This window comes from Pongo abelii, chromosome 16 (assembly GCF_028885655.2).
Source record: "Pongo abelii isolate AG06213 chromosome 16, NHGRI_mPonAbe1-v2.0_pri, whole genome shotgun sequence".
NCBI lineage: Eukaryota > Metazoa > Chordata > Mammalia > Primates > Hominidae > Pongo > Pongo abelii.
The window spans coordinates 13,596,514-13,668,602 of record NC_072001.2 but is presented as its reverse complement, the minus strand read 5'-3'; the positions used below and the strand labels follow the sequence as shown (position 1 = coordinate 13,668,602).

General features: G+C 38.7%; 1 long non-coding RNA gene and 1 pseudogene across 1 annotated transcript; both read right to left on the bottom strand.

Annotated features, from left to right (window-relative positions):
- Nucleotides 1-20,408: 20,408 nt before the first annotated feature.
- Nucleotides 20,409-35,122, bottom strand: LOC129050231 (uncharacterized). Its single transcript, XR_008513835.1, has 3 exons — nt 35,010-35,122; nt 30,611-30,681; nt 20,409-21,175 (listed from the first exon to the last, which is right to left on the bottom strand). It is a non-coding gene; the product is annotated as an uncharacterized LOC129050231 (long non-coding RNA).
- A 20,173-nt stretch (nt 35,123-55,295) lies between these two features.
- Nucleotides 55,296-71,702, bottom strand: LOC103892450 (coxsackievirus and adenovirus receptor-like; annotated as a pseudogene).
- Nucleotides 71,703-72,089: the final 387 nt, after the last annotated feature.

Sequence of the window (72,089 nt, the reverse complement as noted above, 5' to 3'; positions counted from 1 at the left end):
TTGAACCCGGGAGGCAGAGGTTGCAGTAAGCTGAGATCGCACCACTTCACTCCAGCCTGGGTGACAGAGTGAGACTCCATCTTAAAAAAAAACAACAAAAAAAAAATAGCAGTTTTTCCTACTTATAAAAGTAATACATGCTCATTGTAGAAAAATGGGAAACTATGGAAGAATAAGAAGCAAAAAAGCCACATTATCCCACCAAGACAGAAATGAATCACTACTAATATTTCCATTCATGGCCATCCAGGGTCTCTTCTGTATATAAAAGTGTATTAGTTCATTTACCAAACAGGATTGTAAGTACTGCAGAACAAGGGGGAAGTAGCATACTAGTTCTTTGGAAGACTAATTTTTTTCAGTGTAAAGAAGTTACACTTACTGCTGAGTAAGTCAACCATATGTACAGGAAACTGGAGAGAATGACAAAGGTGAGGGAAATCATGCCTGCTTTTTTTCATTCACTCACAGCAAACCATGGAGTCCATGTTTTGGAAACCATTATGTATGCAAAGACCAACTAATGAGTATGTTTCCTTTATAAACAGTAGCCTACTAAATAAATACATACATACATATATACAAATATACAGTCTTGCCACAGGAGTTACACACACAGTGAAAGGAATGACATTAAGAGTATTTTTTTTTTTGTCACCATGAACGTATCTTAAGAGAAAGTAAAGGGATATGTGAAAGGTTGGTCTAAAATTCATGACCTCTTCCACAAAAATAGTTTCTGTGCACACAAGATGAAAGAACAATCTCACTATGGAAAATGTAACTGTTAGTTTTACAATGCTATAACTTATTTACATGTGTAAATAAATATGCAGGAGTTTAAACAGTTAGTCCACAAATATTGATAGCTTACTCTGTACCAGGCAATGTATTAACTGCTAGGGAGCAAGGGAGAGAACAGCCATCAGTCCCTATTTCTGCAGAACTTTCAATCTACCTCTTAAAATATGATGTCAAATACTAGGCATGTGGCCTCAAGCAAGTCACAACAGTCCTGATTAAATGATGATCTCAAATCTTTGTGATGATCTAAGATATATGTGAAAGTAGTTTATAAATCATGTTACCTAAGGTAAAAAGAGATATGTAGCCATTTGTGCAAAGCACTGTATGTAGCAATCATCTTCAATATAAATAATCTCATTTCTTTTTTTTTTGAGACGGAGTCTCGCTCTGTCACCCAGGCTGGAGTGCAGTGGCATGATCTCGGCTCTCGGCTCACTGCAAGCTCCACCTCTGGGGTTCAAGCCATTCTCCTGCCTCAGCCTCCCAAGTAGCTGGGACTACAGGAGAACACCACCACGCCTGGCTAATTTTTGTATTTTTAGTAGAGATGAGGTTTCACCGTGTTAGCCAGGAAGTTCTCAATCTCCTGACCTCATGATCCACCCGCCTCGGCCTCCAAAAGTGCTGGGATTACAGGCGTGAGCCACCGCACCCAGCCTCTCATTTCTTTTAACTGGCAAGAAAAGAATCACTCAAGTTGCTTAATATAATCTCTTTTGACAGTCTCTAAGATTTTAAAATTATCTTTCTCTGCCAATGGCCCATATGAAATAACTGAAATTAATTTCCCCGTGATGGGGGAGAAAAGATTTGTTTTTTTCTAATACAAAAACCCTTATTTCCTGATTTCATAATTTATAGGGGTTAGGGGGCAGACAGCCACACATCAAAAGCAACTTATTCAAACTCAAGAAAAAAATTATCTTTTAATCTAAGAATCATCATGGAAAGTTTGTTATAGGCTCAGGCTAATCCAAACAGAGTTAGTGACAGGTTAATTGTGGCACTTTGAAAGCAAAGGAGAGCAAGTAGCAACTATTCATCCCTTCACTGAGTCTCTGAGACCTAACCTCTTAAAAAACAGGGAGATATATATTATAGCCAAACTGCATTCCAAAAAACATAATTTTTAAAAATAAGCTCTACACAATATTAATTCTTCATATCTAAAAGAAATAGACTATTTATATTGCCTCTTATCTTACGATTTGTCCTTTTCAACTTCAGTCACCTCAACAATGCAAAAAAGTATCAAACTGATGCTTTAAATTTATTTTTGCTCTTATTGCAGATGTGACTCTCAAGAGCATGAGCATGGGACCTTTTTTTTTTTTTTTTTTGAGACAGAGTCTCGCTCTGTCACAGAGGCTAGAGTGCAGTGGTGCAATCTCAGCTCACTGCAACCTCCACCTCCTGGATTCAAGAGATTATCCTGCCTCAGCCTCCCGAGTAGCTGGAACTACAGCCGCATGCCACCACACCTGGCTAGTTTTTTGTAGTTTTAGTAGAGATCGGGTTTCACCATTTTAGCGAGGAAGGTCTCGATCTCCTGACCTCAGGTGCCTGGCCTAGCATGGGACATTTTAAAGGCACTCATAATCCAACTAAACTGGACCATCTGTAAAACTTGTAAAATGCCCAAAAACAAACATCTATAAATACCCAATATTAAACCTCAAGAGTCTAAAGCAGTAGTACCCAAAGCATATAACATACCTCCAGGAGACTGGGCACGGTGGCTCACACCTGTAATCCCAGCACTTTGGGAGGCCGAAGCAGGTAGATCACTTGAGGCCAGGAGTTCCAGACCAGCCTGGCCAACATGGCAAAATCCCATCTCTACTAAAAAATACAAAAATTAACCAGGCATGGTGGCACACACCTGTAATCCCAACTGCTCGAGTGGCTGAGGCACAAGAATCACTTGAACCCAGGAGGCGGAGGTTGCAGTAAGCCAAGATCGCACCACTGCACACCAGCCTGGGTAATAGAGTGAGACTCTTGTAGTATATATATTCACACATACATACACACGCATGCACACACACAGACCTCCAGGAGTACCCAAGATGCCCCAGGGTAAAAAAGGAAAATATCTGAACTTTAACTTTAATTATCATCGTTGTTGACTTTTTGTTTGTATTTTATAAAATCTACAGTAATCAGTTACTATATGTCTATTATTTGTAAATGAAACATCTAAGGATTAAGAACTGATGCTCAATATTTTTCTTTTTCTCTTTTTTCAAAGCAACAACATGAAGTTGTATCAATTATTTTTTTCTGACTTCATTCTTCCCATCCCTTCATTTTTTTTTTAAGAGACAGGGTCTCACTATGTTGCCCAGGCTGGAGCACAGTGGCTATATTCATAAGCACAATCACAGTGAACTTTAGCCTTGAACTCCTGGTCTCAATATATCCTCCTGCCTCAGCCAACTACATGGCTGGGACCACAGGACCATGTACCGCACCTGCTTAATGCTCAAAATTTTTTGGTGATGGGGTAAGCAACCAAAGTTTGGAGACCATTGGTCTACATTACTCATTGTCGCTGAACTTTCTTTTTTATCAGCTCCCTCCCAAGAGTTAAGCTATGGAAGTAAGTCCTGATGCTGAAAAAGAAACAGAAGAAAAACTGTTTCAAACTATTTTGAACTCCCAACAACAAGCTAAAGATGACAAATCACTAGCAAGAATATATGGAATTGAATACTAATATGTTGTTGATGGGAATTTCAAATAGACAACCTATCTAAAGGGCATCTTGAGTATATCCAAATTTAAAACACACATACCCTTTGACCTAATAAGCCTTTTTTTTTTTTTTTTTTTTTTGAGAATGAGTCTCACTCTGTTGCCCAGGCTGGAGTGCAGTAGCTTAATCTCAGCTCACTGCAGCCTCCGCCTCCTGGGTTCATGTGATTCTCTGTGCCTCAGCCTTCCAAGTAGCAGACGCTCGCCACCACACCCAACTAATTTTTGTATTTTTAATAGAGACGGGGTTTCACCATGTTGGCCAGGCTGGTCTTGAACTGCTGACTTCAGGTGATCCACCCACCTGCCTTGGCCTCCCAAAGTGCTGGGATTACAGGCATGAGCCACCATGCCTGGCTAATAAACCTGCTTTTAAGAATTTATCCTGGGCCAGGCATGGTGCCTCAGGCCTGTAATTCTAGCACTTTGGGAGGCCAAGACGGGTGGAACACGAGGTCAGGAGATCGAGACCATCCTGGCCAAGATGGAGAAACCCCATCTCTACTGAAAATGCAAAAAAATAGCTGGGCATGGTGGCACACAGCTGTACTCCTAGCTACTCAGGAGGCTGAGGAAGGAGAATCACTTGAACCTGGGAGGCAGAGGCCGCAGTGAGCCAAGATCACACCACTGCACTCCAGCCTGGGTGACAGAGTGAGACTCTGTCTCAAAAAAAACAAAAAAATTATCCTAAGGAAATAATAGGACAATTCAATGCCCAAATGAGTTCATCACAGTACTACTTTAAGAGAAAAATTGGCAATATCCATTAACAACACAGAACTGCTATAAACTATGACGCATCCTTATTATAGAACACTAAATACTCATTTACTCATTAAGCGAATATCAATTTTACATTGAAAGTTGTTCTTTTTTTGAGTATTTCAATAGGTATGTATAAGAAAAAAATAAAAACACCAAACCTCACATCCAGATGGGATTACAGGTAATCTTTACTTAAAAAAAAAAAAAAAAAAAAAAAAAAAAAAAAAAAACACTAAAACTGTTCTGGGCAAGGTGCAGTGGCTCACGCCTGTAATCCCAGCACTTTAGGAGGCCAAGGCAGGTGGATCACCTGAGGTCAGGAGTTAGAAACCAGCCTGGCCAACATGGTGAAACCCTGTCTCTACTAAAAATACAAAAATTAGCCGAGTGTGGTCGCGGGTACCTGTAATCCCAGCTACTCGGGAGGCTGAGGCAGCAGAATTGCTGGAACCCAGGAGGCAGAGGTTGCAGTGAGCTGAGATCACGCGCCACTGCACTCCAGCCTGGGTGACACAGTGAGACTCCGTCTGAAAAAAAGTTCTGTAGCTTTCATAATTAGAAATAATTTCATTTTGAAATTTAAAATGAGATTAAGTTAAAACTCCAAATTATTGTCCTGTATCACTTCCAAAACTTTATAAACACTCTGTCTTCCCATGTCATTTGTGGATCAGTCTAAATACTTAATTAAATATTTGGTTTATCTCATGGAAAAATGATAGGCATAGAATAAATAACAACCCTATTTCAAGTTAACCATCTTGTCTTTATACCAATTCTTGCCAGTTATGTCATGATTTATCAATATACTTATAATTTCCTTATATTTTGCCAGATTATAAATCTATGAATAATTCTGAAAACTAAATAAATTTCTATCTCTCTTCTGCAACTAAGTTACAAAAGTATTAACTACTTCGGGAGGCTGAGGCAGGGAGAATCGCTTGAACCTGGGAGGCGGAGGTTGCAGTGAGGCGAGATCATGCCATTGCACTCCAGCCTGGGCGATAGAGCAAGACTCTGTCTCAAAAAAAAAAAAAAAGTATTAACTACTAAAGAAATTAGATTTAGACCCCAGATAAGTGAAATCAGAAAAGCTTGCTACCATCTGTCATAACAGAATCAAGAATCATTCTGAATATCTATAATTATCAGCATCAAGACAATACCTGTGTGGTTACCAAGTACTCCACACTCCATATTAAGGGAAAAGAGTACTTAAAAAGATTATTATAGCATAAGTTTATGTGCTTTGTTCATTAATTCAACAATTTAGAACAAAGCTATAAGGTATTTCACTGCTAACAGAATAGCTTTAAGGTAACCCATCTTCACAATTTTCTCTTTGTTTTCATTTGTTTCATGCCTTACTATTTTATAGACAGTCATTCTATCTGCATTGCACAAGTACTCTGTCCCTAAACAACCATGACAAAGTTTTATCACAACCCAAAAGAAAAAATAACCTTTTAGGCCGGGCGCAGTGGCTCATGTCTATAATCCAAGCACTTTGGAAGACCAAGGCGGGAGGACTACTCAAGCCCAGGAGTTCAAGACCAGCCTGGGCAATGTAGCAAAACCCTGTCTCTACAAAAAATGAAAATAATAATTTTTAAAAACAAAAATACATTTTACACAGCAACCAAATATATACACATAAACGTATCTTTTAAAAAGAAACAAAAGTTTCCCAAATCAATATTTACTTTTACTTTATGCAACCTACTGATATATTCTCTTTTTTAAAATGCTTTTTTAAATAAGTACATTGATTTCATTACCCTATGACACTGCCACCTGCTACTTAAAAACACACCTTAAAACTTTACGCAGAATGTGCTAAACTCCTTGCTCCTGCCACCTTCTACCACTGCTCCAACATAAGAAAATGGGTGAAATCTAGCAAGCCTATTCCAAGTACAGACCTTGGCATAAATGTGAGACACCCCAGGTTCCTCTGAAGTCCCTGCAACATTGTGATTATTCCAACTGGCAGACAGGATACATGTGCTGAAAGGTTTCTCCAGTCACAGGACAGAAGCAGAAAACTTTTCTGTTGCAGTTTCAGTGATATTGCTAAATTCTGCATTTGACAATGGGGACCAGGTTTACCACTGCTCCACAAGCCAATTCTTCCAAGAAATAAAACAGGATTCTAATACAATAGGATTCTAATACCAGCCCCTTACATTTTTTGAATACTTTTCATATACTCTATTCCATTTGATTCTCCCCCGGCAGTCTGTTAGAAAAGTAGAGAAGCTGCCCTTCTTCCTTTCACTAAGGAGCGAATTGGAGCTCAGAGGGGTTATGTGGCTTGCCAGAAACAACATGGCTAATGAAGAATAAAACTCAAGCTTGAACCCAAGATTTGCTGATCTATCCACTTTCATGCTACAATTTTCATTTTTAATATCTGATACAAGTATGCACTTAAAAGGTATATTGTTTCCGGATTCAAAGGCAAAGATGAAAGTATGATATCAGTATTGAGGATATCATAAAATTAAGATTAAAAATAACAATGACATGTTAATAATTTTGGTAGCCTCTAAAGTTACTGGAGTCCTAGATCAATCCAATATGAATCTGATATGATCTTATATCTTAAATCAATGTTACATGGATTATAAATTTATGTATATATTCATCATAGAAAATTACAGAATTGGTTGGTAAGAAACAACTAGCTCTATAAATTGCACAAACTCCCACAAACCATTCTCAAGTCTTTTGGCTTCACACTAAATTATGAAGTTCCCAATGTAAAACCCGATTTGATTTCAACACTAAGCGAATTACAACAGCATAAGCATGTTCTTTCTATATAATACTTGCAACATACATTCAATTTCCAGCACTTTTGGACAATGTCTAAAATCCATAAGCTAAAAGCAGAATGCAACACAGAATCTTGTTTCTTTTAAATGACAAATTTCATCTATCTATATGAGATGAATGCCAAATAAGATAATTAGAACTTATTAAAAATTTCCAGAATCAGGCTAGAGAAACTACTTGAGGTCAAAGACTATAGGCCCTTAATTGTATAGATGAGAAAACTGATGCCCAGAGAAGTTAAGTAACATTCCCAACAACAATTAATGACACAGATGGAATCAGAATCTGTCAATCCAGAACTTCCTATAACACCTCTGCATTTAATGTGTTCTTTAAAAAGTCACTAACATCTGAAACACTTAAGATACATTAAGACTCAAAAACTAGGGGACACAATAATGTTCATGACAGCCTTTAGAAAACAATTTCTTAAAGGAATCTCAAAAATTCCAAACAACAAGCACTGAAAGCTGGCTCTTTATTTCGTTTTATTTTCTGTCTATCCAGAGTCCTACTGGATCAAAACCTGGCTCTTTAATCCATTGCAAAATATCAAGTAGCTTTTATTAACTAACACTGCTATAAACCACCATAACTGTTCTTTTTTCCACATCAACACTATTCACTTACTAAAAAAGTATCTGAGGGCATAGAATATGCTGATAACTGCACTGGGAACTGGAGACACCAGGGAAAAAAACAGACAAGGCCTCTGGCTCTTCTAATGGACAGCTGGGTGCAACTCTCTTAAAATACTATGCTACGATTTGACAGGATCTTTACCAAAGTCCTTCACTACTCTACACAATTATAACAACATTTTCTTCCACCTTTTCCAAACTTATAACAACCTTCACCACACCCCCTCTAAAACATGAATACTTCCTTTGGTAACTCAGCGTTCCACTTTACTGAAGAAGGTGTGAACATATTAACTAGAACTACAGCAGATATTTAAACTGACTTTACCATTCCTCATGGCCTGTGGCAAATTTCAAGAACTTTGCACAATCCATAGTAACACTTCCTGGTTCACAATCCTGGTCTTAAATGACTGCTAACACACCCATCCTACCCTCCACTAGAAATCTGAGTCAGATGGTTTAGGAGCAACAATGATGGTGGGAAGCATCTTCAGTGGACCCCTTTATGAGCCAGAAGCCGAATTACTCCCTCTCCTTATCTATTTATTTCCTCTGGAATCTTCAATATATCTCTGGATACAGTATATCTCCAATTAATCAGCATCTAATTTTGTCAAGTGTGTTCCTAATAACTTGTGCACAAATTAACTTTTGGCAACAAACCTGTTTCCCCTACATAAATCCATTATATTTTAAGAGATGCTCAATTTGCATCTCTTTAAGTTTCTCATGTTTCCCCTTCTTCTCCACCTCTTAAATTCTTAAAGATATATAAAGAAAAGCACCCTGAGAAGTCATAATTAATGGGAATTCTTTGGAATATCCAACCTAAAGCAAAAGTTCACATGCCTTGCTGACCAGAATCATTCAGGGAGATTTGTAAGGATGGATTCCCAGGTCCGATCCTCAGAGATTTTATTTTATTTTTTTATTTTTATTTTTTAAATTATACTTTAAGTTTTAGGGTACATGTGCATGACGTGCAGGTTTGTTACATATGTATACTTGTGCCATGTTGGTGTGCTGCACCCATTAACTCGTCATTTACATTAGGTATATCTCCTAATGCTTTCCCTCCCCACTGCCCCCACCCCACGACAGGCCCCAGTGTGTGATGTTCCCCTTCCTGGGTCCATGTGTTCTCATTGTTCAATTCCCACCTGTAAGTGAGAATATGCAGTGTTTGGTTTTTTGTTCTTGCAATAGTTTGCTAAGAATGATGGTTTCCAGCTTCATCCATGTCCCTACAAAGGACATGAACTCATCCTTTTTTATGGCTGCATAGTATTCCATGGTGTAGATGTGCCACATTTGCTTAATCCAGTCTATCATTGTTGGACATTTGTGTTGGTTCCAAGTCTTTGCTATTGTGAATAGTGCCGCAATAAACATACGTGTGCATGTGCCTTTATAGCAGCATGATTTATAATCCTTTGGGTATATACCCAGTAATGGGATGGCTGGTTCAAACGGTATTTCTAGTTCTAGATCCCTGAGGAATCGCCACACTGACTTCCACAATGGTTGAACTAGTTTACAGTCCCACCAACAGTGTAAAAGTGTTCCTATTTCTCCACATCCTCTCCAGCACCTATTGTTTCCTGACTTTTTAATGATCACCGTTCTAACTGGTGTGAGATGGTATATCACTGTGGTTTTGATTTGCATTTCTCTGATGGCCAGTGATGATGAGCATTTTTTCATGTGTCTTTTGGCTGCATAAATGTCTTCTTTTGGGAAGTGTCTGTTCATATCCTTTGCCCACTTGCTGATGGGGTTGTTTTTTTTCTTGTAAATTTGTTTGAGTTCATTGTAGATTCTGGATATTACCCCTTTGTCAGATGAGTAGATTGCAAAAATTTTCTCCCATTCTGTAGGTTGCCTGTTCACTCTGATGGTAGTTTCTTTTCCTGTGCAGAAGCTCTTTAGTTTAATTAGATCCCATTTGTGAATTTTGGCTTTTGTTGCCATTGCTTTTGGTGTTTTAGACATGAAGTCCTTGCCCTTGCCTATGTCCTGAATGGTATTGCCTAGGTTTTCTTCTAGGATTTTATTGTTTATTCTAACATTTAAGTCTTTAATCCATCTTGAATTAATTTTTGTATAAGGTGTAAGGAAGGGATCCAGTTTCAGCTTCCTACATATGGCTAGCCAGATTTCCCAGCACCATTTATTAAATAGGGAATCCTTTCCTCATTGCTTGTTTTTGTCAGATTTGTCAAAGATCAGATGGTTGCAGATGTGTGGTATTATTTCTGAGGGCTCTGTTCTGTTCCACTGGTCTATATCTCTGTTTTGGTACCAGTACCATGCTGTTTTGGTTACTGCAGCCTTGTAGTATAGTTTGAAGTCAGGTAGCGTGATGCCTCCAGCTTTGTTCTTTTGGTTAGGATTGACTTGGTGATGTGGGCTCTTTTTTGGTTCCATATGAACTTTAAAGTAGTTTTTTCCAATTCTGTGAAGAAAGTCATTGGTAGCTTGACTGGGATGGCATTGAATCTATAAATTACCTTGGGCAGTATGGCCATTTTCACGATATTGATTCTTCCTACCCATGAGCATGGAATGTTCTTCCATTTGTTTGTATCCTCTTTTATTTCCTTGAGCAGTGGTCTGTAGTTCTCCTTGAAGAGGGCCTTCACATCCCTTTTAAGTGGGTTTCCTAGATATTTTATTTTCTTTGAAGCAATTGTGAATGGGAGTTCACTCATGATTTGGCCCTCTGTTTGTCTGTTATTGGTGTATAAGAATGCCTGTGATTTTTGCACATTGATTTTATATCCTGAGACTTTGCTGAAGTTGCTTATCAGCTTAAGGAGATTTTAGGCTGAGATGATGGGGTTTTCTACATATACAATCATGTCATCTGCAAACGGCAACAATTTGACTTCCTCTTTTCCTAATTGAATACCCTTTATTTCTTTCTCCTGCCTGATTGCCCTGGCCAGAACTTCCAACACTACGTTGAATAGGAGTGGTGAGAGAGGGCATCCCTGTCTTGTGCCAGTTTTCAAAGGGAATGCTTCCAGTTTTTGCTCATTCAGTATGATATTGGCTGTGGGTTTGTCATAAATAGCTCTTACTATTTTGAGATATGTCCCATCAATACCTAATTTCCTGAGAGTTTTTAGCATGAAGGGCTGTTGAATTTTGTCAAAGGCCTTTTCTGCATCTATTGAGATAATCATGTGGTTTTTGTCTTTGGTTCTGTTTATATGCTGGATTATGTTTATTGATTTGCATATGTTGAACCAGCCTTGCATTCCAGGGATGAAGCCCATTGATCATGGTGGATAAGCTTTTTGATGTGCTGCTGGATTCGGTTTGCCAGTATTTTATTGAGGATTTTTGCATCGATGTTCATCAGGGATATTTGTCTAAAATTCTCTTTTTTGTTGTGTCTCTGCCAGGCTTTTGTAACAGGATGATGTTGGCCTCATAAAATGAGTTAGGGAGGATTCCCTCTTTTTCTATTGATTGGAATAGTTTCAGAAGGAATGGTACCAGTTCTTCCTTGTACCTCTGGTAGAATTTGGCTGTGAATCCATCTGGTCCTGGACTTTTTTTGGTTGGTAGGCTATTAATTATTGCCTCAATTTCAGATTCTGTTATTGGTCTATTCAGGGATTCAACTTCTTCCCGGCTTAGTCTTGGGAGGGTGTATGTGTCGAGGAATTTATCCATTTCTTCTAGATTTTCTAGTTTATTGTGTAGAGGTATTTATAGTATCCTCTGATGGTAGTTTGTATTTCTGTGGGATCGGTGGTGATATCCCTTTTATCATTTTTTATTGCATGTATTTGATTCTTCTCTCTTTTCTCCTGCTAGCAGTCTATCAATTTTATTGATCTTTTCAAAAAACCAACTCCTGGATTCATTGATTTTTTGAAGGGTTTTTTGTGTCTCCATCTCCTTCAGTTCTGCTCTGCTCTTGGTTATTTCTTGCCTTCTGCTAGCTGTTGAATGTGTTTGCTCTTGCTTCTCTAGTTCTTTTAATTGTGATGTTAGGGTGTCAATTTTAGATCTTTCCTGCTTTCTCTTGTGGGCATTTAGTGCTATAAATTACCCTCTATGCATTGCTTTAAATGTGTCACAGAAGTTCTGGTATGTTGTGTCTTTGTTCTCATTGGTTTCAAAGAACATCTTTATTTCTGCCTTCATTTCGTTATGTACCCAGTAGTCATTCAGGAGCAGGTTGTACAGTTTCCATGTAGTTGAGCAGTTTTGAGTGAGTTTCTTAATCTTGAGTTCTAGTTTGATTGCACTGTGATCTGAGAGACAGTTTGTTATAATTTCCGTTCTTTTACATTTGCTGAGGAGAGCTTTACTTCCAACTATGTGGTTAATTTTGGAATAAGTGTGATGTGGTGCTGAGAAGAATGTACATTCTGTTGATTTGGGGTGGAGAGTTCTGTAGATGTCTATTAGGTGCGCTTGGTGCAGAGCTGAGTTCAATTCCTGGATATCCTTGTTAACTTTCTGTCTCGTTGATCTGTCTAATGTTGACAGTGGGGTGTTAAAGTCTCCCATTATTATTGTGTGGGAGTCTAAGTCTCTTTGTAGGTCTCTAAGGACTTGCTTTATGAATCTGGGTGCTCCTGTATTGGATGCATATATATTTAGGATAGTTAGTTCTTCTTGTTGAATTGATCCCTTTACCATTATGTAATGGCCTTGTCTCTTTTGATCTTTGTTGGTTTAAAGTCTGTTTTATCAGAGACTAGGATTGCAACCCCTGCCTTTTTTTGTTTTCCAATTGCTTGGTAGATCTTCCTCCATCCCTTTATTTTGAGCCTATGTGTGTCTCTGCACATGACATGGGTCTCCTGAATTCAGCACACTGATAGGTCTTGACTCTTTATCCAATTTGCCAGTCTGTGTCTTTTAATTGGAGCATTTAGCCCATTTACATTTAAAGTTAATATTGTTATGTGTGAATTTGATCCTGTCATTATGATGTTAGCTGGTTATTTTGCTCATTAGTTGATGCAGTTTCTTCCTAGCATCGATGTCTTTGCAGTTTGGCATGTTTTTTCAGTGTCTGGTACTGGTTGTTCCTTTCCGTGTTTAGTGCTTCCTTCACAAGCTCTTGTAGGGCAGGCCTGGTGGTGACAAAATCTCTCAGCATTTGCTTGTCTGTAAAGGATTTTATTTCTCCTTCACTTATGAAGTTTAGTTTGGCTGGATATGAAATTCTGGGTTGAAAATTCTTTTCTTTAAGAATGTTGAATATTGGTCCCCACTCTCTTCTGGCTTGTAGAGTTTCTGCCGAGAGATCTGCTGTTAGTCTGATTGGCTTCCCTTTGTGGATAACTCGACCTTTCTCTCTGGCTGCCCTTAACATTTTTTCCTTCATTTCTACTTTGGTGAATCTGACAATTAGTGTCTTGGAGTTGCTCTTCTCGAGGAGTAACTTTGTGGTGTTCTCTGTATTTCTTGAATCTGAATGTTGGCCTGCCTTGCTAGATTGGGGAAGTTCTCCAGGATAATATCCTGCAGAGTGTTGTCCAACTTGCTTCCATTCTCCCAGTCACTTTCAGGTACACCAATCAGACATAGATTTGGTCTTTTCACATAGTCCCATATTTCTTGGAGGCTGTGTTCATTTCTTTTTACTCTTTTTTCTCTAAACTTCCCTTCTTATTTCATTTCATTCATTTGATCTTCAATCACTGATACCCTTTCTTCCAGTTGATTGAATCGGCTACTGAAGCTTTTGCATTCATCATGTAGTTCTCCTGCCATGGTTTTCAGCTCCATCAGGTCATTTAAGGACTTCTCTGCACTGGTTATTCTAGTTAACCATTTGTCTACTCTTTTTTCAAGGTTTTTAGCTTCTTTGCATTGGGTTCGAACTTCATCCTTTAGCTTGGAGAAGTTTGATCGTCTGAAGCCTTCTTCTCTCAGCTCGTCAAAGTCATTCTCCATCCAGCTTTTTTCCATTCCTGGTGAGGAGCTGCGTTCCTTTGGAGGGGGAGAGGTGCTCTGACTTTTAGAATTATCAGTTTTTCTGCTCTGTTTTTTCCCCATCTTTGTGGTTTTATCTACCTTTGGTCTTTAATGATGGTGACGTACAGATGGGGTTTAGATGTGGGTGTCCTTTCTGTTTACTTTTCCTTCTAACAGTCAGGACCCTCAGCTGCAGGTCTGTTGGAGTTTGCTGGAGGTCCACTTCAGACCCTGTTTGCCTGGGTATCAGCAATGGAGACTGCAGAACAGGGAATACTGCTGAACAACAAATGTTGCTGCCTGATGGTTCCTCTGGAAGTTTCATCTCAGATGGGTACCCAGCCGTGTGAGGTGTCAGACTGCCCCTACTGGGGGGTGCCTCCCAGTTAGGGTACTCAGGGGTCAGGGACCCACTTGAGGAGGCAGTCTGTCCATTCTCAGATCTCAAACTCCGTGCTGGGAGAGCCACTACTCTCTTTGAAGCTGTCAGACAGGGACATTTAAGTTTGCAGAGCTTTCTGTTGCCTTTTGTTCGGCCATGCCCTGCCCCCAGAGGTGGAGTCTACAGAAGCAGGCAGGCCTCCTTGAGATGCAGTGGGCTCCACCCAGTTCAAGCTTCCGGGCGCTGTGTTTACCTACTCAAGCCTTAGCAATGGCAGGTGCCCCTCCCCCAGCCTCACTGCCGCCCTGCAGCTAGAACTCAGACTGCTGTGCTAGCAATGAGTGAGGCTCCGTGGGCTTGGGACCCTCCGAGCCAGGCATGGGATATACTCTCCTGGTGTGCCATTTGTTAAGACTGTTGGAAAAGCGCAGTATAAGGGTGGGAGTGACCCGATTTTCCAGGTGCCGTCTATCACCCCTTCCCTTGGCTAGGAAAGGGAATTCCCTGACCCCTTGCGCTTCCCGGGTGAGGCGATGCCTTGCTGTGCTTCCGCTCACACTCAGTGGGCTGTACCCACTGTCCTGCCCCCACTGTCCGACGAGCCCAGTCTCAAGTATATCTTTATCAGCAGCGTGAAAACGGGCTAATACAGTTGGCATACTTGAAGAAGTCATAGAATGCCATGCTGGCTGGAATTGTAGATGAGTAGCTAGTAATAAAGAATGAGATCAGAAAGACTGGAGGAGCTCAGATATTTGTTTTAATTGACTGTCATGTCCTTGTGGGCCAAATGCATCAATCAGAAGCCCGGAGGAAACAAAGTATACGTATTCTGAACTGAATCTACAGTTAGAATACTTTTTATCAATGGGTATCAAAGGAACAGTTCTACTTACTATACAATAGATGTTGCAAATAATAATACATACATGGCTGTGTGGACTTACAAACATGTTACAGGAACGGGGATACATAAGAAAGAGAGTAGTACCTGTCTTCATCCTTTTGGGCTGTGGTAACAAAATACCATAAACTGGGTAATTACTAAGCAATTTATACCTCACAGTTCTGGAGGCTGGCGGTCCAAGATCAAAGTGCTAACAGATTCAGTGCCTGGTGAGGGCCCAATTTCTGGTTCATACATGGTAACTTTTAGCTGTGTTCTCACATGGTGGAAAGTAAGATAGATACATTCCAAAGGTTTCTTTTGTAAGGACACTAATTGCATTCATGAACATTCTTCCCTCATGAACCAATCATTTCCCAAATGCCCCAACTCCATCACATTGGGTGATTTGGTTTTAATATATTAATTTTGGGGGTACACTAGTATTCAGATCATAGTAGTATCCATGACTCTTCCTGATGAGGGAAGCAAATATTTTGTTTCAAACACTCTACTCACGAAGCTCCTTTCCTGCCCAATACAATGTAATGTAACCTGTTTCAAAGCTGCATTTGAGGCCCCAGAGATTCAGAATAGAAAATGCCAATGACCCGAATACAGGGCACTCAGATTACTAGTGCAGAACAGAATACAAGTGTTAGGCAACCAATTGACAGTTGCCTGAAGAAAATAGATAATTTACAAAAGTTGCCTTTGGAAATAATCTACAAAATCACAATGGTTTAACTCAACAGAGGTTTACTTCTTTCTTACGTGAAATAAAAATGGGTATTCTTGATGAGCAAGAAGTACTTCTCCAGGCAGTAATTCAGGCACCCCAAGTTTTTCTCACCTTTAGTTCCATTGTCTTTAACCTCTAGATTTTAAGAACCCTGTGCTTATCTGTATCAAGCAAGAGGAGGAAAGAACTAGGAGATTTGCTGGTGACATGTTTCTGCAGACTAGGCCTTAGCGTGGCACACATTGCAACATGCATGTTGTACCGGTGTACATAATTGAGAGAGGCTATAATATGGTATAGCTATGTTTCCAGAAAGAGCAGGTGAAGGGTTTGGAGGTGAACACATTTGTAGATGATTACAGACTACCCTTCTGGTCATCAAATATGCTTTATAGAAGAAGCTGATAGACCAAAAATTTATCACTGACTCTAGCAACTCTTCCTTCCTACTCCTCTTGTTAAACTGAAATTGATCAATGAATGTCTGCTAAACTGTGGCCCTAGTTTTGCAGTTGCTGAATGCTGTCCCATGTCTAATGCAATCTAAATTTGTCACATCTGACAACGTTTTGAATAGTGAGAAATTATTGAAATAAAACTCACTCTATCTGACCTTTCCCGGTTTAAGCTCTAAATTCTTTGGACTACTTTCTCCCTGCAGAATAGCCCTCTTGTACTGTCCTCGTATTGCAGTGTTTTAATAAAAGCTTAATGGCTTCTTTTCACCATAGATTATACTTTTTTTTTGTCTATTTCCACATATGGCTGCACTTATAGTGAGTATTTGGGAGGCTAAGAGTTTTTGTTTTGTTTTGTTTTTCCTAAGACCCCGAGAGCTAAAGATATTCGTAGTTTATGTTTGTGTAATTTTTGGACAGGCAATTTCCTTCATTATTAGTAGGATTCTCATTTTTGCTTCTAATCAGACCATGTAAGAGGGGTATACCTACAATTTGTCTTAGAAATAATTTCCAAGCCTGCTTTATTTCTGAAACCATATCCCATGGTTTCTCCTTTTAATGGCAGCTAGGCTACCTGTGATACTATTTTGTGAGTAGGCAGAGGTACTCTATTAATCTGATCTAATCTGATCTTTGTAGCAGACCTGAGTCCTCATCGTCCTGTCCTCCTCCAGTGTCTTTTCAGAGTTATCTCTTACTGTTTGGTATCTAAAAGCATTTCCTTTTCCAAAGACTTCATTGCTCAAAATATCTGGATGTTTTTTATGCCTTTCTCACTTTTTCCAGCAAACTAGCCAATTATTTATTTAAACAGTCACTCCACATAATGCCTTCCTAAAAAAGGACAAATTAAATATCAACACCATTACTCTTTTATGAACCATTTTCCTCATAACTAAAGGAGTGGCTGTCAGTGTTTCATTTGTCTTAATGCTAAATAATTTTTCATATTTTAGAAATGTATTGCAGGATGACTACCCTCCTGGGGAAAATTTGATATTACATGTATAAACCTTACAGCTGAAAATGTTAGAAAAAAAACAGAAAAACCTGAGTGGCTTGTTCATCTCAAGTACAAATGGAACTAATTGATCAAGAGATCCAGGTCTTGCTGTTTTTCTTTCTTTCTTTCCTTCTTTTTCTTTCTTTCTTTCTTTCTTTATTTTTATTTTTAAATTTTTAAAATTTTATTTATTTTATTTTATTTTTTTTTTATTATACTTTAAGTTCTAGGGTACATGTGCACAACATGCATGTTTGTTACATATGTATACATGTGCCATATTGGTGTGTTGCACCCATTAACTCGTCATTTACATTAGGTATATCTCCTAATGCTATCCCTCCCCCCTCCCCTAACCCCACAACAGGCCCCGGTGTGTGATGTTCCCCTTCCTGTGTCCACGTGTTCTCATCGTTCAATTCCCACCTATGAGTGAGAACATGCGGTGTTTGGTTTTTTGTCCTTGCGATAGTTTGCTGAGAATGATGGTTTCCAGCTTCAACCATGTCCCTACAAAGGACATGAACTCATCTTTTTTTATGGCTACAGAGTATTCCATGGTGTATATGTGCCATATTTTCTTAATCTAGTCTATCGAGGAGCTGGTACCATTCCTTCTGAAACTATTCCAGTAAATAGAAAAAGAGGGAATCCTCCCTAACTCATTTTATGAGGCCAGCACCATCCTGATAACAAAGCCTGGCAGAGACACAACAAAAAAAAGAGTATTTTTTTTATTTTTTTGAGATGGAGTCTTGCTCTGTCACCCAGGCTGGAGTGCAATGGCATGATCTCGGCTCACTGCAAGCTCTGCCTCCTGGGTTCAAGTGATTGTCTCCCCTCAGCCTCGCAAATAGCTGGGACTACAGGCACCCGCCATCACGCTCGGCTAGTTTTTGTATTTTTGTAGAGACGGGGTTCCACCATGTTTTGAACTAATTCAATATTAGGCTCCAAATTTAACTGTATCAAATTGGAAGCAGTAAAGTATGTGGCAGATAACTCTGTTAGGTAGTTGGTTATGGACACATGTATCTATAAGGGAGGCTGGGAATTGTAGTTCTAGCTGTAAGTGACAAAAGCGCAAATAGGTTTTGGTGAACACATAGCAGCCTCTGCACATTGGGAAAAATATCAATTTTGAGCATGTACATATTCATAGACTAATAAGTTTCTACTAAGAGTCCTAAATTCTCTCAGAGGGCCAACATCTCACAAAACGATTTCATTAGACATGTGCTTCCTCTACACAGAGTAACTGTACTTGAATTTAAAGTGGCTGTAGAGATTGATGAGTAATCTAAAATTTGCCTGTTTACATTGCCATATTTAGAGAAATCCAAGTTCAGTGAGATGAATAGTAAAGATGCTCAAGTTAACTGTACTTCAAAATGTATATTGATCTTCTTTCACTTATTTTCAACTAAGCCTACATTTGTCTTCTTAGAGTTCTAAGTTAAGGAACCAGAATTACTATCAGTAATGTTGAAAGTGAGATTTAATAGTGTGGCATGGATAGTTGCAATAGGAAAAGACTTTTAAGTAATGAGGAAAAAATGTCAGATAAGACTCAACTTCTCCTTTTTCTCATATTACATAATCAAGGAAAGGTTTAATATCAGCTGTATCAGAAATTCAGTAATACTCAGTTTCACAAGAAAGTGGTATATTGCCATGTGATGCATTCAAACTGCATAACTTTCTGGATTCAGACAGTAGGAACTATGAATAAGACTATAAATAAGACTGCAGAATAGTGAAAGTATTCACAAACAAAATGCTGAGTAATTTGGAAAGACAAATATGTCTATAACTGGTACAGTCTGACAAGGGCTGTTATGATATACAGGTATAGTTCAATTAGAAAGAGCATAAAGAAAGAAGAAGGGCTACAACATCAGAAATAGCACATATATTTTCCTCAGAGTTAAAGAGCCGTAGAGGTAATCAACATTGGGTGATAGAGAATCCTGATACTACTTGTAGTTTGTGTGTGCATTTCATTCAAAGTTTGGTTTCTGATATTCCTAATATGTGAAACCACATTTTAGCCTCAAAATAAAAAGAATCACCAAATATATTAAAGAAAATAGAAATGCCTAATTATGTTTGTACCTAAAATATTGGGGCCCAAAGTAATAAGGTGAATTATACAACAACCTTATTTAATGAAGATTCAGAAGAAATTTCTTATTTTTGGTGTTGCTGCATATTCTGTTTTCACTCCCCCAAAGTTAGAGGTCACAGTAGCGCTCTCCTTTTGCTTCCTTACTAAAAAGATAAATTACTATCTCATACTACAGAGAATATTGTAACTAACTTTATTTTTTAAATCATCAAATACATCTCAAATCATAATAAGTATATTGCATATGAGGTAGTAAAATGCTGAGCTGCTTTAAACTATTATATTTTAAACTCAGAGAAACCATGAAATATTCTAAGTTATTATGCCAACAATCATGCCAGTTAATAAATATAATTGAATAGCCTCAATTAAGAAAGATAAAATTATAGAAAACATAGAAAATTAGAAATAACTGTAAGTATTCTTTCTTTAAGTGGAGAAAATTTCTCATTAGATATTTATAGTACTCTACACTCTGTTGACATTATTACTTATTATTGAAGAAAACTTCAGAAATAGACATGTTTTATTTTCTTAACAGCAGTAAAATGTAGAAATAAAGAATGTAATAGATTTATTTCATTTTTCAAGTGGCTTCATCTCAAGACAATTCAGCATCATATAAATGTAACAGTGATATTCCTCTTCCCAAAACATACTGAGCCTTCTTATCTCTAAAACTGATTTCTTTAAACTTCTTAAGTTTTTCAGTCTAAGACAAGATGATTAAGGGTAAAGTGATATTAAGTGCTTCTTGGAAACTAATGTATCACTTTCCCTGACCTTCAAATTACATATAACATTTGTCTTTGGCAAAGCTATATGATTGCTCAATGTTGTGGACAGCAAAATTCATCTGGCATTGTTAATAACATCAGCAATGAAATAAAAAGTTAACTGAGCTTACATTTTTTATAACCTCAGGAGAAGTTTTAAAACCATGTTAAGAGCTTTAGTATGATGATGGAAAATTTATGCCATGGCATAAATGATACGACAAGTCAAACAAAACATTTCATTGAAGACTATATTACCTCTGCAATATTTTATTGTAGTTTGAATACATTTTATACCACTGTTAGGGGGGAAAAAACTCCAACTGTTTTTTTCTCTGCTCTCACATCACAGCAATAAACACAGAAGACTTATGTGGCCAGATGTATAGGAATCTCTCCCTAACAGCAAGCAAGCAATTATTCAGCCAACACCAGCTTGGTGTCCTCCATTTCTCTTTTGACTCTGTCTCTCCAGGGATAGCATCAGATTCTACAGGCTCAGTGGCACAAAGCTGCTCCCACTTCCAATGTCAATCACAAGTCCCAGATTGTTTAACTTGTGCTTCTAACCAACCGCCCGTAAATTGGTATTCCCACAACCCCCTCCTTGGGTTTGATAAACTTGTTAGAGCAGCTCACTGAACTCTAGGAAATGGGTTTATTATGAAAGATATTACAAAGCGTAGCGATGAAGAGATGCGTAAGGCAAGGTATGAGGGAAGGTGCCCAAAGCTTCCATGTCCTCTCTGGGGCTTGCTACCCTCCAGGAACCTCCACGTGTTCAGTTTTCCCAAAGCTCTTCAAACTCTGTCCTCTTGGGCCTTCTATGGAAATTTCAATGAATAGGCATGATTGAAGCATCAACAACTGTGTACAAATGCAACTGGACAAAGGGGTATAATCTAACAGTCACAGGCTGAGTGGGAAAATCCAGCAAGGTCTGTGGGTGGAGATTTCTTCTCGGCCTCTGTGCAGCATTCCTTTCTCCATGGTATGGGGCAGGACCTCCTCTGAAACACAGCTCATGTGACCTATGATCAAACAAGGTAGGTTAGAGAAATTTGTTTATGGGCAGCTCCAAGGTACAAAGGTAGGGTAAGATTTCCAGCCTTTGGAGAAAAAAGAGCAGGAAAAAGGAGGACTGGAGAAAGTCAGAAAGAGAAATTCTGTTTTCTGAGGCCTGCTTCTGGGGCCCAAAGTGCCCCGACATTATAAGAAAAGACTGTAATGAGAGCTTCGAGAGTCATGAGCCAGGATGCGTGGATAGAAACATATCTATATATTCTCCATCTCCTAATATCACAATCCAAAAAGGGAAATATATTGGAAGCACAAGAAATAGTGGCAAAGGTTTGGAAAGCTGAAGCCAAAATGTGTTGTTCATAAATACAGTCTGAATAATTTGAACATTTTCTGTTAACGGTATTTGTTCAACTATAATGATATTTTCCAGCCAAGATATAATTGGCAATGTCAAAGTCACACACAGATGGGTAAAATGGCCAATGTCTCTGGAAAATCTTCAAAATAAGTTTGTAGTATCTCTGGTGCAAGATCACTTAAATTCAGAAAGTAGCAGTCAAGGAAAAAATAGCCATATTCAAAAAAATAAGCTCCATGAATTTAGATGTAATATAAATTTGGGGTGATTTATTTCTTATTAGACACTAAAAATATTTTTAAAAACAGAGAATGGCAAATAAGGTAATTTTGCAGTTAACTATGTCCTAAAGAAGAATGGTAGTATTTTTACAAGAAAGATATGATTCATCAAAAAGGCAGGGAAGCATTCAGACTAAACATTGAGTATGTTTGGAAATAATAAAAATTATTGTTTCTTTTACCGACATCAACAATCTTCTCAAATTAATTTATAAAACTGTCGGGGAGGAGCCAAGATGGCCGAATAGGAACAGCTCCGGTCTACAGCTCCCAGCGCGAGCGACGCAGAAGACGGGTGATTTCTGCATTTCCATCTGAGGTACCGTGTTCATCTCACTAGGGAGTGCCAGACAGTGGGCGCAGGTCAGTGGGTGAGCGCACCGTGCGCCAGCCGAAGCAGGGGCGAGGCATTGCCTCACTCGGGAAGCGCAAGGGGTCAGGGAGTTCCCTTTCCAGGGGTGACAGACGGCACCTGGAAAATCGGGCCACTCCCACCCGAATACTGTGCTTTTCTGACGGGCTTAGGAAACGGTGCCCCAGCAGAGTATAGCCCGCACCTGGCTCAGAGGGTCCTACGCCCACGGAGTCTCGCTGATTGCTAGCACAGCAGTCTGAGATCAAACAGCAAGTTGGCAGCGAGGCTGGGGGAGGGGCGCCCGCCATTGCCCAGGCTCCCTTAGGTAAACAAAGCAGCCTGGAAGCTTGAACTGGGTGGAGCCCACCACAGCTCAAGGAGGCCTGCCTTCCTCTGTAGGCTCCACCTCTGGGGGCAGGGCACAGACAAACAAAAAGACAGCAGTAACCTCTGCAGACTTAAATGTCCCCGTCTGACAGCTTTGAGGAGAGCAGTGGTTCTCCCAGCACGCAGCTGGAGATCTGAGAACGGGCAGACTGCCTCCTCAAGTGGGTCCCTGACCCCTGACCCCCGAGCAACCTAACTGGGAGGCACCCCCCAGCAGGGGCGGACTGACACCTCACACGGCCGGCCAGGTACTCCAACAGACCTGCAGCTGAGGGTCCTGTCTGTTAGAAGGAAAACTAACAGAAAGGACATCCACACCAAAAACCCATCTGTACATCACCATCATCAAAGACCAAAAGTAGATGAAACCACAAAGATGGGGAAAAAACAGAGCAGAAAAACTGGAAACTCTAAAAAGCAGAGTACCTCTCCTCCTCCAAAGGAACACAGTTCCTCACCAGCAACAGAACAAAGCTGGACTGAGAATGACTTTGACGAGCTGAGAGAAGAAGGCTTCAGACGATCAAATTACTCCGACCTACGGGAGGATATTCAAACCAAAGGCAAAGAAGTTGAAAACTTTGAAAAAAATTTAGAAGAATATATAACTAGAAAAACCAATACAGAGAAGTGCTTAAAGGAGCTGATGGAGCTGAAAACCAAGGCTCGAGAACTACGTGAAGAATGCAGAAGCCTCAGGAGCTGATGCGATCAAATGGAAGAAAGGGTATCAGCCCTGGAAGATGAAATGAATGAAATGAAGCGAGAAGGGAAGTTTAGAGAAAAAAGAATAAAAAGAAACGAGCAAAGCCTCCAAGAAATATGGGACTATGTGAAAAGACCAAATCTACGTCTGATTGGTGTACCTGAAAGTGACGGGGAGAATGGAACCAAGTTGGAAAACACTCTGCAGGATATTATCCAGGAGAACTTCCCCAATCTAGCAAGGCAGGCCAACATTCAGATTCAGGAAATACAGAGAACGCCACAAAGATACTCCTCGAGAAGAGCAACTCCAAGACACATAATTGTCAGATTCACCAAAGTTGAAATGAAGGAAAAAATGTTAAGGGCAGCCAGAGAGAAAGGTCGGTTTACCATCAAAGGGAAGCCCATCAGACTAACAGCGGATCTCTCGGCAGAAACCGTACAAGCCAGAAGAGAGTGGGGGCCAATATTCAACATTCTTAAAGAAAAGAATTTTCAACCCAGAATTTCATATCCAGCCAAACTAAGCTTCATAAGTGAAGGAGAAATCAAATACTTTACAGACAAGCAAATGCTGAGAGATTTTGTCACCAGCAGGCCTGCCCTAAAAGAGCTCCTGAAGGAAGTGCTAAACATGGAAAGGCACAACCGGTACCAGCCACTGCAAAATCATACCGAAATGTAAAGACCATCGAGACTAGGAAGAGACTGCATCAACTAATGAGCAAAATAACCAGCTAACATCATAATGACAGGATCAGATTCACACATAACAATATTAACTTTAAATGTAAATGGACTAAATGCTCCAATTAAAAGACACAGACTGGCAAATTGGATAAAGACTCAAGACCCATCTGTGTGATGTATTCAGGAAACCCATCTCACGTGCAGAGACACACATAGGCTCAAAATAAAAGGATGGAGGAAGATCTACCAAGCAAATGGAAAACAAAAAAAGGCAGGGGTTGCAATCCTAGTCTCTGATAAAACAGACTTTAAACCAACAAAGATCAAAAGAGACAAAGAAGGCCATTACATAATGGTAAAGGGATTAATTCAACAAGAAGAGCTAACTATCCTAAATATATATGCACCCAATACAGGAGCACCCAGATTCATAAAGCAAGTCCTGAGTGACCTACAAAGAGACTTAGACTCCCACACATTAATAATGGGAGACTTTAACACCCCACTGTCAACATTAGACAGATCAATGAGACAGAAAGTCAACAAGGATACCCAGGAATTGAACTCAGCTCTGCACCAAGCGGACCTAATAGACATCTACAGAACTCTCCACCCCAAATCAACAGAATATACATTTTTTTCAGCACCACACCACACCTATTCCAAAATTGACCATATACTTGGAAGTAAAGCTGTCCTCAATAAATGTAAAAGAACAGAAATTATAACAAACTATCTCTCAGATCACAGTGCAATCAAGCTAGAACTCAGGATTAAGAATCTCACTCAAAACCGCTCAACTACGTGGAAACTGAACAACCTGCTCCTGAATGACTACTGGGTACATAACGAAATGAAGGCAGAAATAAAGATGTTCTTTGAAACCAACGAGAACCAAGACACAACATACCAGAATCTCTGGGATGCATTCAGAGCAGTGTGTAGAGGGAAATTTATAGCACTAAATGCCCACTAGAGAAAGCAGGAAAGATCCAAAATTGACACCCTAACATCACAATTAAAAGAACTAGAAAAGCAAGAGCAAACACATTCAAAAGCTAGCAGAAGGCAAGAAATAGTTAAAATCAGAGCAGAATGGAAGGAAATAGAGACACAAAAAACCCTCCAAAAAATAAATGAATCCAGGAGCTGGTTTTTTGAAAGGATCAACAAAATTGATAGACCGCTAGCAAGATTAATAAAGAAAAAAAGAGAGAAGAATCAAATAGATGCAATAAAAAATGATAAAGGGGATATCACCACCGATCCCACAGAAATACAAACTACCATCAGAGAATATTACAAACACCTCTACGCAAATAAACTAGAAAATCTAGAAGAAATGGATAAATTCCTCAACACACACACCCTCCCAAGACAAAACCAGGAAGAAGTTGAATCTCTGAATAGACCAATAACAGGAGCTGAAATTGTGGCAATAATCAATAGCTTACCAACCAAAAAAAGTCCAGGACCAGATGGGTTCACAGCCGAATTCTACCAGAGGTACAAGGAGAAGCTGGTACCATTCCTTCTGAAACTATTCCAATCAATAGAAAAAGAGGGAGTCCTCCCTAACTCATTTTATGAGGCCAGCATCATCCTGATACCAAAGCCTGGCAGAGACACGACAAAAAAAGAGAATTTTAGACCAATATCCTTGATGAACATTGATGCAAAAATCCTCAATAAAATACTGGCAAACAGAATCCAGCAGCACATCAAAAAGCTTATCCACCATGATCAAGTGGGCTTCATCCCTGGGATGCAAGGCTGGTTCAATATACGCAAATCAATAAATGTAATCCAGCATATAAACAGAACCAAAGACAAAAACCACATGATTATCTCAATAGATGCAGAAAAGGCCTTTGACAAAATTCAACAACCCTTCATGCTAAAAACTCTCAATAAATTAGGTATTGATGGGACATATCTCAAAATAATAAGAGCTATTTATGACAAACCCACAGCCAATATCATACTGAATGGGCAAAAACTGGAAGCATTCCCTTTGAAAACTGGCGCAAGACAGGGATGCCATCTCTCACCACTTCTATTCAACATAGTGTTGGAAGTTCTGGCCAGGGCAATTAGGCAAGAGAAGGAAATCAAGGGTATTCAATTAGGAAAAGAGGAAGTCAAATTGTTGCTGTTTGCAGATGACATGATAGTATATCTAGAAAACCCCATTGTCTCAGCCCAAAATCTCCTTAAGCTGATCAGCAACTTCAGCAAAGTCTCAGGATACAAAATCAATGTACAAAAATCACAAGCATTCTTATACATCAATAACAGACAAACAGAGCCAAATCATGAGTGAACTCCCATTCACAATTGCTTCAAAGAGAATAAAATACCTAGGAATCCAACTTACAAGGGATGTGAAGCACCTCTTCAAGGAGAACTACAGACCACTGCTCAAGGAAATAAAAGAGGATACAAAGAAATGGAAGAACATTCCATGCTCATGGGTAGGAAGAATCAATATCATGAAAATGGCCATCCTTCCCAAGGTAATTTACAGATTCAATGCCATCCCCATCAAGATACCAATGACTTTCTTCACAGAATTGGAAAAAACTACTTTAAAGTTCATATGGAACCAAAAAAGAGCCCGCATCGCCAAGTCAATCCTAAGCCAAAAGAACAAAGCTGGAGGCATCACACTACCTGACTTCAAACTATACTACAAGGCTACAGTAACCAAAACAGCATGGTACTGGTACCAAAACAGAGATATAGATCAATGGAACAGAACAGAGCCATCAGAAATAATACCACACATCTACAACCATCTGATCTTTGACAAACCTGACAAAAACAAGAAATGGGGAAAGGATTCCCTATTTAATAAATGGTGCTGGGAAAACTGGCTAGCCATATGTAGAAAGCTGAAACTGGATCCCTTCCTTACACCTTATACAAAAATCAATTCAAGATGGATTAAAGACTTAAATGTTAGACCTAAAACCATAAAAACCTTAGAAGAAAACCTAGGCATTACCATTCAGGACATAGGCATGGGCAAGGACTTCATGTCTCAAACACCAAAAGCAATGGCAACAAAAGCCAAGATTGACAAATGGGATCTCATTAAACTAAAGAGCTTCTGCACAGCAAAAGAAACTACCATCAGAGTGAACAGGCAACCTACAAAATGGGAGAAAATTTTCGCAACCTACTCATCTGACAAAGGGCTAATATCCAGAATCTACAATGAACTCCAACAAATTTACAAGAAAAAAACAAACAACCCCATCAAAAAGTGGGCGAAGGACATGAACAGACACTTCTCAAAAGAAGACATTTATGCAGCCAAAAAACACATGAAAAAATGCTCACCATCACTGGCCATCAGAGAAATGCAAATCAAAACCACAATGAGATACCATCTCACACCAGTTTGAATGGCAATCATTAAAAAGTCAGGAAACAATAGGTGCTGGAGAGGATGTGGAGAAATAGGAACACTTTTACACTGTTGGTGGGACTGTAAACTAGTTCAACCATTGTGGAAGTCAGTGTGGCGATTCCTCAGGGATCTAGAACTAGAAATTCCATTTGACCCAGCCATCCCATTACTGGGTATATACCCAAAGGATTATAAATCATGCTGCTATAAAGACACATGCACATGTATGTTTATTGCGGCATTATTCACAATAGCAAAGACTTGGAACCAACCCAAATGTCCAACAATGATAGACTGGATTAGGAAAATGTGGCACATATACACCATGGAATACTATGCAGCCATAAAAAATGATGAGTTCATGTCCTTTGTAGGGACATGGATGAAATTGGAAATCATCATTCTCAGTAAACTATCGCAAGAACAAAAAACCAAACACCGCATATTCTCACTCATAGGTGGGAATTGAACAATGAGAACACATGGACACAGGAAGGGGAACATCACACTTTGGGGACTGTTGTGGGGTGGGGGGAGGGGGGAGGGATAGCATTGGGAGATATACCTAATGCTAGATGACGAGTTGGTGGGTGCAGCGCACCAGCATGGCACATGTATACATATGTAACTTACCTGCATATTGCGCACATGTACCATAGAGCCTAAAGTATAATAATAATAATAATAATAATAATAATAAAAAGAAAAAAAAAAGAAAATGTGGCACATATACACCATGGAATACTATGCAACCATAAAAAAGGGTGAGTTCATGTCCTTTGCAGAGAGATGAATGAAGCTGGAAACCATCATTCTGAGCAAACTATCGCAAGGACAGAAAACCAAACACTGCATGTTCTCACTCTCAGATGGGAATTGAACAATGAGAACACTTGGACACAGGGCGGGGAACATCACACACCGGGGCCTGTTGGGGGGTGGGGGGTGGGGGGTTGGGGGAGGGATAGCATTAGGAGAAATACCTAATGTAAATGACGAGTTGATGGTGCAGCAAAGCAACATGGCACATGTATACCTATGTATCAAACCTGCATGTTGTGCACATGTACCCTAGAACTTAAAGTATAATGACAAATAAATAAATAATAAAAAATAAAATAAAATAAAATAAAATAAATGCTGTAATTTATAAAAAAAAAACCTGTCATCTCTGTTCACTAATTTTGAATTACTTATATTACCTATTAATTTTTAATTACTTTTGATATACCTATATCACTATTTTGAATTGATCTATAAATGATCTATAAATGACTTTGGTTGGTTTTTTTTGACTCATGGGTATTTACTTTTCATTAGGTAATTTTAACATATTGTTAACTAGAAAAATAAAATGAAGAAAGACACATTTTAAACACAAAATATAAATTTAGAGAGCTTCAAAAGAATAAAATTTCAGTTTTATGCCTTTCAAGTAAATTTGCTGTTTTCAAAATTATTTTTTGTCACAAACCTATTTTATTTCAAAAAATATTCTATTGTTTTTAAACTATAATTTTTAAATATCTGACAGCATTTTTAGGACTTAAAGCTATTAAATATATAAAGATATAATAGAACCTATCAGAAATATTCAATGAAAAACTAATATATTCTTTAAAAAACAGTTTAATCTTTAAGTTCTATGTTAATTGACTTTTGATACATATTTTACTTTTCCTTCACTTCTTTTGTCAATTCTTAAAAAATCTTTCATCATAATTTTTGGCAATGTTTTTTCTACACTTTAATAGCAAACATTGCCATAAAAGTGAAATTCAGCACTAATTAATTTTATGTCTGCAGGCAGAGTGATTTCCTTAGGGAATCAATTTTAATAGAACTATGTTTGTACCTGGCAGGATATTCACAGAAATAAAATATTTATTGGCCATCTACTTTGTTTAAGACCTCTTAACAAACCATAACTTATTAAAGCATAAAGTAACATACAAAGTAAATGTTTTTAAAATCTGTAAACAACTAATTCCTTTTTTCTTATGAAGTCTTGTTTAGATCATTAAAGTAATAGCAGATTTTCTCACAACGGGTTTGTGAATATTGTCTATTTAACATGAAAACTATAAAAAATTAAAGAAAATTGATATATATGTATTCCACTATATCAACTCAAAGGTGATCTGTAATTGTTTTCTGAATAACTTATTAATAATGCTTAGGCCCCTTTGTTGAAATGTATATTTTCTTGCACACAAAGAATATGTCAAAATTATTTCTTTTAAAATATACTATGTAAAATTAATATGTTGTTTTTCAGAATTTTAGCATGTAAACAAAATAAGAACATTGTATTTCTTTGTGTAAATAAGAATTCATTTAAAAATACATTGTACAACTTCAACACATTGTGTTTCTCTGAAGGTACTTTGAGATTTTGCAGTTGTAGTATAAATGAGACAAAATGGTAGAGAAAATATTCCCCATGTGTGATTCTTTCTACATTTATTTGCCACATCAATCTCACAAGTTTTTTTATTTCACACTGATTGATATCATTGAGCACACACCTCAATATCTATTCTCACAAAAACTATCATTATCAAAAAAGATTTTAAAAAATATCTGAACATTATTCTCCTGGTAGCAATTCTATACTCCATTTTATCCTTTTATCCATTAATTTTGTCTAATTAGTAAAGATATACTTATGTAAAAACAAATTAAAAATAGTACAGAAAAAGTACTCCTGTATGCAATTATTACAAATATTTTATTTAGTTCCTATAAAGTATTTACATAGCTGAGATCATTATATATAGAATATTATACTCGTGTTACTTCATGTCCTAACTTTATATCAGAAAAAGCTTCCCATACTAATAAATTTAAACTACTTTCAAAGAATCTATGATACCTGCTCAATAATGTTGACATGAATAAATATGATTTCTGTAAGCATTATCTTGCAGATGGACATATTATTTCTTCCAAAACTTCATAGAGTAATTTTAATGCTACATTAATGATGTGCATACAATTGATCCTTGAACAATGCAAAGCTTAGGGATGCTTAACCCAACAAAGTTGAAAATCTGCATATACATTTTAACTCTCCAAACACTAAACTAGTAGTAGTCAACTGTTGACCAGAAGCCCTACCGATAATATTGAGTTGATTAATACATACTTTGTATGTTATATGCATTATATATTGTATTCTTAAATAAAGTAAACTAAAGAAAGGAAAATGTTATTAAGAAAATCATAAGAAGGAGAAAATATATTTACTCTTCATTAACTTGAAGTGGATCATCATAAAGGTCATCATCCTTGTTGGTCATAGCTTCACATTGAGTAAGCTAAGTAGGAGAAGAGGAGAGAGGAAGGGTTGATTTTGTTGTACTTGGAGTGGCAGAAGCTGAAGAAAATTAATGGATAAGTGGACCCTCAAAGTTCAAATCTGTGTTGTTCACGGGTCAGCTGTATATAAATTTTATTTGCATTTCTTGGAATTTGCTAAGATTGGCTCACCAGGAGGAGAATTACTAAATTCGTTTTTATAAATCTTTAAAAGTTGTTAACATATGTTACCAAATCACTTTCCAGAAAATTACACCAACTTACTCTAATGGCAATATATAAGAGTTATAATGTCTTTATCAGGACTGGATGTATTTTATTGAAAATACAAAACACATGTTTAATTATTTCTGACACTGTGGCATTCATTATTGCTAATTTGAAATACCAGTATATTACATACCTACATCTATATGTCTACATCAAACCCCATTATTTGTGAATTCCATATTTGCAACTTCTCCAAGATGCATAAATGTATGTGTAATCTCAAAAATCCATACTCACTCATGCTTTCCTGGTCTTTTTTTAACATGCACAGAATAAAAAAATGTGATTCTCTCAATGCGCATGCTCACAGTTGAGGTCAAACAAAGTAATGCACTACTTTGTTATTTCAGTTTTCATGCTATAAACAAGGATCTTTTTCACAGTCTATTTAGTGCTCTTTGTTGGTGATATGGCTGTTTAAAATGCCTCCCACACCCCAGAATATTGCTAAAGCTCTGTCTATTGTTCTCAAGTACAAGAAGGCTATGATGTGTCTTACAGAGAAAAATATAGTCAACCTCATTTGACGCAGGAGATTGGTTCCAGAACCCCTGGGAATACCCAAATCTGGGGATGCTCAAGTTTCTTATATAAAATGGCATAGTATTTGCATACAAACTATGCATATCCTCCTATATACTTCAAATCATCTCTAGGTTACTTACAATAAGTAATACAGTGCAAATGCTATGTAAGTAGTTGTTATATCATATTTTTAATTGTATTATTTCTTGTTATATTGTTGTTTTTACCCTAACATTTTCCATACACAGTAGGTTGAATTCACAGATGTGGGACCTGCAAAGGTTTGATGTTATGTGTGTTAGGTAAGGTTTGTTCAGGCATGTGTTTTAGTGCTGTTGGCTGATGAGAGTTCAATGTTAATAAATCAGCAGTACATCTTAAGTAAGGTGTCTCAAAACAGAAACACACATCAAACAAGATTAGATATTGATCAGCTGATGAAAATGTTGTGACCAGAGGCTCACAACAAACTAATCCTGTATTTCCTTTGCAAGCAATGATTCAGTATTTGCTAATTTCTTGTTTGTCAAAACTTTATAGAACATAAATACTGCAAATAACAAAATTTAACTATTGCTATCTATTCATATACAAGCCCAGTCTTCAAAAATAAAGGAGACATTACTCAAGAACTTCAAAGAAAAAGAAACCTGAAAAACAGAATGGTATGCAGATGATGACGTTTTACCTACTGTGGACACAGTAGGAACAAAGAGGCTTATGTATTAGCATCTATGTGACAGGAAATAAGACTGTGTACACTGCAAGATGCTGGACTATAAATAAGACTCCTGGATAAACACAGAACTAAACTTCACACAGGAAAGAGTAGCTAGAATGAGTCTATCCATCAGCAAGTATAAAAAATAAAGAAATATGTCTCCTTCAAACTTGATTGAAAATGACCTGATGATAACAACAACAGTAAGGCTGTCTGGTAATTAATGAACTTTGACTTATCATAACGCAGCGTTCAAATTTACATTGCCTTCAAAGATAGGGTAACTCCAGCCTAGACATTTATGGTAAGATGGTAAATCTCCTGAGGCATCTGACAGCAGTAGAAGCAAAACCTCTTTGGTATAAACACCCAAAATACAGGCTTCAAAACATTCCCACAAACAAAACTGTATAGCATAAACACATTGAAAGACATTGGAGTAACAATTAACTATAAGAATAAGAAGAAATGTAAATAGCACAATTATATCCAAAACATTCATATAACAAAATTACATATATTTATTTATTTAAATAAGCATAATTATTAAAGAAGATATTTAAAATATGACCAAGTACAAGCATGGCTTAAAAATAAAAACAATAAAATCTTAAAAATAAAAAAGTTATTATTGAACTGTAAGCTAGATATGAAAAAAAATTCAGAAAAAAATAAAAAACTGAAGCAAAGGTTGACAAATATGGAAGCCATAAACCTATGCACTATCATTTGTTCAAGTAGATCTCTAAAAGAGGAAAGAAAACAAGCATAGAGTTATGAGGCAATATTTCAAAAGGTAACTATTTAAGATATTCCCAAGTTTGTAAGGAGATCTGGCTGCTCTTAAAAAAAGCACAACAATTCCAAGCGTAACAACACGAAACAGTCATACTCTCCTAAACTGAAAGCACATTGAGATACTTAGTAAAATTGCAGAACACTGAAGAAAAAAAGGTCTCTTAAAATTCACCAGAGGTAAAAGACGTAATTATAAAAAAGATAATACATAGACAGAAAGACAGATTCTCAACAACACCGTGAAGATTATGGAATAAAAAATGAATAGGGGCCAGGCGTGGTGGCTCATGCCTGTAATCCCAACACTTTGGGAGGCCAAGGTGGGCAGATCACCTGAGGTCAGGAGTTTGAGACTAGCCTGGCTGACATGGTGAAATCCTGTCTCTACCAAAAATACAAAAACTTAGCCAGGAGTCATGGTGGATGCTTGTAATCCTTGCTACTTGGAAGGCTGAGGTATGAGAATTGCTTGAACCCAGGAGGTGGAGGTTGCAGTGAGCCGAGATTATGCCACTGCACTCCAGCCTGGCAACAGAGTGAGAGTCCATACCCCCCCAAAAAAGAAAAAAGTATATATACACACACACACATTTATATATATATATATATACACACATACACACATATATATACATACACATATATAATATGGCATAGCAAGTTTTTATGACAATAATGAAAAGGGTAAACATAAGTCAAAAGAAAGCTGGGGAATATTAATAACTATCAGACTCAATTAGAAGTACTTCAAAAATTTTAAACGATAAAGATTTCTGTGCTGCAACAAAATTTATCAAGAACATATTCCAAATAATAAGGAACCTAATAATAGGATCTCAAAGATATTTTTAAAATATAATTGTCAAATATTAATTTACATATTAATGTAATTAGCTAAGCTACTACATTTCCTGGATATTTAAACACAGTTGGTCAGTAATTTTTACATTCGGTAAATAAAATGAGAAAAAATGGATTATTTAGGAAACAAAATTTACAACTTGGTAGGATGTATACAGCTAAAACTTTGTACTCAAACCATTAATCTTTTAAAGTATAGTGAGATTACAGAGTCTGCAACCAAGTTAGAAAATTGGATTTAATGATAAGACTGCCTGCTGCTGTGATCCCAGTGTACAGTGAAATATTGAGTGTGGACCACTAACAATAGGAGCTCCATACCTGTAAAGAGCCTCTAAAAGTCGGACGTCCCACTACAAAGCTCTACCTGCTATGCCAGGAATGGATTATGAGTAGCATCTAATTCTACATGTTTTTGTTCCCAGATAAAATACCATCTGGATGCCTCTGATGGCAGAGTTTAAGTTGCATGTCCCTGCCTTGGCCCAAATTGGTTCTACTTTCTGCCTTTAGGAGGCAGGTTTCTATTAGGAGATGATTTTTCCTGGATCTATCTATCTGTCTGTCTGTCTATCTATCTATCTATGTACCTACCTATCCATCTATAATTTTCTAATGTTCCCACAGGGTCCTAACATTCTAAGCAACAAAAATCAGCATTCTATAAAGGCAGAAAATACCCCTTTCTGCCTGAAACATTTGCTGTTTATATTTTGCAGGTATTAAACTTGGAGCCAGTATTTTATGATAGAGCCAATACTGATCTCAAAGAGTAATGCTACTTTCTCATCTCTTCTGTTGCCAAATTAATCTTTTAAAGTATAGTGAGATTACAGAGTCTGCAACCAAGTTAGAAAATTGGATTTAATGATAAGACTGCCTGCTGCTGTGATCCGTGTACAGTGAAATATTGAGTGTGGACCACTAACAATAGGAGCTCCATACCTGTAAAGAGCCTCTAAAAGTCGGACGTCCCACTACAAAGCTCTACCTGCTATGCCAGGAATGGATTATGAGTAGCATCTAATTCTACATGTTTTTGTTCCCAGATAAAATACCATCTGGATGCCTCTGATGGCAGAGTTTAAGTTGCATGTCCCAGGACATGGGATAGAGACAAGTCCCCCAATCCCTAAGAAAGGATTTGCTTACATTCCATAGTAAAAATAATCGCTTTCTCTTTTTTCAGAGGGGAAGAGGGGCAGATATTTCCATACGTATATAAACTCTGAGATTAATAATTTCAGAGTTCCACTCCTTGTGATGTCACTGCATTGTACACACAGGTGTAACCATCTGGTTCTTAGTATTACTCTGTGCAGGGTTGGCTGCTGCTATTGTTGAGAATTATAAAGATCCAACCTGATTCAGAGGATATATATTAAATGGGTAACATCTCAGATGCTTCTCAATTTCTGACTGATCAATTTTAGTTTCATAACCAGAACATTTATCAAATTATGAGAAATTATTAAATAGTCTTCCCTCCTTCTCTGCCTCCCTCCGTCCCTCCTTCCTCTCTCCCTCCCTTCTTTCCTTCCTTCCTTCCTTCCTTCCTTCCTTGACGGATTCTCACTCTGTCGCAAGGCTGGAGTGCAGTGGCACAATCTTGGCTGACTGCAACCTCCATCTCCCGGGTTCGAGCAATTCTCCTGCCTCAGCCTCCAGAGCACCTGGGATACAGGCATATGCCAGCCACCATGCCTGGCTAATTTCTTTTGTATTTTAGTAGAGATGAGGTTTCACCGTGTTGCCCAGGCTGGTCTCGAACTCCTGAGCCCAGGCAGAGAAAACATTTGATACAATTCAACCAGTTATAATGAAAATTATTGTCAAACCATAAATAGAAGTCAAATTCTGGAATGGATGAAATGTATACACCAAATTCTACAATAATCTAATTCTAAATGTTGGAACATTAGAATAATTCTTAAAACAGGAACAAAATCAATGCTTCTATGCGACAATATACTGGTGGTCTTATTCAAAAGAGATAAAGGTGTGAGAATACAAAAGAAAACAGCAAACTTGTCATTATTATGAATAATGTAATTCTCTCCTTAGATGATTCCATTTAATCTACAAATAAAATGTTAGAATAAATAAGAAAGTTTATTAATTTATTTCAATATAAAATTAATATGAAAATTTTAATTACATTTTTGTGTGCCAGAAACAATTAGAAAACAAGTATTTTAAATAGGACTGTTTATAATATGGACCAAGACTATAGAGTACCCAACAATACAAGTAACTAATATGTGTAAGACTACTGGTGAGAAAATAATTTTAAAATTATTTATAGATATTTAAAGATGATCATAATTAAGATTAATATGTTCAAAAGGAGAAGAAAATACATGTTTTAAATTAATTTATAAAATTTATGAGATTTTAGTTAAAGCTCAGCAGGATGGAGCTTCCCAATTAATTCAAAAATGTGTTTTGAAAAGCAAAAGGAAAACAACAGCCAAAACATTTTAAGTAAGAAAAGTTGGGTGAGGTAATCTAGTTGTGGATATACAATAAATTTATAGTAATTACAAAGTATAATATGAGTGTGAAACAAGCAATTGATCTACTAAACAGAATATATGGTGTTTTGAAAGAAGTATAAATACATGACAACCAGATATATGACACAGGTGGCATTGAAAATTAGTGGGAAAACAATAAACTGTGCAAAAACAACCATTATCCATGTGATATCCACATCCATATCGATATATATGTGATATCCAGATCCTTATATGTGACATCCAGATCCAGATCCACATATACAGCGCATCTGTACATGCGCTGTGCAGAAAAAATAAAAAGTAAAAAAGCTTTCCGGTTATCCTAAAGCTTTTATTTGTTCATTTATCATACCAATTGGAACTCTTTTGAAAATGACAAGATGTACTTATTAGATAGAATTCCAGAACAAGAGGATTAAACCGAGCCTCATCTGGGCAAATAGGGCTATAATTGTGAATTTAGTTTTAAGTGCAAAAAGTGTGAAAAACTTCTGAATCTAAGAGAAAAACTTAATTGAGCGCTGTGTGTTTATTCTCTCATTTAATCCCCATGAAAATCCTATGATCTGGATATTACTATTATCCTTATTCTATTACTATTATTACCCTTTTCAAATGTTGGATAGAAGATTTCTAGTTAGGAAGAAGAAATTGCCTTCTTGATGATTGGTGGGATAAAAGTCCAAATTATTTACAATATGAAACTAAGCTTATGTTTTATTGAAAAGTTCATAATATGACTAAAAAACTGATGTTAATTAATTTTAATTTCTCTTTATTCCCTTGGAGAGAATAACATGCGTAAAGACTTCACTTATTTTTTTTTTTTTGGAATATGTCATATAATTATCGATGTATGATGTTTCTCCTATTCGTTCATATATTAAGTGATACTGTTACAATGAACTAAGGAAGGTATCTGTTTAAAAACAGGTGATCCAGATGGAGGGAGAATTCCAAGAGACTTTTTGGGATCAATTAAGGACACTGGTAAATACTGTTCATATTTTATGCTAGCTGTTAGAAAATGTGAATGGAGACCTGATTATCATTCCAACTGAAAACATTACCTAATTTCTCTATTGACTGTACTAACTTTCAGGATGTTTATTTTCAATTTAAGACATGCATTATACTGACATAAAGTTCTTTGTGGCTTATATCCCGGCATTGTAATGAACTTTCTTTTACAAATGATTAAATTACTCACATTTTTAGTGAGCATTTAAGGTCACTAGAGTCCATTTGAGGAATATTCTCATTCAAATACACCAGTGACTCACTTTTAAAAAGGAACAATTCATTCATTTATGAATCAACCTGGATCCAAATGCTCTGAAATTTTAAAAGAGACCAATGTTAACTAATGAAGAGTAGATTTCATATTCAGAAATAATTTATTAATATGCCTTTGTGAAATGGTTATAAGTCCAATTCTGATCAAGATCATGTGTGTATTTTTCCCTGTTTTAAAGTATTCAATCAATGACTTAACGAGTTACTTATTTAAAAGAGAATAGAGATGATAAATTTAACATTTTAGAAAATAACCTATTTTTAAATGGATTTTAGATATTTGAAGGGTAATATTGCTTTGTAATTAGAAAAGAAAACTGAAGAAGCAGATATTTCAAAACAATATGAACTTAATTGGAAAAGACAACATTTTAAACTCCACATGAAAAGCCATCCTGTTTCTCAACCTAATATCTGTTTCAGTGAGATAGGTGCTACTTTCTTTTTCTTTTACTTTCTTATCATACTAAAAATTGTTTAAACTTTAATGTAAGGTGTACAGGAAATGCATACAACTCTTAAAATAAAATAGAGATAGACAGCAGAAAAACTCTGTCTTGACGAGATTGCATGCATTCAGGGTGGTATATGGCCATAGATGAAACTCATCTTGAATTGTGTAGTGTCTATTTCAACTCTGCAGACAGGAAAGCAAAACCAGACATGTTCATTCTTAACACGGGACTTGATGAGAATCCTTCTCAATAACAAGAATACATAACCTGCAAATGCATGTTGTATGCAGAAAAGATCTTTAGGTGACACTGAAATAAATAAATGAGATTTAAAATGTGAGAGACATTTTTGAATTCACATTTAATTTTATATTATTATAATTAAACATATTTCTATTAATGAGTCATTTTTGTGATTTCATTAGTATCATGAAGAGTATTTCCCATCTCAAAAAAAAGCAATTGATTCGGAATTTGATGAGGCAACTGTTATGGCCCCTGCAGCTATTCATAGACCTCTCAGGGGAATCGGTAGTAGATGAAAACGAAAACACCTCCTAGAGAGAGTGGTGCCAAAAATCACCAAGGGTTGTGTTAAAGAAAGTGAATAGAGCCAGGCACGGTGACTCACGCCTGTAATCCCAGCACATTGGGAAGCCCAGGCAGGCAGATCACAAGGTCAGGAGTTCAAGACCAGCCTGGCCAATATGGTGAAACCCCGTCTCTACTAAAAATACAAAAATTAGCTGGATGTGGTGGCGGGCGACTGTAGTCCCAGCTACTCAGAGACAGAGGCAAGAGAATTGCTGGAAGCTGGGAGGTGGAGGTTGCAGTGAGCCAAGATCGCGCCACTGCACTCCAGCCTGGGAGACAGAGCAAGACTCCATCTCAAAAATAAATAAATAAATAAACAAATAAATAAATAAGAAAGTGAATACATGAAAAAACTAAGGTGAATATACAAAGTGGAGTGAGAAAAAGGTTGGGCAAAATTGCATCCTATGGTTCCTTAGTAAATTTAAGACATAGCACCAGAAGGTACTGGATTATCTGATTGTTCAAACACTGTATGCACATATATACAAACAACACAAAACCAAGCCTTCTCTTCTGGTTTTGGGAATCACTTATTTTGTTTTAGATTTATTCCTCCTTCACCTTCCTCCCATTTCCTCTCTTTTCCTCTTCTTTTCCCTCCCCTTCAAATTCTTCTTTTCTTCTTCTTCTTCTTCCCATTCATTTCCTTCTTTGTCTCTTTCTCCTTCTTTTCTGTCTATATCTACCTACATATTTGTTGTTAATTTACATATAATAGGTGCTGCTGTGTTCTCCTTGAAACTAATCTTTATCCAGGCATTTTATAGCTCTTAGTTTGGGGATAAAATGAAAACAATAAGAAATATTGAAATCCTCTTGAAATATTACGCTGTATGTCTGATGATGTGTTCCCAATGTCCTGAATAGTGCCTGGCTCATAGCAATTGTTCAATAATTATTTGCTGAGTGAAGGAATTGTTTTGCTTGCTTCTATTCTTCTTCTTCTAAAATCTTCCCATCAACAAGTTACAAAATTTTTGAAATATGTCTTGAATCAGAACACAGTATTTGCTCCATAAGTACTTGAAGAAAATAAATACTGTAAAATGACCATCTAATTTTCATATTGAAACATATGATTGGATAAAGAAGATGTGGTATATATACACCATAGAATACTATTCTGCCATAAAAAAGAATGAAATCATGTCTTGTGCAGCAACATGGATGCAGCCAGTGGCCATTATATTAAGTGATGCAACTCAGAAATAGCAAGTCAAATACCACGTTTTTACTAACACGTGGGAGATAAATAATGCGTACACATGAACATAGACTGTGGAATGATAACACTGGATACTTGGAAGGGTGGGAGGGTGGTGAGGGATGAGAAATTATCCAATGGGTATAATGTACATTATTCAGGTGATGGATACACTAAAAGCCCAGACTTTACCACTATCCAATATATCCAGGTAACAAAACTGCACTTGCTCCCCTTAAACTTACACAAATTAGAAATTAAAATCTTACATGGCTTCTCATCTTTCCATCTTCTGCAAGCCCAAGAATGTCCTACAAGGTCTCTCTGCAGCCAATCTGTCCAACCTCATCAGTTTCCTCGTTGCTTATTTGCTGGAACCTACATAATCTTTCCTTCTGTCTCAAACCTCTCAATTTGTGTTCTGTCCCCAAAGCCTGTCAATTTCATATTTTACCCCACTATAATGATCTTCCCTACTATTAGCTAGCTGTCTCCTTTATATCATTTGAGATTGTTTTTTCAACCTTTCCTCAGAGAAGACATTAATGACCACCTTAACACTGGCCTCTTCAAAGAAATTATCTCTGACAAATTCATGTTATTTAAATACCTGTTTATCTTTTTCTCCAACAGAATGTAAACTCTATATGTGTAGGTTAACTTATCACCCAGGTCCCTGCTTGTTAGTTCTTAATAAAAATTTGATTTGCATAATTATTCCGTCTTTATTGTTTTTCAGAAAAGTAAGTAGGTCCTTTCAAGTCCAATTCTTTCCCTTGACACTGAATATCTTCTACACTGGCGTTCTCAGGTACTTGACACTTTCAAAGATCCATTCTTTCTGTTATACCATATTCCATTTTTAGGTAATTTTTATTATACAGTTGTACTCCAGAACTGTACTGTCCAATAAGGCAGACACTAGCCACATGAAGTGATGTAAAATTAAATTAAAATTAAATTAAATTAAAACTAAAATGAAATAACATTAAAAATTCAGTTCCTCGGGTGAACTAGCTTCATTATAAGTGCTAAGAAGTTACACCACTCTCCAGATTTGGGACTTGTATTTGTGTTTTTGCATCAGATAGTATTTGTATGAGAAAGAAAAGGTTGCAATGGACTGAATGTTTGTGCCCTCCAAAAATTCATATGTTGAAATCCTAACCCTCAAGGTATTAGGAGGTGGGACTTTTTGGACATGATTAAGTCAAGAGGGTGGAGCCCTTATGAAGGGGAATAAGGTCCTTATGATTCTCCTACCAGGTGAGGACACAGTCAGAAGAATCGTCTTTGAACCAGAAAGCTGGACCTCACCAGACACTGAATCTGGCGTTGCCTTAATCTTGAACTTTCCAGTCTCCAAATAGGTGAAAAATAAATTTCTGTTGTTTGTAAGCTACTCTGTTTAAGTTATTTGATTATTGCAGCCCAAATAGATGAAGTCAAAAAGTTATATTATCCCCTTTCCTTTGGAGAAAAAATTATATTATCATTGTTGTATTTGTTATTCTATACTCATTACACACATATAATATCCAAATAATAAAAATGTTCAAAATGTGTTTTATATTGTATATTTTTTCTATTCTTTATTGTTTTCCTTTACTACCATTTTATTCTTCTGCTGCTTTCTATTGAGATGATCAAGTCTTTGATATTGTATTTTTTCCTTCTTTGAAAGATATAAATTTATTTCTGATCAATAAGATGTTAATATGCATTTGATATTTAAAATATAAAGGTGATGTCACTCTGCTCTTGCACAAGAAAAATACCAGAATTTTCTAATACTTAAATTGTGTTCAACCCACTAACATATTTGATCTCAGTTGTTAGATATACTAATTCATAACCGTTTTTAACCTATAAGAAATTAGTTTTGTTTTGTGTTGGCCTGTTTTTTGGGCCCTTCTTATTTAGACTTATCCATGAAATTACCAAGCTCTTTGCTCAGTACTGCTTCCTGTTCCTGTTTCTTTCTTTTAAAATTGCATTCCTTTTGCCTGTGGAGTGTACCCTAAGTGTACTTAGTGGTAAAATCATGTTGTTAGTCTGCAATACTTTTTATTCTATTGCTCTTCAGATTATTCTCTTTGAATTTACCAGGATGGCATTAATGTTCACCCTCAGTTTAACTAAACAGATGACAAGTTTCTTACTACAGGCCCCTGACCTGTCTTCTTAGAGCATTTATATGAGAAGACTTGCAATTATTAATTCTCCACCCCTTTAAGACACAAACCTTCTCCTGGCCTTTTTATCAGTTTTACAGTCCAGCAGTGTCTCTCTCAAGGACCTTGGAGCCATCCTTTTGAAAAGTCATCATCTTTCATTTTCTGTGGGTGAATAAGTGCCTAATTTCAGTAAGCTACAATTAGCAAATGTAGGTGGCCTAATCACATTAACCAAACTCACCTATAAATTTTCCACTACTTTACCCCAAAGCTCAAGAACTCTCCTGTCTTTTCTTTCAACTGAGGTGAATCTCTCTCCTTTATTGCAATAATCTTGACCCCTATTGAAATAATCTTGAATAAGTTCTTCCTTACCTGTTTAATTCATCCAGTAAAATTTTTCTTTGATGAAATTTGGTGCACTGTCATTTTCTGTTTTTGTATTTGATTTACAAAGTATTTATTCAATATGAGACATCATGTTTTTTATTAATTCTAAAAAAAAGCAATATTTTCTTGGCTATTGCCTTTCCCCACTCATTTAATTTTTAATTTTTTGTTCTGACATGTTGCCCTTCACAATCCAGCTTCCAGGTAGCTTCATTTATCTTTCAAAAACATCATGTCATTAATTCAGAATCTTTATCAGGCCTTAAATACATTTTATTTGAAAGGAATTCACATTCCAATGTGGATTATATGCCTGTCTCCCTCCCTCCCTCCCTCCCTTTCCTTCCTTCCTTCCTTCCTTCCTTCCTTCCCTCCTCTTTCTTTTTCTTTTATTTCTTTTGTGTGTGTGTGAGGCTTATTTTCTTCACATTCAAGGACAAATATAGCAGATCATATGGCTACATTCCGCTTTGCAAAGGTGTGCAGTAAACTCACGATCCCTTGATCCTTAGAAAGTTTGGCAGCATTTTTTTTTCAGTCCCATTTCTAGCCCAGGAAGTCTGGTTTCAGTTGATAATATGGGATCAGACCATTGTCTCTTTGGGCTTATTTTTATTCCCCTTTATCCATGCGTTGCTTTAGAAACTGTAATCTAGCACATACCAATATTCAGTTTTCCACAATCTCTGCCACTATGTGTTTCTATTCCATTTGTGGAGCATAGAAATATTTGTATTGCTTCAGGGCTCATCAATATTTGTTTAGTTGTTCTTTTCTATCTTTCTGTTTATCTAACAGTGTTATTTGTTTGGAGGGAGAGGTGCAACCAAATGTGAATTATCTGTACCATAATGACAAGAAGCTCGTGAATCGAGTTCACATATTTATACATCTATGCTGGCTGAAAATTTACCTGTGAATATTCTTAATGACTATATACTCTACACATACTACCAGTTGCCTTCATGGTAACTTCATTTGAATGTCACATGTGCATATTCAAGTTAAAAACATGCAAATCGAACTCTTCCCAATCTTTTCCATTGCAATAAATAAAATAGCACCACATTCTTGCAAACTCAAACAAATAAACTGTCCTAGACTCCTTTGCTTCACATCAACTACATCAAATATAATACCTAATTCTAATCTTTCTTCACCTCCTTTGCTATTTTGTGAAACTAAATATTCACTACCCACTTACACTTAATCTTGTCACCATATTTATTCCCTTCACAGCATTTATCACACTGAAGTTGGTTTGTTAATATATTTTTATTAATGACATCATTTACCTATTGAACATTGATTGTCTTCCTGTTCACTGAGCTTTGCCAAGTTCATTACAGGAACTCAGCAAACCTTGGGTAAACCAGTATAAAATATCCATCAGTATCAGACAGCTACATTACACATTGCCAAAAGTCAGGATTTCTGGTAACATAGCCCGCTTTCATTTCTCAACAATATACAGTATAAAAAAGATTTAGGCAAATGCTTAATTTGTACTTTCAAACTTTTATTTTATTTATACTAGGTTTCACATATAAAGGAAAATAGAAACCATTTTTCACTGCTACTTCATATAAATTGAAACTTCGGAAAATGTAATTTCTTGATAATCTGGTTTATTCCCTGAAATATAATATTTAATTATGTAAGTTTGCATCAGATACAACCTATCTACACTCTGGCTTTTCTGAGCGATTCAAATATGTCAACCCAAATATGATATTCTCCTGAAAGTGTTTACTTGAGAGACTTTATTTTCATAATAAGACAACAGCTTTTGTTTGAAATGCATTTCCTATTCTCATTCCCCAATAACCGAGTGCCACCTCCACTCAGGAGCTCCAATCCCCTAGTACATTCTGTATGATATAAAAACTTCAGTCACCTGGCCCTTCTTTGAGTCTCATATTTTGTGCAGCAACCATGTACATGTGCACATCAATAAGTTTGTATGTGTTTCTTCTGTTAATCTTTCTTTTGTCAGTTTGCTTTATAGGCTTAAATGATCAAACTTTTGGGAAGGGAGGGAAATTTCCTTTGCTCCTATACTTTCCAAGTCAGTTGTTTTTAAACTTTGATACATATAGACAATATCCATGGAGCTACCAAAAATTGATATGACCTAACAACTCTCCCAAGTCTATTGAATTGTTACATCACATCAAATTTTGGTACAGCCCTCATTTTATCTATACTCAATCACTTTCATTTTTCACAAAACTATTTTATAAACAGAAAAAATAATTTCATTGGGAGAGGGGCCAAGATGGCCAATTAGAAGCAACTCCAACTCCCATCTGTGGCTCCCACTGAGAGAACTAAAAGAGTGAGTGAATCCTGCACCTTCAACTGAGGTATACAGGTTCTCACACTGGGACTGACTAGGCAGTTGGAGTGACCCATGGAGAGTGAAGAAAAGCAGGGTGGAGCGATGGCCCAACTAGGAGCTGCACAGAGTAAGGGGAACTCTTACCCCATCCAAGGGAGGTGGTGAGTCATTGTGCTGCTCTGGCAAGGAAACCACACTTTTGCCATGGATCTGTGCAACCCACAGATCAGGAGATCCTCTCATGAACCCAGGCCACCGCGGTCTTAGTCCCAAACACAGAGCTGTGCAGACTGTTGGCAGCTGCTTGGGTTGGAGCCAGTGGCAGCATACTGCAGACTAGACTGCCTAAGACAACCGAGTTCCCAGGGGGAGGGGCGGCTGCCATCACTGCAGCTCCATTCTGCCATTTTCCCCTGCTGGCGCCAAGGAGACTGGACGGTTGGGAGCAGGAGGAATTACCCGCAGCACAGCAGAGCAGCTGTGGCAGATCGTGGAGAGACTGCTTCTTTAGGTGGGACCCAGATCCATCTTTCCTCACCAGGCGGGGCCTCCCTGCAGGAATTTCAGCAACTCCAGCCAGAGGGTTTAAAGACAGAACTCTGATCTGCCTGGGAGGGAAATCCTGTGGGGAAGGCCAGCTGTGGTCTCCAGTTCAGTGAACTTAGTCTTTTCCCCTGCTGGCTCTGAGGCATCCAGGCCATCCGCACGAGTGGGATTCCCCCCAGCACAGTGCACCTGCTCCACCAAGGGGCAGCCAGACTGCTTCTTTAAGTGGGTCCCTGATCCCATTCCTCCTGTCTGAGTGAGACCTCCCAACAGGGGTCACCAGACACTTCATACAGGAGAGTTGCAGCCGGCATCAGTTTGGTGCCCACCTGGGATGGAGCTCCCACAGCAAGGAGCAAGCAGCCATCTTTGCTATTCTAAGGCCTCCACAGGTGACTCCTCCAGGTGCAGGAGGAACCCAGGGAAATAGGGTCTGGAGTGGACTCCCAATAAACTGCAGCAGCCCTGCAGAAGCAGTGCCTGACTGTTAAAAACAAACAAACACAAAGCAAAAACAGCAACATCAACTAAAAAGACCCCACAAAAACCCAATCCAAATGTCAGCAGCCTCAAAGATCGAAGGTAGATAAACCCACAAAGATGAGGAAATATCAACAGAACAATGCTGAAAATTTAAAAGGCCAGAGTGCCTATTCTCCTCCAAATGATTTCAACACCTCTGCAGCAAAGGCACAGAACTGAGCTGAGGCTGAAATGGATGAATTGACAGAAGTAGGCTTCAGAAGGTAGGTAGTAACAAACTTTGCTGAGCTAAAAGAGTATGTTCTAACCCAATGAAAGAAGCTAAGAACCACGATAAAATATTACAGGAGTTGTTAGCCAGAATAAACAGTTTAGAGAGTAACATAATCTAATGGAGCTGAAAAATGCAACATAAGAACTTCACAATGCAATCACAAGTATCAATAGCTGAATAGACCAATCAGAGGAGAGAATTGCAGAGCTTGAAGACTATCTCGATGAAATAAGACAGGCAGACAAGATTTAAGAAAAATAGAATGAAAATGTATGAATAAAACCTCCGAGAACTATGGGATTATGTAAAAAGATTGAACCTATGACCGGTTGGGGTACCTGAAAGAGAAGGAGAGAATGGAAACAAGCTGGAAAACATACTTTAGGATATCATCCAGGAGAACTTCCCCAACCTAGCAAGGCAGGGCAACATTCAAATTCAGGAAATCCAGAGAAACAGTAAAAATCATGGAAAAGTCAACCCCAAGACATGTAATCATCAGATTTTCCAAGGTCAAAACCAAGGGAAAAATGTGAAGGGCAGCCAGAGAGTAAGGCCAGTTCACCTACAAAAGGAAGCCCATCAGACTAACGGCAGACCTATCAGCAGAAACCCTACAATCCAGAAGAGATTGGGGCCAGTATTAAACATTCTTAAAGAAAGTAATTTCCAACCCAGAATTTCATATCTGGCAAAACTAAGATTTATGAACAAAGGAGAAATAAAATTTTTTCACACAAGCAAATGCTGAGGAACTTGCCACCACCAGGCCTGCCTTGCAAGAGCTCCTGAAGGAAGCAGTGAATATATGGAAAGGAAAAAACTTTACCAGCCACTACAAAAGCACACTGACGCACAAAAACAACACTATAAAGCAACTACATCAACAAATCTTCCAAATAACCAGTCAGTATCATGATGACAGGATCAAATTCACTCACAATATTAACCTTAAATATAAATGGGCTAAAAGCCCCTATTAAAAGACACATGGCAAGCTGGATAGAGTCAAGACCCACCAATGTGCTGTATTCAAGAGACCCAACTCATGTGCAAAGACACACACAGGCTCAAAATACAGGGATGCAGGAAACTGTACCAAGCAAATGGAAAGTAGAAAAAAGAGGGATTGCAATCCCAGTTTCTGGCAAAACAGATTTTAAACCAACAAAGATTAAACAAGAAAAAGAAGGGCATTACATAATGGTAAAAGGTTCAATTCAACAAGAAGAGCTCACTATCCTAAATATATATACACCCAATACAGGAGCACCCAGATTCATAAAACAAGTTCTTACAGACCTACAAAGAGACTGAGGCTTCCAAACAATAATAGTCGGTGACTTTAACATCCCACTGTCGATATTAGACAGATCAACAAGACAGAATATTAGCAACATATTCAGGACTTGAACTCAGCTCTGCATCAAGTGGACCTGATAGGTATCTACAGAACTCTCCACCCCAAAACAACATAATATACATTCTTTTTGGCACCACATGGCACTTATTCTAAAATTGATCACATAACTGGAAGTAAAAACACTCAGCAAATGCAAAATAACTGAAATCATAACAAACAGCCTCTCAGACCACAGCACAATTAAATTAGAACTCAAGATTAAGAAACTCACTCAAAACCACACAATCACATGGTAATTGAACAACCTGCTCCTGAATGACTCCTGGGTATATAGTGAAATTAAGGCAAAAAACAGGAAGTTCTTTGAAACTAATGAGGACAAAGAATCTCTGGGATGCAACTAAAGTAGTGTTAAGAGGAAAATTTATAGCACTAAATCCCTATATAAAAAAAGCTAGAAAGATCTCAAATCAACATCCTAACATCACAACTAAAAGAGCTAGAGAACCAAGAGCAAACAAACTCCCAAACTAGCAGAAGACAAGAAAAAAACAAGCTCCGAACTGAGTTGAAGAAGATAGAGAGATGAAAAACTCTTCAAAAAATCAATGAATCCAGGAGCTGGTTTCTTGAAAAAATTAATAAAATAGACCACTAGATAGATTAATAGAGAAGAAAAAAGAGAAAAATCAAATAGACACAACAAAAAATGATAAAGGGGATATGACCACTGACCCCACAGAAATACAAACCATCAAATAATACTATAAACATCTTTATGCAAATAAACTAGAAAATCTCGAAGAAATGGATAAATTCTTAGACATATACACACTCCCAAGCCTGAATCAGGAAGAAGTTGAATCACTGAAAAGACTAATAACAAGTTTTGAAATAATAAATAGCCTACCAACCAAAATAAGCCCAGGAGCAGATGGATTTAGAGGTGAATTCTACCAGAGGTACAAAGAGGAGCTAATACCATTTCTTCTGAAACTATTCCAAACAATTGAAAAGGAGGGACTCCTCCTTAACTCATTTTATGAAGCCAGCATCATCCTGATGCCAAAACCTGGCAGAGATACAACAACAACAAAGAAAACTTTAGGCCAATATCACTGATGAACATTGATTCAAAAATCCTCAATAAAATACTGACAAACAGAATCCAGCAGCAAACAAAAAACTTACTCACCTTGATAAAGTCAGCTCCATCCCCAGGATGCAAGGCTGGTTCAATGTACACAAATCAATAAATGTAATTTATCACGTAAACAGAACTAAAGACAAAAACCACATGATTACCTCAACAGATGCAGAAAAGGCCTTGGATAAAATTCCACATCTTTTCATGTGAAAAACTCTCAATAAGTATTGAGGACACACACCTCAAAATAATAAGAGGCATTTATGGCAAACCTACAGCCAATATCATATTGAATAGGCAAAAGCTGGAGGCATTCCCCTTGAAAACCAGCACAAAACAAGGATGCCTTCTCTCACCACTCCTATTCCACATAGTATTGAAATTTCAGGCCAGGGCAATCAGGCAAGGGAAATAAATAAAGGGTGTTCACATAGGAAGAGAAGAAGTAAAACTGTCTTTTTTTGCCGATGACATGATCCTATAATCAATGTGTAAAAATCACCAGCATTCCTATACACCAACAACAGACAAGCAGAGAGCAAAATCATGAAGGAACTCCCATTCACAATTGCTATAAAGACAACAAAATACCTAGGAATACACTTAACAAGTGAAGTAGAGGACCTCTTCAGGCAGAACTACAAACCACTGCTCAAGGAAATCAGAGAGGAAGGAATAAAAAGAAAAAACATTCCAATATCATGAAAATGGCCATACTGCCCAAAGTAATTTGTAGATTCAACGCTATTCCCATCAAACTACCATTGACATTCTTTACAGAATATGGAACCAAAAAATAGCTGATATACCAAAAACAATCCTAAGCAAAAAGAACAAAGCCATTGGCATCACGCTACGCAACTTTGAACTATACTACAAAGCTACAGCACCCAAAACAACATGGTACTTGCACAAAAACTGACACAGACCAATTGAACACAGTAGAGAATTTAGAAATAAGACTGCACATCTAAAACCATCTGATCTTGGACAAACCTGACAACAACAAGCAATGGGGAAAGGATTCCCTATTTAATAAATGATGATAGAAGAACTGGCTAGCCATATGCACAAAATTTAAAGTGGACCCCTTCCTTACATCTTATACAAAAATTAATTCAAGATGGACTAAAGACTTAAATGTCAAACCCAAAACTATAAAAACCCTGGAAGAAAATCTAGGTAATACCATTCAGCCACAGGCAAAAATTTCATGACAAAAACATGAAGACCAATTGCAACTAAAGCAAAAATTTACAAATTGGGTCTAATTAAACTTAAGAGCCTCTGCAGAGCAAAATAAACTATCATCAGAGCGAACAGACAATCTACAGAATGGTAGAAAATGTTTTCACCCTATCTATCTGACAAAGGTCTAATATCCAGAGTCTACAAGGAACTTAAACAAATTTACAAGAAAAAAAATCCCATTAAAAAGTGGGCAAAAGATATGAACAGACACTTTTCAAAAGAAGACATTTATGTGGCCAAGAAACATATGAAGAAAAGTTCAACATCAGTTTTCATTAGAGAAATGTAAATCAAAACTACAATGAGATACTATCTAGCACCAGTCAGAATGGCGATCATTAAAAAGTCCGGAAACAACAGATGCTGGCAAGGCTGAGGAGAGTTAGGAATGATTTTACGCTGTTGGTGGGACTGTAAGTTAGTTCAACCATTGTGGAAGATAGTGTGGCGATTCCTCAAAGACCTAGAACCAGAAATACCATTTGACCCAGCGATCATATTACTGGGTATATACCCAAAGGAATATAAATCATTCTATTATGAAGACACATGTACATGTATGTTCATTGCAGCACTATTCACAATAGCAAAGACATGGAATCAACCCAAATGCCCATCAATGACAGACTGGATAAAGAAAATGTAGTAATATAAACCATGGGATACTATGCACACATCAGAAGTGTCTGATTTCAATTATAGAACATGAACATTACATAGTGAGCCGAGAATTTCTTGTTGTACCAGAATGGGATAATGTCCTTTGCAGGGACATGGATGAAACTGCAAGTCATTATTCTCAGCAAACTAACGCAGGAACAGAAAACCAAACACCACATGTTCTCACTCATAAGTGGGAGTTGAACAATGAGAACACATGGACCCAGGGAGGGGAACAACACACACTGGGGCCTGTAAGGGGAGGTGGGTTCTTGTGGGGAAAGAGAACATCAGGAAAAATAGCTAATACATGGGGGGCTTAATACTTAGATGAGGGGTCAACAGGTATAGCAAACCACCATGGCACATGTTTACCTATGTAACAAACCTGCACAACCTGCACATGTACCCTGAAGCTTAAAATAAAATAAAAATAAAAGAGCTTCACAAAATTATTGTAAAAACACTTAGTAACAAATCAATACTATTTATTTGTGTTTATGTATTATCAATAACAATTTTTTAAAGTTTACATATTAAATCTCAATTCAATAGACTTGGGAAGTTTTTAGGTCATATTAATATTTAAATAGATTTCAATCTGCTGAATACAGGAAAATGCTTAGCCGCTGGTATTCTTAAGAATACATATAAGTGATATATATAAGCACAGTGCCTAGCAAATATATGTGCTTAAAAGTCTTTGCTATACTCACAAATTTCTCCTCAAGTTTTTAGTTTATCATTTATCACTCAGTGGATACCTCATATCTAAGAACTAGTTCAGGCTTAAGCCATAAATATTAACCTATGAATTCAAGGCTAGCAATTAATCAGATTTTTTAACCTTTTATGTTACACATGGTTTCTATTTGAATAATAGATTGTATTTTACTCTTGAACTGCAGTAACATAAATCTTGAAAGCTAGTTGTGAATTGTTTATGAGGTGCAATGTAACTAAAAAATGAATTTCAGCTTTTCCTTGTGTTTATAGGTATATAAAGAAATCCACAGGGCATATACACAGATTAAAAGAGAATTGGGACACACCAGCCACTTGCTGTTTATGAACCTTTGGATCCTGCTTCAAATAAACCAACTTCTAAAAACACACGGAAGATTGAAGGCATATAAACACCATCTTTCAGAGATGTAAACTATAATTTATAAGTTACAATGTATTGATTTATATCATATTTCATTAAAATTATCTATTTACACTAATTCTATTACAATAATTTTATAGAGAGGATCTGGAGATGCATAGGTAACAAACTTTATTTTTTATTTTTCTTTTCATGGAGACAGGGTCTTGCTATGTTGCCCAGGCTGGCCTAGAACTTCTGGGCTCAAGTGATTGTCCTGTCTTGGCCTCCCAAAGTGCTGAGATTACAGCCGAGAGTAAACAAATTCGACCATCTAACAAAGCTTATTTTATTGCTTCAACTTCTTGTTTTCAAGCTTATGAAATGACAATAAATGTCCTAGTGTAAGGAGGCCTGAATAAAACAAGTGACCATGAGAACACATTTAGCCCTTAATCTGACCCATTTCTTATGGGCCAGGCCTGGTGCTAGGAATGCGGTGATGAATAAGTGGAAGGTGTGAACTGAGATTGTGAGGATGAGAGGGAGTCCACCATGTGGGAATCTGGGATGATGGAAGGGCCCCGCAGATAGGGGACCCCCGTGACCAGAAGTTGTGTTGAGTGGAAAAGAGCTTGGTGTAACTGAGGTCAGCTAGATTCCTTAAATACTGCCCAGAGCCCTTGAAGCTATCTAAGGGCTCTTATCTATCTAAGAGCAGGCTTCTCATGCCTGCTCCAAACAACACTCGACTCGGAATTTTTTAAGGACAGCCGCCCTGTTAGGTTTGCCTGAGATGGTGTAGTTTTCTCCCGCGGCGGTAGAGGCACAGACAGTAAGAATGCAGAAGCCGGGCCTCACAATTCCTCGGACTAGGGCACAGGAGGACCCCCGCCCCAACCCCGCCCTGGACTAAAGCCTGTGAAGACCCCACCCCATGGCTCCATTGACTCTGGCACCAGAGGAACCCCGCTCTCCAGCGCCCTGGCCTGAGGTGGGAGAGGACCTCGGACCTGCTCCGCCCTGAACTAGAGCACAGTGGGACGCGCGACCAACCATGGCCTCAGGCACTGGAGGACACCTGCAACGCCCTGCGCTAGACTATGCTACTGAGGGACCTCTCCCCGCGCTCCACCCTGGACTAAGGCACCTGAGCATCCCCGCACCACTCCGCGGTGTCCTGGACTGTGCCACTGCAGAACCCCCGCCCCTCCATCCACACCCTGGACTCTAGCACCCGAGGACCCCGGCCCTGGCTTGCCCCGAACTACTCTTGCCTCTCTGCGCACTGGACTGTGGTTCCAGAGGACGTGGTCCTGCGGCAACTTGGGCTACCCTGTGGACTCCAGGACCCCATTCCCGCCCGGCCCTAGAGCAAGACACGGGAGAACCTCTGATCTGCCGCCCCCTGGACTAGGGCACCAGAGGACCCACACCTTGCCGTGCCCTGGACTACAGCACGGAAGGACCCATGATCCGCCCGGCACTGGGCTCCTGCACAGAGGGACGCCCGCCATGGAGGTCTGGACTACTCTTGCCCCACCGCACTCTGGACTACTGCACGCCAAGACCCTCGCCTGAACGCGCCCTACACTCTGGCATGGGGAAACCCCGCCCCGCGGAGCCCTGGACTCTGGCATTGGAGGACTCCTTGGCTACGTTCTGGACTCCTGCACTAGAGAACCCTGCCCCGTCGCCCCCTAGGTTATGGCACGGGAGGACTCTTGCCACCGACTTCCGCACGGTAAGACCCCTGACCCGCCTTGCACTGGATTCCAGCACTGGAGGACCCCCTGCCACGGCGCTCTCTGGACTACCCCTGCCCCTCCGCGTCCTGCACTACAGCACAGCTGGACCGCCGTCCCACTGCGCACTGGACTGAGGCACAGCAGGACCCTGGCCTCGTGCATGGTGACTGCAGGACGAGGTGACCCCCCGCCCCGCCGCGCGTTGGACTATGGCACAGGAGGACCACCACTCCCGCATGCCCTGGATCACTGCAGGACAAGTCCCCCACTCGGCCGCGCCCTGGAATATGGCACTGGAGGACCCCAGTCCCGCCGCTCCGTGGACTCCACCACCGAAGACCCTCGCCCTGCTGCGCCCTGGACAAAGGTACTGGAGGACCCGGCTTCACCGCCTCATGGGCTATCGCATAGGAAAACCCCCACCCTACCCCCACCCCGCGCCAGAGATTCTAGCAAGAGAGGACCCCTGCCCCCTGCTTTCCGGACTACAGCAAGGCAGGAACCACACTCTTCCGAGGTCCTCACTATGGCAAGTGTGGACGCAGCCCTGGTACCCCTGGACTAAGTCACCGAAGGACCCCGACCCCACCAAACCGTGAATTCCAGCATTGGAGGACCATTGCCTTACTGCGGACTCAAGCACTGGACTATTGCAGGGCAGGATCCCTGTCCCGCCACGCACTACACTACCTCACTGGAGGACCCAGCCTCACTGCGTTCTGGACTCCAGCACCGGAGGACTCCTGCACGGAGGACTCCGGCTCTGCCACGTCCTGGACTCCTGCAGAAGAGAACTCCCACCCCGCTGCACCCTGGATATAGCAAGGCAGGAATCCCGCCCTGTCGCGCTCTGGGCTGTGGCACCTGAGGATCCACGCCCCAGCGCGCCCTGGACTACTGCTCCGCAGGACTTCTGTTCCACCGCACCCTGGACTATGGCACCAGAGGACCCAGCTCCCCGCGACCTGGACTATGGCACCAGAGGACCCAGCCTCCCTGCGTCCTGGACTAAGGCACCAGAGGACCCAGCCCCTCGCGCCCTGGACTATGGCACCAGAGGACCCAGCCCCCCTGCGTCCTGAACTAAGGCACAGTAGGACCCCGCAGCATCATGTACTCCTGCACGGGAGGACCCTCGCAGGGCTGCTCACTGGACTGAGCTACTGAAGGAGCCCCACCCCTGCCTCACCCTGGACTAAGGCACTGGAGAACTCTTGCTCCGCAGAGCCGCGGACTCTTGCAGGAGAGAACCTGCGCCCAGCCGTGCCCTGGACTATGGCACAGTAGGGCCCACACCGCGCCATGGACTCCTGTACTGGAGTAAGAGTAGTGACAAATGTCCAGGTTTACAAGTTGAAAAGTAGCAATCAATGTGCTACAATAGATGTATTTGATGTAAAATTACAAATGCTGAAAACATTATGTGTAATTGCCTAGACAGAACAATTACACAAGACAAAGAAATAAAAGAAATCCATATAGGGAAGGAAGAGGTAAGATTGTTTCTGTTTTCTGAAAATATAATCTTAAGATACAGAAAATCTTTTTTATTATTAATGTTCTGTTTACTTATTTTTATAATATTTTATAAATAAACTTTATTCATATAAAACAAGCCAAACATCTGACATTCAAAAATGGCTACTGTTATAAAATCAGAAACATAGAGTGTTGGGAATATTGAAATTTCTAAATCTTTATGAATAACACAATCGCTTAAGTTATATCCACAAAGAACAGAAAACAGGCAAGCTTGAAAATGTGAGGATAGAAAGGTGTCACAGTGATGTGTTTTTAGAGACAGTACCTTCACCTCTAAGCACCTTTCAGGTAGGTGATAGCTAGCTCATAGGCACCAGAAATTCATAACAGAAATTAAATTACCCAAAAGGCACAGAAGAAAATGTTAACACAAGTATAAAAGTAATTTTATGTAAGGTTAAAACCTATTTTTAAAGTGCTTCCAAATATGTAAAACTATACACAAATCCATTACACATTCAGCTTAAGTTTACCATTAAAAAGTGTACACACATACTCTAACTGTAAATACATGCCACTGTTTATAATGTAGCATTTACCACCACAACACCCAAAGATATTAACAGAAACCAACTCCCTACTAAAATCTAGGGAAAGGTTTTAGAGCTAGTGAAATAATTTATTGCAGACCGTATTTGTTATAAAGAAACTGTTGGCTCATTCTACTGTATCCACACTCCCTCACAATCTTAAGGGAAATACAATAAATCCACTTTCTTCTCCTAAAATGATATTTAGCACATTTGGCAAGGAGGAGTAGTCCCTTTACTCCTTTTTTCTTATCTTTTTTTCTTTTTCTTTCTTTTTTTTTTTTAAGAATAAATCACTTTCACAAAACTAAGACTGAAACTTTTTCGAAGCTCAGCTTGATTTGCTGGAACTACACAGAGACATGTTTGATCACACAACAGCAACTGCACATCCTCCCAAGTCTGGAATACAGAATTGATGGAGGACACTTACTTGCTTAAAATGTATTTGATTATTCGGCATTTATGATAAAAATATCATCCAGGGATCATATTCAAGAGGGTAAATTTAGGATTACATGTTTCTAGAACATATAATATGTAATGCCATCCAAAACCAACAACAAACAACAAAAAGCATTGAAACCCAAGAACCACTTAAAATTTAGAATTAGGAAATTTCAATCTATAATTGTCAAACAATAAATGAGTTACAATATTTTTCTAATAAGAAAAATATCACCTCAAGTGGCCACCATTTTGAAGACCACCACAGATCTCAAGGCATGAGACCACTCACCAACAAAATCTATCCCTGCTATTGCATCTAGGGCCATCTCAATATGTGGCTGACAGCAAATGTTCTAACTTAATCTGATAGATGCTCCTTTAGCATATAAAAGAGCTTGCTAAGTCCCTATTACCTGTAGCAGTCTATCAACTAAATATGTAAGAAGTCATTTCATAGACAAGGTTTATGAATGACTTAGAAGTAAAATTAGTAATTTCTAAACCACTGTAGTGTTTTCTATGTTTTTAGAGATATTCCTAACACAGAGTTCTCCAAGGGGCTGTGAAAACAAGTACAAACATACATGTATAATTTTGTCATGGATGTTTCTGTACTAATTTGGGGGAGACTGGTGGGCCATAAATAAATGAGATACACATCCTAAAAATAATGGTAAAAATTATCAAGCACCACTTTCAGATGGTTATTCAAGTATCAACTTGGTATGCAAGTAAGTTCACCGATTTCTTCACCTATGATTTCATATTCAAAGTGCTACATCTTACTTAGGTACTGATACATTTAGAAACCTTTATAATCAACCTTTTAAAGAAAATCCAGCTTTTTCAGATGGTAAACTTGTTTTTACTAACTTTAATGCCTGTAACTATTTCGATATAACCAAACAAAAATTTTTTAAAATATATTCCTTACAGTTCCTGATTAACTTATTTTTTTGATATATTTTGAGGCTAGTAACAAAATTTAGACCAGAATAGGTTTTCATATATCAAAAAAAGGAAAGGAACACGGAGAGCACAGATGAGACGTGTGGAGGCTCTATACTGTAGACCCATCCTTGCTCTGTGCCAGAATCATCACAGGAATCGCGCCCATTCGACTTGGATTAGGGGCAGCTACCTTAGCAGGTGGGAGAGTCGGACTCTGAGGAGTGCGTTCAAAGTCTTCACTTGGTACTTGTTTATACTGAGTCTTGGAATATCCTTCCATGTTGGAAGGAGACATGGATCCCAGGGATGAATGATTACTGCCTATGTAGCTTCTGGCGGTGGACGTACGGCTCTTTGGAGGCGGCACATCTTCCCTGATATCGTGATGAACTTCCTTTTCATATTTTTCTTCTCTGCGCTTTTCACGACAGCAAAAGATGATAAGACCAATGAGCACTAGAGCAAGTAAAGTTTCTATAATGGCTCCTGCAATTAGTCCAGCTTTATTTGAAGGAGGGACAACGTTTACACACAACAGGCACTGATCAGAGCCCACTCTGTTTCTGACTGTACAGCTGTATGTCCCAGAGTACGCAGAAGAAGCATTTTTTACAGATATAACAGATGAAGTCATTTCTGCTAACCATGAAGTGAGCATTTTCTGTGAGTCAGACAATTTTTGCCACTCATACTGTAATGGAAGTGAACCTTCTTTTGGTTCACATTTTAGTTTAAAGTCACTTCCAATTTCTTCTGATCCATCAACGTAACATCTTGTACCTGAAGGCTTAACAAGAACTACCAGCTAAATCTTCTTATTTGCAACACCAGGAGCTTTTTTCACTTTACACTGATCTGTGCCAGTATCTGACAGCTGTAAATTCGTTACATTTATTGATGCATCACCAGATTTGAGATCATTACTCTTAAAATGTACTCGGGCTTTCAGATCTGGATAGTAGTCATCATAAATTTTGTCTCCAGAATATAAAATAATCACTTGATCCACGTTCTGATTATCCGCTGGTGATATCAGCCACTCGATGTCCAGCGGTCCCTGGTCTTCGGCACTAAGTGTAAATTTGCATGGCAGATAGGCAGTTTCCCCTTTGGCTTTCTCAGTCATCTGCTCAGGAGCAGTGATACTCAAACTTCCGGTGAAATCCGCGACTCCGCACAGGAGCGCGAAGCGCAGCAAGAGCGCCATGGTGGCTGCCGTGCCGTGGGCGGCGGCTGCAGGTAGGCGGCTCTCGCTCCGGGTCCTAGGCTCCCCGCGCCTCGCGCACTCAAGATAGAGAAAATCTTAAAGACTCCACCAAAATAAACGGTTAAAGCTGATAAAGAAATTCAATATAGTTAATAGTCACAAAATCAACATACAGATAGCATTATTGTTTCTATACACTAATGACAAACTATTACCTGAAAAATAAATTAATAAGGCAATTCAATTTATAATAGAATCAAAACAGATATAAAAATATATAAAAGACTTAGGAGTAAATTTAATCAAGAATGTGAAAGATTTGCACACTGAAAACTATAGCACATTGATGAAAAAAATTAAAATGGCATAAATAAATGGAGAAATATCCTTAATTGATGGATTCAAAAATTAGTATTGTAAAAGTGTCAATGCTACCCAAAGCAATCTACAGATTAAATGCAACCACTATCAAATTCCCAGAAATAGAAAAATTACTGCTAAAATTTGTGTGGAACCACAAAAGACCCTGACTAACCAAAGCAATCTTGAACAAAAAGAACAAAGCTGGAGGCATCAGACTACCCGATTCCAAACTATATCACAAAGCTATAGTAATTAAAACAACATAGCAGTGGCATAAAAACAGTCATGTAGAACAGTGCAAAGGGTTATAGAACCCGTAAATAAATCCGTGCTTCTGTGGTCAATTGATTTTTTGATAAAATAACTAAAAATACACAATGAAGAAAGAAAATTACTTTCAATAAATGGTGTAGAAAAAACTGACTATCCACATACAGAAGAATAAAATTTGACTTTTCTTTTGCTCTTTATACAAGCATCAAATCAAAATTAAAGACTTAAATGTCAAACTACTAAAAGGAAATATAGAAAAAGACTGTATGACATTGGCCTGAGCTATGATTTTCTGTAGATTATTCCAAAAGCACAGGCAACAAAAGCAAAAACACACTAATGAGATTGCATAAAACTAAAAAGCTTTTCCACAGGAAAAGAAGCAATAATAGAATGAAGAGAACCCACAAATGGGATAAAATTTTTAAACCATACATCAGATAAGGGGCTCATATAATAATATATAAGTAGCTCAACCTACTCAAAAATAAGAATAAAACTATGCTTATTAAAAAAAATAAGCAAAGAACCAGAATAGACATTTCCTAAGGCATACAAAAGGCCAACAGGTACATGAAAAAATCATAAACATTTCTAATTATCAGAGAAATGCAAATCAAAGCCACAATGAGATATCACCTCACACATTTTAGTAGGGCTATTATAAAAAAAGATGGAAGATAAGTGTTGATGAGGATGTGGAGAAAAAGAAACCCTGCACACTGTTGGTAGGAATGGAAATTAGTATAGCCATCTTGGAAAACAGTATGAAGCTTCCTCAAGAAATTATAAATATATTTACCCTATGATCCATCAATCCCACTTCTGGATATATGTCCAAAGGAATTTCAATCAGTATGTCAAAAAGAGACATCTGCAATTTCATGTTCATTGCAGCATTATTCATAATACCCATGAATTAGAAACAACCTAACTGCTTATCAACTGAAGAATGGATAAAAATATGTGGAAAAATTGGAACTCTTCCACACCACTGGTGAGACTTTAAAATGTAAAACAGTCTGGCAGTTCTTCTAATGGTTAAACATAGAGTTATCACATGACCCAGCAATTCCACTCCTATGTGTTTACCAAAAAGAAAAGAAAACAAGTGCTACACAAGCAGTAGTACACAAATGTTTATAGCAACACAAAGTAGAAGACAACCGAAATGTTCATCAGCTGAGGAGTGGATAAATAAAATGTGGTGTGTCCATAAAATAGAATCTTATTTAGCAAGAAAAGGTAAAAAACTGTTAATGCATGCTCCAAAATGGATGAACATTAAAAATATGTTAAGTGAAAGATGTGAGTAAAAAGTGACTATGTGTTATTATGATTCCATTTATGTGAAATGTCCAGAATAGGCAAATTCATAGTCAGAAAGTAGATGAGTGGTTGTCTAGACTAGGAGGGGTTTAAAAAAGGCTGGAGAAAATGGGGAAAGATTGCTAATAGGTGCAAGTCTCTTTTAAGGAGAATTAAAATGTTATAAAATTATATTATGATGATTATTTGTCCATCCAGTTAATATACTAAAAGAATTTGAAGTTTGTACTTTAAATGAGTGAATTACGCAATGTATAAATTATATCTCAATAAAGCTGTGGAAAGTTAAAAGTATATGTAGGATGCATACAAAAATACTACTTATCTTTATAAATGAATAAAATTCTGTCATTTGCAAAAACATGGATGAATTTAGAGGACATTATGCTAAGTAAAATAAGCCAGACACAGGAAGACAAATATCTCTTAATATCACTTATATGTGAAATCCAAAACTGTGCACTGATAGAAGTTAAGAGTAGAATGGTGGTTTATCAGAGGCTGAGCAGGGCGGGGGGTGGGGGTGGAAAAAGCGGAAATATTCAGTGGGATAATGCTTCAGTTAGGAGAAAGACATTCTGGTGATATGGTGCACAGCAAAGTGACTGCAGTTACTCATAATGTAGTGCATATCTTAAAAGTGCTAAAATAGTACATTTTAAATGTTTCACCGTAATGTAATAAATATCTGAGGTGAAGGATATGTTATTTAGCCTGATTTGTCCATTTTACAATATTTACATGTATCGTATCACATTGTACCCTATATATATTTATTTCTTATTTTATTAGATTTAGGGATGATGATTATGTTGAGGGATTGGGACTCGACTGAAGGCACAACATCATCAATCACTTGGAAACAATATTTTGCCTATGTGTTATGTTATATTGACAAAAACTTTTATTGTGGCAGGCAATATAGCTCCCTATTGAAATATGTGAAAAATGTAGAGAAAAAAAGACAATATTTGTTATCAAGGGATATTTAGGCCTGAGATACATGATGCTAATATTCAAAACATACACTTTTTAAAAATTAGATTTAAAATGTAAACTGAAGCAGAACATTTAGAAAAAGACATAATATCTACTATAAAAGTCCTGGGTTAGAAAAGTTAAAATGCTAAATGAAAAAATAATACTTCTTGGGTGGCTTAAAATCGAATATGAGACAAAAGATTACTCAGAAATTTTTCTAAGATTAAAAACATGTATACAGTTTCTTTGATATAAAATGAAATAAATGTCTGGATATAACTTTAACAGAATAGAATAGGGAGACAAGGGCAAAGAGCAGGTGTATGCAGAATAAAGTGAACGTATTATTGCAACAATGAGAGGGACAGAGTTGAATGATTGCTCTTGGAGACAAGGGATTTTGATGTCTAAGTTAATGACAAATCTTTTGTTTGCAAGTTAAAAAAATGTAACTTAAACCTGGTGAAGGAATAAAGGGTGGTTGGGGGGATGATTCTTTGTACACTAAACTTGTTTTAATGACTAATGAATTAATCATAAGTTCAAATGATTTTATGGAGGCCGTTTCTTTATTTGATATTTCTGGACTCCTTTTTTCTTTGTATGTGCTGCATTTTTACCTACTTGAACAATTTTTACCCACAAAGTTTAGGAAACACTGTAACCAAATGTTCCAACACGATGTGATCCCTGAAAGCATTTGCAGCTGGGGGAGTAAGGGAAAAGGGGTTTCTCTTTCAACAAATGCATGTTAATCTCAGTGAAAACTCAGAAGTTTAAACATGGTCCTCCTTGGGTCATGTGGCTACCCCAGGACCAATCATTGTACCAGACATAGGAGATAATCTCAAAAGCCAGGCTGGAGTCAAGGTTCTCCTGTGGAGTTTCCACTTTAGAAACCAGTTTTGTCAGGCTTTGTGCTTGCATATTACAGACACGATAGCCATATAGCTATCTATTCCACTTCCAGTAGAGATAAAAACCTAAGAACATATGCCCATTCAAAGGATTTTACATGAATCTTCATAGCAGCTTTACTTGCAGCAGCCAAAACCTGAAAGCAGTCCAAATATCCATGGACAGGTGAATTTGTGACTTATAAACTTACTATGGTATCTGTATATAATGAAATAATACTGCCTAGTAGGAACAGAACAATTGATAGATGTAGCAACATGAATAAATCTCAAAAACAGTGATGCTGAATGATCAGAAAGTATACATACCCTGTGATTTTATGTATTTGGAAATAAAAACTCATGGATAGTGACTGGAAGTGGGTCAGTGGTTGCCTGCGGATGGAATGGGGATAGGCAGAAAAAAGTGAGTAGAAAAAGCACAAGGAAACTTTGGTGGTAAAGGTAATGGATATGTTTGCTATTTTAATATGTTGTTGGTTTTGTAGAGCTACAAATGCCAAGAATTCTCAAAATGTACAACTGAAGTATGTGCAGTTTATTGCACGTAAATAAACCTTTAAAAAATTAACTGATACAAATTGACTTACGTGACCAGAAAGCTCTTGAAAAACTCTGTTTTCTCCCCTATTTTTATTCTTGCCTGCCCTTATAGACTGTGTTAACACATTTCTCATCTTACTGTTCTTTTGTGTCTACATTTCTCCAGGTCAATATAACTCTCACCATAATTTCTTGGTTTCTCTTTAGTTCATTAGTAATTATGAGCAATGTATTGAAATGTTAAAGATATGTTCATGCATTCAGAATCCTCTGCTCTCTGATCCACATAACAGTGAATTATGCTGTCAATAATTACACAGTATAGTGCTTTCTTCTTCTTTTTTTGAGACGGAGTTGCGCTTGGTTACCCAGGCTGGAGTGCAATGGTGCATTCTGGGCTCACTGCAACCTCCAGCTCATGGGTTCAAGTGATTTTCCTGCCTCAGCCGCCTGAGTAGGTGGGATTACAGGCATCTGCCGTCATCCCCGGCTAATTTTTGTATTTTTATTGGAGACAGGGTTTCACCATGTTGGCCAGGCTGGTCTTGAACCTCTGACCTCAGGTGATCTGCCTGTCTTGGCCCCAAAGTGCTGGGATTATAGGCATGAGCCACCACACCCGGCCAGAATATCGCTACTTTTGCAAATAGCTACAATTGACCCTGATCTGGACTTTGAGTTGATCATAGCTTTGTAAAAGAGGATAGCATTGTAAAACTACAAAATTAGACTGATAATAAATAACATAGAATGCTTTCAGTATAAGAAATAATAATACTATCCTAAGCAAAAATAAATAAATAAATAAAACTGGAGGAATTATATTATCTGACTTCATATTATACTACAGAATTATAGTAACCAAAAGAGTATGGTACTGGCATAAAAATAGACCCATAGATCAATGGAATGCAATAGAGAACCCAGTAACAAATCTACATACCTACAGTGAACTCATTTTTGACAAAGGTGCCAAGAACATACACTGGTGGGAAATGGTGTTGAAAAAAACTGGATATCCATATGCAGAAGAATGAAAACAGACTAGTATCTATTACCAAATACAAAAGTAAAATCAAAGTTGATTAAAGATGTAAAGCTAAGACCTCAAACTATAAAACTAGTACAAAAAAACTTTGGGGAAAATCTCCAGGACATTGGTCTGGGCAAAAATATCTTGAGCAATACCCCACAAGCACAGTCAACCAAAGCAAAAATGGACAAATGGATCATATTAAGTTAAAAAGCTTCTGCACAGAAAATGATACAATCAACAAAGTTAAGAGACAATCCACAGAATGGGAGAAAATATTTGCAAACTACTCATCCAACAAAGGATTAATAATCAGAATATATAAAAAGCTCAAACTCTTTAAGAAACAATCTAATAACCTGGTTTAAAAAAAGGGGGCAAAAGATTTGAATAGATATTTCTCAAAAGAAGACCTACAAATGGCAAACAGGTATAAGAAAAGGTGCTCAATATCACTGATCATCAGAGAAATGCAAGTCAAAACTACAATGAGATATCATCTCACCACAGTTTAAATGACTTGTATGCAAAAGACAGGCAATAACAAATGCTAGCAGGGATGCAGAGAAAAGGGAACGCTTGTACACTGCTCCTAGGAATGTAAATTAGTAAAACCACTAAGGTGAACAGTTCGGATGTTTCTCAATAAACTAAAAGTTGAGCTACCATATGATCTAGCAATCCTGCTGCTGGGTGTATACCAAAAATAAAGGAAATCAGTATGTCAAATACATATCTGCACTCCCATATTTGTTGCAGCACTGTTTACAAAACTAAGATTTGGAAGAAACCTTAGTGTCAATCAACAGATGAATGGATAAAGAAAATGTGGTACATATACACAACGGAGGACTATTCAGCCATAACAAAGAACAAGATCCAGTCATTGTCAGTAACATTGATGGAACATTATGGATTATTATGTTAAGTGAAATAAGCCAGGCACAGAAAGACAAATGTTACATGTTCTCACTTATTTGTGGAATCTAAAATCAAAACAAACTCACGGACACAGAGAGTATAAGGATGGTTATCTGAGGCTGGGAAAGGTAGTTGGGGGGGAGGTTTGTGGGAAGGTGGGGATGGGTAATGGGTATAGAAATAGAGAGTTAATAAGACCTATTTTATAGCACAATAGGGTGACTATATTCAATAATAATTTAATTGTACATTTTGAAATAACTAAGACTGTAATTGAATTTTTTATAACTTGAAGGATAAATGCTTGAGGGGAGGGATACCCCATTCCCCAAGATGTGCTTATTTCACAATGCATGCCTGTATCAAAACATCTCATGGACCCCACAGATACATACACATACTATGTACCCACAGCATTTTTAAACAATCTAATACAATTTTTTAAATGGCACTTATTTTTTGTTATCTTCAACTATTGTAAAATATAATCTATTATTTATGATTAGCCTTGTTTGAAAACAAATTTTAAAAACACTATTTAAAACCAAATAAATGGACTAGGAGTAACTTGCATAAAAGGACAGAAATTGCTGCTACTTCTTCTAATTATTGAGATGGTATTTCTGTATTTGTGAAATTCTCTGTGATAGAAAATTGAATTGTTTCCAACATTATTATTTTTCATAATTAAACATGTTATATTGCTACTTCTTTAAAAGTAGGCTTTAAAATATTATCAATCTATTTTAAAGTCTACTTGCCAAAATATTAAACTATTCTTAAAAAAAAAGTAATTTATTTAATTACCTAACTTCCTCAAGCAATGTCCTAATTTTCTCAAGCAATTATCTGATTTTCTCAAGCAATTGATATTGGCAAGTTGTTCTAGTTAACTGCTGAGAATCATTGTCTACATATGAGATAAATCATCTGTCAATCTTTTAAAGAAGACTTTATGAGACATAGAAATTGTAGTCTAATCTGTATCACTGACTTTAAACATTGGATAATTGACACTCCATGTTGCCTGTAAGCCTATTTCACAGCAGCTGAGTGATGTTAATAGGTGTTTCTTGGAGTGCCATTTTCCTTATAACCCTTAGATTAATTCAGATTGACTGAGTTCTGTGTCAGTGGAAATTGCCAGAATTATATCATTGTGCTTTGCATCTAGTTTCACTTTTCGAAAAGCCTACACAGATTTCAGATGTTTAGAAAATAGCTCTTGTTTTCCTTCTGGGTAATCTTTTTCATGTTACCACTCTTGTCAGCATCTGCATTGGGCAAATTTCCTAGGACCTCCTTCTGCTTCCTTGAAAATATGAAAACAAAATCAGTGTAGCGCAGCAAGCCAGGGAAAGTCTGCTTTGATTGACTTATGGCCATAGTCACCCAGCAGTTCCTTCAGATGTGGCTTCCCAGGTCAGCCACTGAGTCCACACGCTGTCCTCCTGCGTGTGGCTCTGTGAGCCGTTTGAGGAGAAAATGGGGGACTTTGGGCTTCAGCCCGAGGAAAACACGGTGGAGATGGAGGAGCCCCTGGGCGTCGGCAGGTTAACTGAAAACATGAGAGGACGCAAGCACGGGACCAAGCCTGTCACTAACCTGTAAAGAACTCTCACCAAGCCGACTGGGCACTATTCTGCGCGTCTGCCTTTGCCACCACCGTGTGCGGGAATGCCTGGGGCACGACTGGGCCATCCCAGGGTTCTTATTTCTATACATTCCGATGTTACCCCTCAGCAAAACGCCAGAGGCTGGCAGACACAGTGGAGCATCCTGCAGTAGGGATCCGAAGCCGTGGAATCTCCAAAGGGCCACTTGACCGCGTCGCAGAAGCTCCAGCTCAGGCTGGACATTGCCCAGAAAGCCCAGATCGTCTTTGGCAAGACCTCCCGGATTGTGGTTTTGATTTACATTTCTCTGATGGCCAGTGATGATGAACATTTTTTCATGTGTCTGTTGGCTGCATAAATGACTTCTTTTGAGAAGTGTCTGTTCATATCCTTCGCCCACTTTTTAATGGGATTGTTTGATTTTTTCTTGTACATTTGTTTAAGTTCTTTGAAGATTCTGGATATTAGCCCTTTGTCAGATGGGTAGATTGCAAAATTTTTCTCCCATTCTGTAAGTTGCCTGTTCACTCTGATGGTAGTTTCTTTTGCTGTGCAGAAGCTCTTTAGTTTAGTTAGATCCCATTTGTCAGTTTTGGCTTTTGTTGCCATTGCTTTTGGTGTTTTAGACATGAAGTCCTTGCCCATGCCTATGTCCTGAATGGTAATGCCTAGGTTTTCTTCTAGGGTTTTTATGGTTTTAGGTCTAACATTTAAGTCTTTAATCCGTCTTGGAAAAGTTAATAATAATACAAATAATAATATGGAAGAAATTAAAAAAAGACCTCCCGGAGACCAGGAACTTGGTCGGGGTGCGCGGCCTGAGATCACCCCAAGATCTGGGGTGCCTTCCTGTCCTTCTGCTTCTTCCTTAGCCGCTTTAGGGGGTGCGCCTCGCCGTGGGTCTCCCTGCGGGCGGCGCAGTGGTGCTCCTGGATGTCATCTCCAGGCGCTTTTGAGACTGCCGCCGGCACCGGGTGCCAGGTACCTGCGGATTGGCCTCCCCACGCCGGGCTCAGGGACCTCCAGCGCTCCGCGGTGCGGGCTGCAGGCGACCTCAACGTGGAGCTGCTGCCAGCGCCACAGGCCCCAGGGGAGGCCCAGGATGCTGCTTCCCGGCCCCAAGAAGGGCAGCTTCGGAAAGTCTTTGGCGCCCATCGGGGGCGGGGCTGAGAACTAGGCTGGCGCCGCTGCCTGGTAAGCGGGGACCAAGAGGCCCACGGCCTCCATCAGGAACCAGGTGCTTCTCCAAATCCCGGACTTCAAGGAGGAGCAACAGCGTCAAGCTGGCTGACACCAGAAGTCCCCGCTCCTGTCTGTCCTTCCGCACTCAGGAGCGGGGATGGCCGCAGGGACGCCATCCGCCCACAAATCGCTGCCGTTTGCTGCCATGGTGCGCGGAGATGCGGTCCCCGAGGCCACTTTCGGCCAGGACGCCGGGATCGTATCATCCGCAGTATCCAGCGCTGACACTCAGTATTGACTTTCCCCGGACATTGCTGGATTTTTTGCTTTTTAAAACAATTTTGCAGTGGGAGAACAAAAAATGGCATCCTCAGAGCTTTTGCAAAATTCTCCTGGACCTGTGGTCCTACGGTGTTCACCTCTGCGTTTTACTGACCACTAATTGGCCAGAGCTCCTAAGGCCTATAAGGGCCCCACCCGGCGCTTTAGACACTCCTGAGGGACATTCGCGGCTCAGGAGGATAAAGGTCCTCAGGGGCCTGCTGCGAGGAGGACATGCAGCCCCTCGGCCACTGCATCTTCCTCCATTCCAGCCTGGAAAGAGAGACTTTGTCCTCCACCCTACAGGCCTTCATGACCTTGGGACCCACTCTAGAGGCCACGCGCATTTCCACTGCCAAAGCAATGACACAGGAGATGGAAAGAAATTCTTGGCCAGGCGCGGTGGCTCACGCCTGTAGTCCCAGCACTTTGGGAGGCCAAGGTGGGCAGATCACGAGGTCAGGAGATCGAGACCATCCTGGCTAGCAAGGTGAAACCCCGTCTCTACTAAAAACACACAAAAAGTTAGCCAGGCTTGGTGGCCGGAGCCTGTAGTCCCAGCTACTCGGGAGGCTGAGGCGGGAGAGTGGCGTGAACCAGGGAGGCGGAGCTTGCAGTGAGCCGAGATCGCGCCACCGCACTCCAGCCTGGGGGACAGAGCGAGACTACGTCTCACAAAAAAAAAAAAAAATTATTTTGCCTTCACTATATGCCTAAGTAATTTCTCTGTTAGAGCCCAGAGTCGTGGGGCCCACACCGCCAGCTGACACATGAAAGTGTGGCAACGATGTGGTGGTGTGTCTGTGTGGCAGTGTGTCCGCATTTCTGTGTGGCAGTGTCTGTGTGGTGCTATGTCCATGTGGTGGTGTGTTCATGTATCTGCATGGTGATGTCTCCGTGTGACAGTGTGTTTGTGTATCCGTGTGACAGTGTCTGTGTGTCCTTGTGTCCACATGGCAGTGTCTGTGTGGTGGTGTCTGACAGTGTGGAGGTGTGTCCATGTGACTGTGTGGCGGTGTGTCTGTGTGTGGCAGCGTCCATGTGGCAGTGTGTTTGTGTGTTTGTGTGAGAGTGTGATGGTGTGTCCATGTAGTGATGTCCCTTGTGTGTCTGTGTGTCCCTGTGATAGTGTGGTAGCGTGTCCGCGTGGTGATTTCTCCGTATGTCTGTGTGTCCATCCATGTGAACGTGCCAGTGTGTCCGTGTGGTAATGTCTCCGTGTGTCTGTACATGTGACAGTGTGGTGGTGTGTCCGTGTAACAATGTCGCGGTGTTCCCTCCCCGGCTTGCGGAGCCGGCGTCTTTCCCTCTCAGCCCAGGACGCCCCAGGAGACCCCAGCTTGGCGGGCAGGAGGCGGCTTCTGTGGAGGGAGGCGCAGGGAGCCCCAACAGCCGAGTTTGTGGGGTCCCCTGCATTGGGTGGGAGTGAGGAGAAAGGCGCCGGGGCAGCCAGGACAAGCCTGGGCCTGCCCTAAGGAGGTGATCGACTCCGGGCCTGCATTTTGGGGCGAGCACTCCAGCTCGGTCTTGTCCTAAGTCCTTTGTGTGCCGTGGAGATTGCTGAGTTTTGAAGAAGGGAAGGTCATCTTTGTAGCGGAAAGCCTGATGTGTTTCTCTATTGCTGTCACTTTTCAGCCTCATGGCTGGTGAAACATCAAACATCGGGCACCTTCTGCCAAGAAAACTCCCGGAAGAAAATGTGGGGACCGGCAGTATCCAACCAGAGGAGTCACACACAGATTTCTGTTTGGTTGGAGATCGGCCGTTTTTGCCTGTGGGTGGCGGAAGCGGAGCAGCTCTGCAGCTGGAAGGAAGGTGGGTTCTGTGCGGCCAGGAAAGTCCTGGCCCGGGGCGGAGGGGCGAGAGGTGATGTGCGGTGAAAGGCTGTGCAGGGCAGCGGGCAGTGTGCATCGCCCCTACTGCGGGGCGCCCAGGAGGAGGACAGGTCCGGGCCTGGCGGGAGCAGAGGCGGCGGGGCTGGAGTCCCCGCACCAGGCGTGAGGGCAGGCGGAGCCGCAGGCTGTGGCCGAGGGGGACTCCCGGGCACCTGGTGGGCGTCCCCATGACCAGGATGCACACCGGGCTCCGGAGGCCAGGGGGACCAAGCGAGGGGTGCCAGGGGAGGCTCGAGGTTCCCGCGGCGGGAGGTGGGTCCCTGGACCCTGGTCTCCTGCTGCTGTCCCGCACATGGGCCGCCTTCGCTCAGGGGCACCCCGCCAGGGTCGCCTATCTGGGACCTCAGCGCAGCTCCTAGCGGGCGGGAGGCTGAGGCAGAGACCTCGGGGCCCAGCTGGGTCTGCAGTTTCCACCAGTCGTGACGCAGGGCGAGCTCAAGCTGTGCCGCCCAGGCAGGAAACCCTCCGACCTTGCCAGCTTTGGCGCCAGCCTTGGTGACTCTCTCCAGCTCAGCTTCAACACCTTTCAACAGTTCTGTGTTCTCTATTATCACAAGAATTCTTTCTGTATTTCCTATCCTTTAAGGATTTAAATATGCATATGTAGTGATATTACAGTTGAAACATTAAACAATATACAATGTAGTGCTATTACAGTTGAAACATTAAACAATATACAATTTCATGTGTCTTTTTTTGTTTAATGTATAATTTTCTAAGAAGTAAAATTATGACTCTACTGCAAATATAAGATAAACACAGATCAACCATGTTATTCAACTCAATAAGCGATGAGGGTTCCAGTAATAGGTTCAAATCATTGCAAGGAACATTAAAGGAGCTTTACAGCCAATGTTAAAGTCAGATCGTTGGGTAGTTACAATACTGGTTAGTATCCAACATAGCCAGAAGCTGTAATCTTTGTGAGTTATCTCTTCCATGGCACAGAAATGATGCGTTTTTCTACTGTACAAAATATTTATCTTTTCTACTACTTCTGCACATAAAAATATTGCTAGTCAGAAAAGACCAGGATTGCACTGAAAGAAAAATCTCAGTAATATCTCTCACCTGTATTCATACTTCTTTTCTTCCTTTATGAAATATCTTTCAACTGCATTTTCCATCTGAAGGTTTATAGAGAGAGAGAGAGGAAAATGAAAAGGAAAATAGTAAGTGAATATTTTGATAACATTTTACAGCTTTATTCATGTCTAACGAACATAAAACACCCTTCCAATATTTAAAGTGTAAATGAGATGAATTTGATATGTACATGTGCCCATTAAACAATCACCATGAAGGGGACAATGAGCATATCCAATACCCTCAAAGCTTCCCGGTTCTCCTTTGTAATGCACACTCATACCTCTCAGGTGTGAAGTATTGAGCTACACACATACACACAAATACACACTGGGATATCTAATTGTTTCAGAAGCATTTGTTGAAAATGTTATGTCCATGAATGATCTAAGAACTTTATCAAAAATTAGCTGATAGCTGATATACATGTGTATATCTATATTTGTACTACATGTCTTAAGTATTACTGTAACTTTATAAGTCTTGAATCCAGGTGTTGTTAATTCTCCAACAGCACCTGGTTTCAAAGTAACTGTTTCCTTTCAAAGTAATTTGCCATTATAAGTCCTCTACCCATCGATGTACATTTCAGAATTTTAGTTTCTCAATTTCTAAAATAAGAAATCCAGCTGCGATTTGATTGGAATTGTTATAGATCAATGTGGGAAGAGTAGACATCTTAACAATATTGAGATTTATGACTCATAAATTCAATTTATTTAGGTCTCATTTATTTTAGCAATATTTTGTAGTTTTGTAGTTTTCAAATGTTTCTCTTTTTTGCAGGTTTATCTCTAAGTACTACATATTTTGATATTTACAATAATATCAAAATTATGGTAACATTAATGCAAATGTTGTTTTATTTTTTCCTCCATTAATTGTCAGGTAGTTTTAAATCATAATTTAATTGTATGATAAAACTGAATTTTGCGAGAAATGTATACATATTGTATATATACTTTTTTTCAGTTTGGCAGATTGACTGCATTCTCATATCATAATTTAAAATTGCATAATTACCACTCAGCCTCCTCTCAAGGACAATATATCAAAACATATATCATGTTTCAGTTTATTTAGCATCATGAAACTCTCATATTGCACTAATTTTTGGAAACCTGGAATAATAAAATAATGTAAATATCAGTTCACAGGCGACATATGAGTACATGCGACAATTTTCTAAATATCGACCTATCGCTCTTTAATTCTATGTTTATATTGTCAATTTTTTCCTCCTCTTGAAACTCTCTTATGCAGCTTATTGACTTTTGGTTCAATTCCTTCCCTGTTTTTCCCCCTAATCTACTTTCTAATATTTTACTGATGTTGTGCTCCTTTTTATTTGGACACTTTTAAAAAGCTGTGTAATTTCTCCTTTGTATTAAAATGCAAATCCATATCCAAAATAAATGAGCGCAGGGACCAAACAGATGTTTGTGCAGCGTGTCCGTTAGCAATATTATTCACAGTAATCAAAGGGAGGGAGCAGCCTGTGTGAATATTGATGGATGAGTGGTTAAACAAAATGTGGTATATACGGCAACATAA